Here is a 72,089-nt window from a genome sequence, read left to right as displayed (position 1 = left end):
TGAAATTTTGATTCGACCAGACAGCTGAGATTACCAGACCCGATCAAATTCGACTGTATGTCGTGCTTTTACTCACATTTTATAACTATTGCACAGTCTGTTTTCTAGTATTGCCATCCCAGGATCATCATCCTCGTCATGTTCATAGCTGTGCGCACGGGGGGCCCTAGTCACGTAAGAGAGGGGCGCAGAATCTGCCCCGTACATTGACCCTTCTAGTCACCTAAGAGGGGGGGGGGGGGGGCACAATCTACCCCATACATTCACTTAGTAGGGTGGGGGAGGGGCGCTGCGATGAACCTTTGCCCCCCCCCCCCCCCCCAGATGGGGAACCCTGCGCACGCCTATGGTCATGTTAGTCGCTCTTGCTAGTTTTCTGAGGCCCAAGGGACGACCCCGCATCTCAACCTGCAGTCATCCGAGGATGGTATGAAAAATAAATTCAAGCGAAATGAACAGAAAAGGGTGGGAATAAATGAAGCATCGACAGCTTATTTCGTTTGACTTGGTCTCTTTCCAATAAATGGTAAGTTTATTTAGTAAAGTAATATTTAAAAAAGAAAAGGTTTGTCCACAGATTGACATGTTCGCCTCTAATCCGGTGACAAAAATCGCTAACTCGTCTAACACATACCTATACGACCGCAGTTGCTATACCTGACGTGGCAACGTACTTGCAGTAAGCCGTATACATTCTAAAGTTGTCGGCTCACACCCACCCTGGGGTGACTGGCAGTCATTCGATTGCCGCAGAAGAGAAGAAAGAGTTCCCCCTTCCTTGTTCAAAATGGTAAGGTTTTTTGCCTCTTTTTTAATTGTGACATGCGGCACAATTTTCACGTGCGTTTGTGACCTCTAAGTTATTCACAACCTCGCCCAGATATTGTACTTATAGAAACTTAGCGCTGTTTAACACATTGAACTCCATCTGAGAACTCTAGAACTCCTTAACTACTAGGTTCATTCTGACTGGACACAATCAGAATCAACATATGCACAGGGCCGCACTGAAGCACAAAAGAAACACGACACAAAGCAAGGTACGGGCATATATGGGTGAATTATTCAAGAATGAGCTAACAAGGGATGCTTCAACTTGTAGCCGACGGGTTAGAGGATACATCAGCTTTCCGTTGTTCAGAAATGTCTCTCCATGAGCACTTATTGTGTTTCAGTTTCGGTTTCTGTCGAAGACCTTGGAGGACAGCACCTGTGGCGGCATGTGAGTTACTGTGCTATCGATCAGTGTGCTTTAAATATGGCATAGCTAATCGTCATGCAATGTCACCTTCACCATATCCTCCACATAATAAATCTTTCACGAATCATAAGTGCTTGCCAGCACAGCATTTTAAAATCGCATCTTTGTCAAGACACGTACGTGTTCGAACTCACGCTGACAATGTACGCACTTAGATCAACTAATCACTGTTCCGATGGCGCAGCATGCAACTGGCGGTGATGTTCTCTTTGATGAACACGCTCCTCTACATGCTCATTGTGGCCTACTTGATGCTCCAGACCAGTGGTGAGTGACACGATGAGCTGCAGAGCGTGCACATCTTCATGGTGATAGTAAAATGAGAGCATTTGTGCCGAGGAACCCTGGTCGTTCACTCTAAAAACTCTGACTCTTCTTTTATACATGCGAAAGTCACGTGTAGCACTCTCTTTAGAGAGGCACGTTGACTCTTTTTAGAAAAGTCGCGGGACGCACGACTTTGCAAAAGAGAGTCAGTGCACGACTTTAGAGAGTCAACGTGCCTCTCTAAAGGGAGTTACACATGTGACTCTCACATGTATAAAAGGGGAGTCAAAGGACACCTTTTTTTTTTTTGGAGTGTTGGGTCCCCACGTTCTTTTGTACTGTCCTCGCTTTCTTCTCTTCGTCAGCCCACCAGGCGGCTTCGTACCCAAGCTCGTGCGTTCTTTCGTGCTCCAGTCTCGACAAACACTGTAAGCGCTTCGCGCAAGAAACTAGGTCAACGCGCAATCGGTATGTGGTGCCATGCGAATGCGGTCCTAGAGCAGGGGCGACGCCAGAATATTTTTACTGAGTGGTGGGGGAGCGTGCCCCCTGGCCTCTGATTCAGGGAGGATGGCTGGACCTATTCTTCACCCGCCTCCTTCCCGCTAGTTTTAATTTTGTGTGCGCATGCGAGCGTATGACAAGTGAAAAATTCATGAAGTCAACTATTACGTATATAAAAGTTGTGAACGCGAAGCCTCTCGCAAACAGCCACAATACAGTAAGGGAAAGCCCTCATTATGACAGAGGGACAAGAGTGCTTCGTTGTAAGCAGGATTTCGTTAAAAACGAGATGCTCTATACTGGTCATAGTGCGGCGGTACGCGCACTGAGGAACTTGTGAAACATACGGTACATAACCGCATTCGATAGCTGGGAGCCGAGAGATACTCTTTGAGGCCCGTGTGCGGCGGCTAAAGCTTCTCTGTTTGCGTCACATGACACATTTAAAGAGACACTAAAGGCAAATAACAATTTATGTCAGAGTGAAAGCCTAATGTATGACAACTTCTAAAATGACGTAGGGAAGTCGGCCTACAATAAATCACTATTAATCAAACTAGCAGCAGTAAAAAAAGAACATTCCGAGCATCAAAATACGTAATAAAATGCTGTTTGTTCGTTTCCGCTTGATTCATGGAAAACAAAACCTCCGTGGCGTTGCCATGGGGAATGGCGCGCGTGGTTCAAAGGTTTCGTTTTCGCCGAACTGTGCCTCGCCCGTCTCAGTGGTAGTTTCGGGATCGCGTACTGCCGTGCGTGTTTTGCGCGCTCGTGAAAGTCGCTCTGACAGAAAGTTCGACAAAATGCCGCATGCGTGTGATATTGCCGGATGCCCGAATGGTGCACAACGCCAGTGCTGCAGCAAGGAAACCGGTGTGTCTTTTCACTGGGTGCCGCGGAATGAACCCTTACGCTCGAAGTGGCTTAGTGTCATGCCATTGCGCCAGTGTGCTAAACAGTCAAAACCTCTGCGTGTGTGCTCGCTGCACTTTCGTACTGAGGATTACGAGACCAACCGCAACTCGGTGACGGCTTTGAATGTGCCCATCCGAGCAAGTCTTTGCCGCAGCGCCGTTGTTGCTACTGTGGGTCCCGCTACTTCCGCTCGGCTGCTACTAGTGTCGGCGGCCGCGCAGTAAAAGCGGGCAACGTTGGGCATGGCAGCAGTGACGTATGAGAGTCGTATTTTCAGGCGGGAGATTTGAAGCGCGCTAACGCGATGCGGACCACTAAAAACGTGGGGCCGAATTCACAAAACTCACTTACGAGCAAATTGTCGCGTAAGAGAAATTTTGTCGCGTAAGTCGATTCACGAAGCGAAAAAAACGTCGTAAGAGGCCATCGTTATCACATCGGCCGCTGCGGTAAAGCGCGCTGTGACTGTCCAGGAACATGTCAGCGATGGTGATGCAGTTGCTATATTTGGTGACGTCACTGAAAAAGGCTCGTAAGTGGATTCACGAAGCAAAAAAATTGCGCGGAAACAGCGTGGCTACGAGAAAATCCCAAGAGTGGTCCGGACCACTCTTACGAACAATATGGCTGTTTAGAACATGTAACTGCGGCGGGTATCTGGGTGCCGTGGCTAATTTTGAGCTAATTCACGGCCATTTAAGGCTTCTTGATGATTGCTGGTGCGTTTTAATTTATTTGGGCGCTTTGAATTTCGTGTGTTGTTTCGCTTGTACGCTATGGACTGTATTGGCGCTCGTAGTCGTCCAATAAACTGGGAGTCGCAGTAATTAAAGAAGCCTATTGGGTGTCAATGGCGAAACATTATGCATGCAAAGACTTGTGGTTGGATTAAAACCAAAGGTCTACATGAATGGTCGATGAAGTCGAAAGCGGCACGGTATTTGGTCAACATTTTTTTGTTATGTTGTTGTGTTGCGTCCGACTTCCTCCAATGAGACGTCCAACTTATCATGATGTACGCAGCATTGGTCGAAACCACCACCAAAGAGGTTCAAGGAGCACATCAGCTGCACGCTATTGGAAATAAAATTGAGCGGAACATTTCAATTAGCCGTTATTAAAGCCTATTATGTGATTCCACAACTTGTCTAGTTGGATAGGCTTTAACTGCCCAATAGGCACGATCGCTGAAACGCAGCTGTCGCTACGCGCTTTGGGTCGATCCAGAGCGGGCTCGTACATTGCAAATCGCAGCATATTATAGATGTGCGAGATTATGCATGAAATCTCAAATAAATCAAGCTTTTCGATCTTCACTGTTCGGAAACCGAAACGGAACGCGTTTATACGGCGAGCAGTCAGAAGTAAATGGATCCAGTAATTTGAAATGACACCAAAACTATGTTCGAATGCTCACGATTCTCGAGTATAAACAAGCCTTTGCCGGATTCACGTCCCTTTGATTACTAACTGCCATTTAAGATGGCGTGAGAATATCAATTGAAGGTGGCTTCACCCACTCATAAATGTATTTTGTGCTCAGAAGCGTCAGCTTGACCTAGAAATCATCGCGTAGATAAGGCGAAACCCCCGCAGGAGGCTACTATCGTAGCAGACGACAAACGATAGCAGACGACGGCTTGGGCGAGAGGTGCAACTCGTGATTGGTTGGGAAGCAGTACTCTCTACAACAGCCCATCTTATGACGTTGACAAAACACTTCTTTCATCGCGCGCTCCTGTCGTGTTCGTCATATCTTCCCCCTCGCACATAAGAGAACTTTTTATCTTCTCGCGACCAACGCGAAAGAGCTTTTTCTAAGTTGTCTTAGCGCCTACCCCCTGCTGCGCAGTTTGTAAGAACAACATGGCGCCGTAAACTGTAGGTGTCGGCGCCGATTTTCGCAAACGCATGAGTTCCTTTAGCGTTCGACTGGATGTGCTGTGAATACTGCTGCTTTTCCGGTGCGCGCAAGCAGTGTGAAGACCGACGGCAGTGTCTCTTGGTGTGCCGTGAAGCGTAGCGAAGCCTGTGCCACGGAGTGTTTATGAAGCGGGGATCGGCGCCTGTGTACCGACGGTAACTGGCACTGGAGGAGCCTGCAATGTGTGTTTGAGTGTCGGTGACAGTTCGTTTGCTTCGCTTTCCTGTGTCTCATTAAGGTGCAGTGCGGCATTTCGAATTGACAGCATTTTGGCACGTTACTTGAGTGATTCCGTGCTTCCGTGATTTCGTACGGTAACGCATGAACTACGCTCTGTATTTGATTCTTGCTTCGCCAGTGGTTAGCCCGTGCGCTTCTATTTTCTTGTGAGCAGTCCAGGCAAATGCAGTGTTCGGGAGTGAAACGATGTGCGTTGTGAACAGTGGTGCTGTGTTGACATTTCCAAGACTTGTGAAGAGGCTGTGCCCGTGTGACAGAAGATTAAAAGCGTTGTTAACCGTGTTTCGTTCTACGAAGTTGCGATGGTGCTTTATGAGGGCTTTAAGGAGTTGACGCTGGGCTTGGCGCTTTCTTTTTTAACTCGTTGCTTCTCCTTTTTGTGATAACCGTAATTCGAACGTCATAACGTGTCGAACCGAAGCCGCTCGCCGAGACATTGTGCTGTAAATGTGGCTGCTTTGGCAGTATGCCTTGACTGTTCTCCGGTGAAAACTTGGACTTGTACCTGGCAGCGAAAGCACGTGGACGTCATGCTTCGCTCCGGACAGAACACAATTCTCACTGGTGCTTTGCCTTGGATGAAGTCGTAGACCAGCACCTGCTAACTACAGGTTTTTGAGCCCATCTGTCCTATCGTTTTGCACGGCACTGGAGCCTTGACTACAGCGGCCCACGGCGATTTCTCACGCTTCACCAGTGGACGTACACGTCTTGCTAGCGTTGCATTTCTACGTCAAAGGCCGCTTCCAGTCTACGGACGTCTTTTGCCTGTGGCTGCAGAGCACATTCCATTCCCGATGACGCTGACGGCTGCTAATATCGTTGTGCCATCGGTGAGTTGAACTTGCGCAACTAATTTCGTTGCTATTCGTGTAGTGCTATAACGTACGTTTGTAAGTTTTTCATCCCAGCAGATGTACTGTCACCCCATGTTAAGTTCCAGTACGAAAAGTACTACTACCGCTTTGTATATACGTATATATGGCCAATATACATATATTGCAATATGAGCAAGTACACCAGCAGTTTTTATGATTTTGCTTACGCAGGCGTTTATCTGATTATTAGGAGGAGCCTGTCTGTTTACCACGCTTGACAGTTGAGAGAAAAATATTTGATGTGAATTTATCTTCCAGGAGCCATTTAGCACTTTTTCAGGAATTCCCTTTATATTGCAAAATTACTTGTATAGAAGATTACCGCTGTGGCAGCACTATACTTTACCAGGACATATACATTACAGTATGTAAAGCTTACATGGGGCTTCAGTTTGCTTCAAATTGAATAAAGCATATTTGATAGCTATGACTAAGTGATAATTTTTGTGTTTCTGCCAAATATGTATTAAGAGCGCTTTCAATGATGGTTTTTTTTTAATATATCCTTTTTGGCCTCTTCACAGATTGCGGATTTTCGTAAGGTCGTGGGATACATCGATTGCAAGCACTGGCAAATCAAGCCACCTTATGACTTGGAGCACCTGTACAGAAATAGGAAGGACTTGTGCTCCCTAAATCTACAAGTCTTTTGCAACGGTGGGGGTGTCATCATCCAGCCGACCTCAAAGGGGCCTGGAAGCACGCATGGCAGCCTCATCTGGATGGACTGTGCTCTGCCTGGGAGCTTCAAGGGTAGAAAACTGCATAATGGCTGGTTGCTAGGTTAGTTTTTTTAGGTGTTTTAGGTGTTTAACCACAGTAAACACCGGTTATTGTACACACCTTCACAACCAAAACATTGTTACTAACAGTGGATGCTTGTATTATTTTCACACAGCGATGCTAATTGGACGCGTAAAGAGAAGCAAATTATAATAGAATTGACAATGTCGAAAGTGTAAAGTCTACAGCTTATGAATTTTACTCCATACATGTGAGACTGGAAAGTTGTGCTTTTGAAATAGCACAAGTACTTTTATTGCTTATTGAGCTCTTGTGCTTGTCACTCACACAGTGTATCAAGTGCTCTGCATGGAAATAGCAAGCGTGAGAAAATCGCCTGGCTGTTCGCAACATGCAGGGAGAAAGAACTATAGTTCAAACCTCAGGCCACACAGGAGCAGTAAATGTGCATTTTACCTGCCGTAGCTTATCTTTTTTTAATGTTGTGGCACGTTGTATTTCCACCGTACATGTTCTCAGCACAATTGCATAGTGGCACGGTTATTTCTACAAATCGTATGTGACCTGAGTACTCGCTTGTTGATCTCTGAAGGTGACTCTCGTTATGGCTGAGAGCCATGGCTGCTCACCCTCCTGTCCGTGGCTGGCCCAGCTGAGCAGCAGTGCAGTGCAGCCCCCACCCATGCAAGACAAGTCATACAGTGCACCTTTGGTGTTCTGAGCAGGACACAGCGTATCCTTCCGGCATGGCAGTGACATCAATAATAATGATGGTGAGTGTTTGTGGAAGCCATAAGAGCCCATTAACATGCATTTATGGATTATGAGTGTGTTTGTTGCTCGCAGTCATTTCTCCTAATCAAGTGCATTTTTTTGCAAAGTGTAATTTTGTTAGGAAAAACCGTTTCGAGCAACAAAAACACACATAATCCAATAATGCTTTGTGTTTTCAAGTCTTCAAAATTGCTCCTTCACACTGTATGATGAGGTGGCTATGTTAGATAACTTTAAAGTGATGAACAATAGCTGTTCTCTTGTAACATAGAAATACATGAGTACACGCTAAGAACAAATCGTGTATTTGGGAGTATTTCTACTACACATAAATAATCAAAATCTTGCTTGCTCGCATTTCCTTTTTTTCAAAACCCCGCTCTTGGCACTTTTCTATCAAGAATGCTATGTCACTTTGATAACACGCGCGTCATTCGTGACCCGGGAGTCCCGGGACCGTGGTGATAACGCGAGGAAAGTACGTGAGGTGGATGACGTTATGGTTGTGGGGTAGCAATACTCCACAAATACTTGATTTTTTCTTAGAGTGTAGCATAGTAAACTCATTTTTGGTCGGCTTCTTGCACCTAGTGTAAAGTCGAAATAGAAGATACTTTATTGGCTGATGTCTCACTATTAGGCAGAAGTTTGTTGCCTTCAAAATGAACATCGTAGGTATACATTTATATCATAAAATAATTTTTCAAGGTCTTCATTGTTGGTGGCTCTATGTTCAGACCTTTTTTCCCTGTTTTTTATTATATTTCATACTTGTCATTGGATTCTGAAAATACGACAGCTAGACTTTTTCGCACATATCAGCTGTCGATTTTTACACATAGGATGGTTGTAACAATCATCTGTATTTTTCTATGTTCCAGCAGTGCCATGGGATCAGGTGCCCCACTGTCATGTAATATCTCGGACAAAACACACAAGGCCAACAAGTAGAGAGCGACTACCAGTGACTGTGTCCTTCTGTTCAGAGTGCGCGTCAACCGAAAGAATGCATTGTGATAGTTGGAACAGCTTGAATTGTATGGTGAGAATCTGCACAGCTGCAGTTTAATCGTTGAGCAGTGCATCATTAAGCAATTCCTTGCACCGGAGGATTCAAAATTAATTAAATTCTGCATTTAATATACCAAACCTTGACGTTAATGTAAATCACACTGTAGTGGTAATGTGCAAATTAATTTCGGCTACCTTGAATTTTTAACATGCACGTAACTCAAAGTGCATGTGTGTCTCTGCATTTCACTGCCATTAGAAACAGCAGCCATGGTCGGCAACCAAAACCGTGTTTTCATGTTTGGTAGTGCACGAATGAAACCATTGAAGCGCGTAGTTTTGCTTTTGGTCTATATAGGCGTTCAGGATACACGCATTATAGCACAAATGATTTTATGTATATATAAGCTCTGGAAAGTCAGTTTCCACGGATTATTTAGATGCAAAAGGAGCGTCACTATTCCTAGTACGTCCAACAGGCTTTAGCACCTGTGTAATGTTATAATATCGCATGCTTGTCCTCTTCAACGGTCAACCTTTCTGCATGTACTGTGTAAGTTTTAATTTTTTTTTTCATATAGTGTTTGCTGCCATACGTTTCTCCATAATGTACTTGTACACTCTGCAAATAGTTTATCATCTATGCAGCTTTGCTCATAATACTGCTGAAAGTATTTATTGCTTTTTGTATGGTGACTATGCATGCATTTACTTATGCCTTTTGATGCGCCTGTGCAATGGTTTAGCCTGAAGAGGGCTGCTGGTGTGCTCTAAACTTGAAACTGGCGACTTCGAACAAATTTTAAGGCTGATAACCATTACTACTATATTCAGACAAGCTGTGATAGCTCCATGGAAATGTATTTAAGATTCTGTAAACTGTACCAGGTAAATGTTCATAAATTCCTTTATTGTTGTCCATGTTTCATGCACCTGAAACATAATTACTTTGTCGTGGCACATTATAAAATGTTATTCTGCCTATTAGTGCTGATCAACATTGCAGCTGAGGCCAGCAGCAAGATATACATGCAAGGTACTGAATCTTTGCATCACATTCCTTGCCCAGCAGTGCACTGAAATTTTTTTCAAGCGAAATGAGAGACTGATATACAGCAGTCTCTCATTTGAAGGAAGTCGGCACATGTGCACGTTTTGAAACCTTTTTGAGGAGTGTTTTCAGAAGAAGCAATAGGGTATTTACATGTCAACAACAGCATTATTTGTACCGAGGAGCTTTGTAACAGTGAATTGTTTTATTTATGTATTTTCCAGAATTTTTCCGAGCTGTGCCAATCTTCCAGCCCACGTCACCTGACATAGCTTGTTATAGTGTTGTCAATATGCCGGACTATGTAAATAAACTATGTGTCATCTTGCAGACATGTACCAAAATGTGATGCATTGCGTTTTTCCTTGACATCACATTGTCGGGGGCTCTTTTCTTATATATCGTCGTAGGCTGCCGCCCACGAAAATGTATAAAAACTGCTTGTGAGTGGGCAGAAGCAGAAACTATACATGAAATTGTTCCAAGAGGGTTCGAGAAATGCCGAGTTAGCACATAAGAGTGGTGAGAGATTTCTCTCGTAAGTTACTGCCTTGAAACCTCATGTGCTCAAGACTGCGTGTATCAGCATTGTTGTTTTATAGCAGTTCATCCTATTAACTACTACTCAATGTATGTATGTATGTATGTATGTATGTATGTATGTATGTATGTATGCATGCATGTATCTTTTAAACAAAAACTTACGTTTTTTTGTTTAGTTTAACTTTCATAATTTTGCTATTTGATTTCTAGTTCTTTTTCTATCTCATTTTCATTGCTCAAATATGTTTTCTACTGCGCAAAAATTAATGTAACGTTACAAAAAATGTGTGAATTCAAACAACATGTTTCACTCAACAACGTACAGTTCTCAGCAAGAAGTTGGGAACTATGCAACCAACCAGCAAAAATAAGTTTATAGGACAGCTCCTCTGTGTAACATTGCTTCTACACATTGCGTTTGTCGAATATGTACAACAGACTAGTCGACTTCAACCAGCAGAACCAAGCTTTCGCCCGTGGCTGTACATACTTTTACATATGTGCGTGGTATTTCTACGTATTGTCATACGTGTTGCCAATTACTATTAAGGGCACAAAACTAGTCAAGCTGAATATGCGGATTTTTGTCTGTTCACCTGTCATCTATACTGTAACTGCTGTTGATAAAGAATAAACTCGCGTTTAAAATTTTCATGTACTTACCAAGGGAAGAGTAGCCCTTTATGACGCAAATGAATTTGCCGTAATGTTTTCCCAGGGGTACTGTCTTGCCCTCTCCTCAGAACTCGATAGCCTGCTGGAGTTCTTTATAACTACTGACAGAGGCATTACACGGAGCTGCGCAACACGACAGAGACCGAGAGAGAAGACACAAACACATCACTGTGTTTGTGTGTTTTCTCTCTGTCCCTGTCGTTTTGCGCAGCTGCTTGTAATGAATCCCACCCAACTAGCACGGAAACGTGTCCCGACAATGGCTGTCATCTTGGCCGCAAGCATTTTGGCCGCCGCATGTCTCCTGATGTTATTGAAAACACCGCGATGTCTGACCGGCGGTCGAATAGCCAGAGTCGTGAAAAGTAATGCCCAGGTATGATAATTGGGTTTCGGGACTGGGAGCCCTTGCGATAGTAGTGGTTAGAGCAAAAAAAAAAAAGATACTCTTATTTCTATGATCCGGGAGGGAGCACGGCGCAGCGCATTTGGGTATAAAGGGGCGTGAAAGAAGAGAGCGGAAAGGCCACCTTCTCAAGAAGAGTGCGCGGAACACATAACCTCAGGCCCTGCTATCCATTTTTCCATTAAAAAGAATACGCGAGTGCTTGGCGACACTGCGAATCGAACCCAGTACCTCCCGCATTGTAATCTGACGCTGTAACGACTCGACCACCGCTGCAGTGTTTCAGAAGAGAGCTGGCCACTGTAACACTTACTTCATTGTATATATATTATCTTTCCCTCGAAAGACACGTAATTCATGAAGTCCGGTTAAAGTCGATCAAAAAAAGAAGAAAAAACTCGGGATTCTAATGCATTCGCCTAAGGTGACTCGAAGGTTAAAGCCATCAAGTGTGGTTATATTACCGTGCACTTTGTATCGAGTGCGGTATCACTAATCAACTATCGCTAATTGACTGTCACTAATGACACTTTCACTAATTGAATATTCAATGTGTTTCGATTATTGTCGTTTAAATAAACTTTCACTAAACAAATCACTACTCACTTAATTTGCTTCGATTCTCATATATAAGCACAATCACACGTTCGCTCGCTTTTGTATGGCTTTCGCTCCCATAGACGTTAGTAAGTAACGCGAACGCCGTCTCTTTTTTTTTTCTTATTATTAATCGTGCGAACGCGCAGCACGCGCGCCCTGCGAATCCAGGCGCATGTGTAGCCATGTCCCTTCAGGCCGAGACAACACCGCTTCTTTTATGTTTGCTCACGCAAACTCCGCAAGGACGAAGTGAATGCGCCGTGTTTTCTGAAAAGCATTAGCACGTAGAAACCTCCCGACGAATCTTCCTTGTTTTACGCGTGCACATATCTAAGCGTATACGATTGCTCTCTCATTCCAGCCCTGTCAAAATGCTGCGGTGAATCGGACCTGCGGCATTACGCTATGATACCTTTCTTACTGCTGCTTTGTATTTCTGTACAGTTCTCCGTAGGCTCAAAAGCCGCTCCTATGTCTTGTACTGAGATCTTCGTAAGAAATGCAGCATTTTACGTCTAGCTACAAAACACCCTAATGGCAACCACCATACCGTGCTCAAACATGCCTAGTTAGTTTAGTGGCAGCGCAGCTTCATGAAAATGTAACTAAACTGGTTGTGGTAAACAGGGGGAGACGTTTCGGTCACATCTTCAAACCTTCAATGTTTCAATTTACGCGCGGTTTAAAGATGCAGTGCGTCTGGAGCGTTGTTCGCCTGCACTTGGCGGGATAGCGCACGGATTATTAACGCCATCGAGCAACTAGATTTTTGTTAGCTATGGTCATCGATGAAACACAAGCACTGGGCTTCGCGCAAGACCCCAGGACGTCTGCGGCAACGCGGCAACGCGTAAGAGCTGTAGCAGACGCCCGGAACTGGAAGCTGACATGCAGCGAAAATACATTGGCTATCATCGTATACCCTCGATGCTAGACGCTTCGCGTGCTGCCCCTCTGTCACCTGCGCGCACTTCTTTCCTTCCTTGTCGTTTGATCGGCTTTCGCGTTGCCTCCTTGCCCTCAAAAGTGGCTGGTAAGTTAAATTCGTACCATTGCTATCGTAATCCCTCGAGATACGAGAATTCTTGGCTAAGAAATTGCGTAGGCAAGAGAAAGCTTTGTGAATTCGGGCCGTGATTTTCTTTCAAAATAAGCACTTCCTTGGCACAAGCAGCACTACGAGGTTTCTGGACCGCTATTTCAACAATCAACGTCGACTTAATATTTGCCTTTAGTGTCCCTTTAAGCCTATTTAGCTGCAGTAGCAAGCCCATGACGCAGTGAAGACGATTTTGTGCATAGATTTAGTTTGGCAACGTAATATATTTCAGTAGCTGGTAGACTGATGTTGATGACTGGATTGTTTGTCGCTACTGTGTTTGTTCGTTCTCAAGGAATAGAGTCGAAATCGAATATAAATATGGAATCTGAAGGGAATCACAAAAAAGTTCTAAATATCGGTAATGTGACATATAAAACATTTTATATATCGAAAATATTTGAAGGCGATTTTACAACTATTCGATATACACAATAATTCGTTATATGCGAGTTCTACTGTAATAGCTGATCGCACTTGCCATTTCATTTTCTCCCTCTCGTTTCACTACCTAATCCAGACTTGAGACAACACGATATCCACGATTTCGAGCATATCTAGGCTACTCTACATGGGGACGGCGAGGACGACGGTGAGTGTGCTGACGTCACTATATTTGCGCATTTGTCAAGCTTGTGTTCTATTTTTACTGTGTGCCTTTGCTGGAAGCAGGGAATCGGATCATATGTGCCAGATACATCTTTTAAGTTCAGCATACCTTCCCTGGTATTTTGCTGTGTTTGATAGGCGAAGTGACAAAGCGCCAAGACTGCAATTTTGGTTTGCTTCCGTGTACGAGCTTAAGTACTTATACACCTCGTTATAACGAAGTAGCCTGAGGACAAGTCAGTTCGTTATATCCGATATTCGTTGTAACAGTAGAGATAAAAATCGGCTTATCGAATCGGCAATCTGGCTCGCACAGAAATTCTAGATACAAAAACACATTATTCTGGACTTCAAACCCACTATAAAGGAGAGCATCCTTACTCATCCTCTTGTAGCATACGTTTTAGGTGGCGCAACCAGTCAAACGCGCTTTTGTTTTAGCTGGATGAGCGAATCTTTTATCTCACAAACACCTTTAAAGTATGTGGTTGTGAATTGTCTTGCAATTGTATCATGCTTTTTATGCTACCTTTGGAGCCTTGCGCGAACCAAACATGTCTTTGTTGCAGCCGATATCGCGGCGGCTCCTGCGTTTTTGGTTTCGTTATAAAAAGAATAAATGGCACTGAAATAAAGCATGTCCAACCGAAGTTCGTATTCAATTCGTTATAACCAATAATTCGCTATAGAAGTGTTCGTTACAGCAAAGCTCAGCTGTACTATCCAGTGTTTGGCTCAAAGGGGCCCTGCAACACTTTTCCAAGTAACCATGGAATGGCTTCACTAAAGGAGCTTATTGCCTCACGAATCCACCGCCGCACATAATTTTAGAATCCGTCTAGTACGAGCGGAGTTACAAAGATTTGTCGCACGCTGTAATCTCTCGTCCCGACGAACGCGCTGGAAGCTAAGTGGGGAGGGATGGCACGGGGGAAGAAGGTACGTCACGCGTGCCTCGTGACCTTGAGCACTTTTTCTTTTTTTTCCTTCGAACACGCGGTACTTACAGTACTTACAGTGCGATCGCGCTGGCAAGTGGCGGCCTCCCGCGGCGGCCGCAGTAACCACCGAGCGCGCCATGTTCAAAACAGCCAATGACGCAGTGATCTTGAGTAAATAGCATCATTTGTCGAGAGAAGAGGAAGCGATTTTTAGCTGACTGAGAATTTTTTGTAAATCCCAGGCCGCGTGCTGCGCTATGATGTGTGGCTCGCGTGTTCTCGGGACCCTCGACTACCGATCGGCAGCGTTTTTTGACCATGCCCAAAAAGTGTTGCAGGGCCCCTTCAGGCGAAATTTACGCTCGCAAGTCTTTTCGTCCTTTATGTCTGTTGGGTGATCATTTGTTCATTACCGACTGCCCCGTGCGGCGCATGGCTGACAGTCCCGTCACTCCACGAAGGCTTGCTCACATCGCTGTGCAGTATTCACGCGCACACAGCATTGCTGGAAGCTGTTCTGAATCCAATGACTCGTGTAATTTGCAACATACAAAAAAAAAAAAAAAAATGAGCGCAGGTTGCACTAAGCCGCGCAAGGCCGGTTCACAGCAGAGCTGGTGGGCATCTAGCTGGTCCTGGCTTGGCTTTTACCCTCTCACCTCTCTTTCCCACCCCTTTCTATACTATACTATAGGTGGCTGTGCTTGCTCTTTTATCTTTTTTTGTCTGTTTATTTCTTTCTCGCTTTTTATCTGTTTATATCTCCTCTCTCTACTCGTTCTCCTCCTCACCCTCACTTCCCTTTCCCACACCCTTGCGCGTCTGGATAGCAGAGTGGTTACGCCGCTCGCCTTCGGGTCAGGGGTAAGTGTTCGAATCTCGCCTTGCAAAGAATTTATCTCGCCCATCACAGTTACTTGCATCCCACGCCGGACAAATCGGCGCGCGTGTTCTGGCAGCGAAGCAGAAGAGGACGAAGAGAGCACGTGCCGGTTCATGATATATCTACGACACACGGCAAACCTCGAGCATAACAGCTCTGCTGCAAAAAAAAAAAAGGTTTGCCATATTAGCCTAAAATGTTCTCTTTTTGGCAGAGTACTGATATCAGGACAGGATCTCATAAAATATGCGAGGATGTTCTTTTGACCTGTAAATGTATATCTACGTGGCAAAATGAACTACTGAATACACACATTTGATGAAATTGAAGGTAATGGATCAAGTGGCCGGTTTTTCATTAAACTAATCTCCTATGATGCCAACAGATGGAGGCAAGGAAAGCACAGGGGGTATTACTGTAGTCTTTTTTATGTTGTAATTTAGATGTAGTAATTATGAAATAAAAAAAAAATGAAGGTAGGCAGAACAACTGTCAGTAGGGACTGAACCTACAACGTTCGCAAGATGCATGAAGTCCCCGATTTGGAAGAACGCTACTGGATGGATCATCTATCCAAATCTCTTTTGAAAAAGCGATGGCTAGCTGTGTGCCAAGCTTAAGTATTTTCTTAGGTTGTAACAGACTGTAGGCAGCAGTCACAAGGAGACAGTTCACGATAAAAATGTTTTACAACTCGTAGTACGACCCTCCCTTTTTGGCAATTGAAATCTAGGAAAATAAAGTACTATACTAGGAGAGTCAAGTGGAATGTACCATTACAATACTGCTCGTGTGTGCATATGTATATCTTATAATGGGTTTAGTGGTAGCCGTGCATCAGACTTACTTTATAGTACTTTTCACTAGCAGAGATATAGTCAAACTGCTCTATGAAGTACTGGATAGCGTGGACTCGCTACAGGAAATAGAAATAACATTGATGCAAAGGACAAGTGCTTGTCCTGTGCACCAGTGTTCTTTCGATGTTCTGTAATGAATCCACGCTATTCAGTATTTAAGATTATGAACCAACTAGCCCAGCGACGAATTTTGTTTAACTGGTCTATTTGTAGGCAACGTCTTTGGCACCCAGAGTTCCGCCATGGTCGTGCCTCGCACGAGCAACATCCTTACGTCGAGTGTGATCGTGAAGCTGCTGAGATCAGACAGGAAAAGCCTGCGACACCGAGGCTACTACACTAGTCCAACCCTTAAGGACGGGTTGTTCTTTGCCCATCCTGGAGCTCACCTCACCTTGATCACCAAATGAAGGTCTGGATGCCACATAGCAACATCAACTCGTTTGCTTTTGCTAATTCATGCCACCAACATCTGATGAGTGGAACAGCCTTCCAACAAGGTTGCCAAGGGCTACATGTATACCCATTGCTCCTCTTTGTAATGCCTCCTGGCCTTGAGAGTATGTAAATAAGAAATTGGAAGAGATTGGTAGAATTGGCAGTGGACAGCCAAGATTACCAATCACTTATCCAAGGTTGGCCATCATTTAGCCAACATTATATGCTAATGAGTGCTGGTAGTGTGCGTAGATATGCTAGTTGGCTTACTCAAATTTTCTAAGACAGTACTGCCTTTGGGATTGGCTCATACCTTCAGTCAGAAGTTGTCATACTCCTTACAGAATGTGGGTGGAAGAGGTTCAGGAAGACAACCTTCAATCAATCATTACCAGCTTGTCAATCTATCATCATCAGCCCAACTATGCCCACTGCAAAGCAAAGGCCTCTCCCATGTTTTTCCAATTAACCCGGTCCCACGCTTGCCGTGGCCAAGTTATCCGTGCAAACTTCTTAATCCCATCTTCCCACCCAACTTGCTGCCTGCCGCTTGAATAAATAAATAGTGTTTCTCAGCCCATACAAGACGAGAAAAAATTTCTGAATATTTATTCATGCCGTACGATGCATGGCACGGCGGGAGGGGGGGAAACTGGCACCTCAACCTTAGGGAGGAGCCCCTTAATTAATATTAAACATAGGCAGGTCTATGTACAGAAGGAGGCCCATTGTAGACCCCGGTGCGTCAGTGACTGGACGACTTGGAGTGAGAGATGAGCCACTGCAGCGTGATGTCTGCAAAAGAGACGGGTGTACGAATTGCAAAGATGCCCAAGAAATGATGTTGCACGGAAGACAAGCACAAAAGGACAGACAGGAACACATGCTCCTTGTTTTTAACACCAAACTGCACATTAGACTGAAATCAGAATATCAAAATACTATTAATAAAAAAGTTACCCCAGTTCCATCCGGTGTGAAACCTGCAGAATGAGCGGAGCTGTGATTCTCTTGTATCCCTTGTGATTTTCTGTGATCATCGTGCGGCTACTGCTTCGTCTGCGACCGAGGCAATTACGCCATCTATGGATGTATCTGGGAACCAGTTTTCGCAGGAGGCCCTTCCCAGTTTCACTGTGCAGCTACTGCTTTGTCTGTGACCGAGGCAGTTAACCCAGCTATGGGTTTACCTAGGAACCGGAGGGTGACACGTGGACACTTGTCTGTCAGGCCCAGCCCTAGAACAGCTCTGCTGTTAAAGGATACACCTTTCTAGCAGAGCCTGTGTATCGAAAGTTACGATTCTTTCAAAAATAAGAGAGTGACACATTTCCCTATCTCTCTACAATGAATCTAAACCGAGGGTCACATACATGCTATAACGGGAAGCCACAATAAACTACGATGAAGAGTGCATGCACTTTTGTGATTATATGCGAGATAACATTGAGGAAGTGTTAAAGCAGTGCCAGTTAGGTGACCGTGGAGATCCAAGAGGGCAGGGAAGCTCACCTATGTTGTCACGCTCCTTGCAGGAAATCGAATAGCAGCAAATTTCGCGGTCTTGAATGGCTGACAGGTTCCTGAAACAAAATGCCTCTTCATCAACAAGTCAGTTAAAAAGTGTCCTCTTTCATTTATGACTTAATTAAGTGTGCTTAAGTATTCTTGGTACACTGAAGCCACAAAAATGGCCAAGTGCTCTTGCACCGGCCCCGACATGCACACTAGAAGGAATACAGACACTTTTGAGTGTCATTTGTTTACCACAGAAGCATGCCACAATTAATAGAAATTATGCTTGAACCACATGGTTCAAGACAGGATAGCAGACATATATTGAGTTGGCTCATATGCACTTATGTAGCATATTGCATAAGTGGAGAGTTGGCTATACATATGTCTATCAGTTGCTAGCTGTGAAGTACAATGCCACACTAATGCATTTTCTTCCACATGTTATTTCTACATAGAAAAATTTGCCTCGAAATAGTAACTGATTGCGATCCTGAGGGCATGCTACATACATTTCTTTCAGAGTACAAATTTGCTGTCAAATAAAATTTCCTACATTTGGTTTTAATTTGTTTTTTTTTTGCGTAATCTTTGCTTTATGATTGTACTGTTCTTGGTCAATTCTATTTTCCTTTCTTGGAGACAGCACAACAAAATGACACATGAAAACAAGCACCACGTGTTTGTGTGCCACTCTGTATTACCATGGTATTCTGTGGCACGGTTAAAAAAAAGATGCCTCACCAACTAACCGAAATGTCAGTTTTACATATAGGCAGACTAAAGTGAAGCAATGAATCAATTTAGACTGATAAGTTATTATTTGAAAACTGTACCGTCATTAATTTCACCATCACCGATTTATAAGAAATGAGATAAAAGAGAAATGAGATTTTTAAAGAATCACACTTGAAACCTCTGGTGCATGAATATCAGCATGACATCACAGATTTAAATTGTTTTTCTTCATATTTTGGCCACATTAACACAAGAAAATTTCCTGAAACTGCGTACAACTCAAGCCCCCTCAGGGGACAATGTACTGCATTCTTACTGATTAAGCACTAGTAAGCCATAGTACACACCGCCAAAATCTATATCACAGCGAGTTTGTGTGGGAACTTCAAGGTGGTGCTGCTACCTGCATTTTCTTTCTGCCTATTTTCTCCCTTACCAAGTGTCTTCTCGTGGCAAGAGTTGTGCTTGTGGTGTGGTGAAAGGGTAATTTACTAATACTAGTACGCAGTAGTGATGGTGAAGATTCAAACACATCAGGTACTAACTAGATGAAATGCTTTACTGGGAAAACTTGTGCCCAGTAAAACAAAGATTCAAGGTACAAGCAACACTCGCTGTACAATGATAACTGCAAGCACGAACATCAGTTGTCGGCAATCTGATCATCGGCGGGACGCATCGTCTTTTATACATCAGTTCCATTGTTATCGCTGGTGCTCGCGTATGCTCTAGAATGAACTCGGTTACACAAGTCTTACGTGTAATCTTAAGAGAACAGTCTGACACAATCATGAAGTTTCTAAACATTGATGCATGGCTTGCGATGAATGGTGGTAACAATTTCTTTTGGTAGGTGAAGCTCGATAACATTAAAATAAAGAAAATAAGCGCACGTGGCAATAAGAAAAATCTTTCTTCTCTTTAGTGCCCCGTAATGTCAATTCTAATATATACCAAGCTCCCCCCAAGCAACAATGCCACATTCATTCTGCAGGAAATCGTGAGTAAATAAACAAGCAGGCTCACATCTGGTCGATGAGCTCGCGCTCGTCCAAGGCTCCCTGTAGATCGCGCTTGTTGCCAAGCACAAGCACAGGAATGCCCGCAAGCTGGGGTTTGTCTAGCAGCTGATGCAGCTCGTTGCGGCTCGCCTCCATCTTCTCTCGGTCGTGCGCGTCGACCATGTACACAATAGCGTTGACGCCACGGCAGTACCGCTCCCACATGCTTCGGAACCGCGGTTGGCCACCAATGTCCCAGATCTGTATAACCACACAAGCACGTCGCCATGTACGTTTTGTCAGATTAAATGTGACAATCCTTCAAAATGGTGATCAGCCAGGCTTATCGGTACCAAGATGCGCTCCTGTAAACAGCGCAAAAACAGTGCAAAATCATGACACAGATTACGGGTGCACATGACACAGTGTGTACCCTTAATTCTAATTCCCATTTCAGTGCTGTTCAAAGGAGACGTGACAAGGCTTATCACAAGTGCTGTTGCATTAGATACACTTGCTGTATCAGGAGTTCATGAATCCTGAATGTTGCAGCCACACGCAGAAAGATAAAGATGTGTCTTTACTATAGGAGCACTGAGCACATTCTGTAACTTGCATGGCTATCTCACAGCAAACTAGAATGGCACGTTGTACTCCGATGTTCACTCACCCAAAAGCATTCTTTCAAGTTGGACTTTCTGTTGCCCAGAACTTGTCACTACGATTCGACTATGGATACTGCAATCATGAGCAGCCCGTTGCATTCAATGCAGAATGAATGCCTCTTCCAGTTATCTCAAACAGTTATCTCATGCCACCAAACAGGTGCTCAACCCTTGGCACCAATTTTATAGGTCTGAACATATAACTACTTATCTGATCCACAAACCACATGACCATCTCAGCTAAGCTTTATCTCAACTAGCATATCAACTGCATGCTCTGTCTATTCACTTAACACTAAACCATATTGGTGCCATTGCTGCCTCCCTAACATGATAATATTCCACGCTGTAGAAGAGTCTACAATGACAAAGAATAATTGAACAGAAAGCTCACTTGTCAGTCTTGCTGCCTTTTGCTATTGCAAATGTCTTACGACACTGTCTCAATCCTGGTCAACAAACATTATTTATAGCATGCCCAGTTTCAGTTGTCATGTACTGTGATATGTCTTGCAGAAAACTTGTTCAGCACTGTTGATGAGCACATATAAGTGAATTCGTTGATTGGGCTCACCTAACTCCGAAAGTTTGATGACCAGTTATGTATTAAATGGTGCATACATATCACATCTTCAGCTCAAGGCAAATGTTGAATGTGAAGTGCTAACAATGGGACAGGATGCGCAGGCAGTTATTCACTCTTAGCAATATTTATTTTATAACTACCTTTACCATAAAACTCCACAATGCCTCCCAGTTGGTCAATCTTCTTTACCAACGACTGAAGTAAACCTCAAGTGCTGCAAAGTTCCATGATGGAAAAAAAAACCAGAACAGGCGATTAAAAAAAACAGCCCTTGTCAAAGCCAACTGTCACTACGGCCAGAAGGCAAGTGGAGAACAATAGAGCTATCTGACATACATTACATGTCAATGGTTTCTGCTGTCACTGCAATGTACGTGCAAAATTTAGAGCAAACCTGCAAAAGTGACATAAGTGCACCAAGGCTGCTGAGGTGCTAATGCCAAGTTGTTGCTATGTAACATTCACAGAAAATGCACCGTCTAACATAACTGAAGCTTCTCAATACAATGCCACACATTTGCGGCCGGCAAAAGGAAACGTGCTGCCAGTTGTAAATTTTACAACATGGGATAATGACACCCAGGGGATCAAATATACCGCTGATGTTGCGTTCTTAGATAACACAAAGATGACTCGTACTCGGGAGAATGATTCCCAGTGGTTTGGTTGCAGACTGCACGGTTAACAAGTATCTTTTCGAGCAAAGATGTGAACAAAGCCCGCGAGGCCTTATCTGGTGTTGCCTTATCACGGGGATGTGATACTAGACGGAACAAATAGCCATCTGCAGCGCTTGACTGTTTTAGGCTTGTCTTTTCTACCCCGCCTCTCAGCTGTCCGAAGCCGATGAAAACAAAAGCACCGCAGCCTAGTTGGGTCTGTGCAATGGCCACAACGTTGCCACATTCCTTTATTATTATTCTTTTTTTCGGGGTTGCAGTCTGGCGGAACGGACAGTTTTGCAGTCAAGACCGTTTCCGCGTGCTGTCTGGCGCCGGGTCACGGCAGCTTTTTTGACGCTGCACTCCTAAAAAAAAAAAATAAATACGCGAAGCGACGGGAGAGACCACCGACAAAAACCATCTTTCGTCCCCGTCGCTCCGTGTTTTGTTTACCACACAAAGAACGTCAAATGCTTTCGGATATTTGATAGCTGAACAGCTGGTTAGCCTTCAGCGGAATAAATGCAAACGCGAACCCGTTCGTTCCTTTATCTGACGCCTAAGAAATACGCTGGTCAACGCCGTGCATAGTCACAATCGACGTCATGTGTCACGGGAGTAACTCGACTCAACAGCTGAGTGAGGACGACGCAAATTCAACTCATAACACCTGCGCGCTAGAGCATAGAAGGCGTATTTAATGAAGAGGAATGCAGAAGCCTTGAACGTCGTAATACTAATAGATTTGGGGTTCGCCTGCTGAAAACATATCGGTGGCGATAAATGCAGAGGGGTAGCAAGGCAGGTAGACAATGCATGAGATTTCGCTCTTGCAAGATAAGGTAGCAGCGGCGGCCCTACCTTAATTGTGACGTTCCCTTTGGTCACCTTGCGCATGTTGAAGCCCACGGTGGGGATCATGTCCTCGCAGAACTGGCCCGACTGCAAAGGCAAAGCGATCAGGTGGCTCAACGAGAGTGGGGGTGCACCCCCCACTACCACTACGGCCATGGCGGCAGTCAGCTTACGGCAATGACGTTCACGAAGGTGGTCTTGCCCGAGTACTGGAGGCCGACGAGCGTGAGCTCCATCTCCTCCTTCCAGAAGAGGCTCTTAAACCAGTCCAGGATACGGTTGATGAGGGACATCATCTTGGCGGCGGGCGGTGCAACAAGCCACAGATCACAAGCGGCACAGCGGCGATGACACACACACCGCGGCGAAACCCAGCAGTCGCCGCCCACGACCGAAACCGTCAGGGCGCGCTAGCTGCCTCCAGCGACGACGCCGACGACGCGTTCTACGAGAGGACGCTACGATCGCTACGATCGCTTGCGATGTGAATTACCGTCCTCAAATGGCATTATCATTATCATCACTCTCCCTCTTCCACTCTTGCGCCAGCTGTAGGAAGCTGGAGAAACGAAAGAGAACGCTCGGCTCGACGGCCGATTTAGCAGCGCCAGTGGCGCCAGCTGGCAACATGCTTATCCGGCCGCCGGCGGTCGTCTTCGGCTCGGCGGTCTTCTGGTTTTGATTCTCCTCCGTGTGTTTCTGAACGTGTGTGGACGTCGTGAGAGAGGAAACAAGAAAAAGATGTCATCGTCCGCGGGCCAGTGGCAAGTCGTGAGCGGCAAGTCGAGCAAGAACAAGTCGTCGGCCGGAGGCGGTGGTGCCGGCTGATGGCAAGATGTCCAAGGCTCAGAAGAAGAAACTGGCTGAAAACATGCCGCGTATCGAGCCCCTAGGTAAGTCCACGTCACCCACGTGCGACTTCCACGCGACGGCCGCGCTGGCCTGCGCCCCCGTGACCCCCCGCTGAGCGTTGCGCACAAATTCAATCGCAGCTTTGGCATTCGCCTAGGTGAATAACACCACTGTTGTCTTCACGTGACACCGGTCGCTCCGTGAAATGCTGCAGCTTGCCTCGACACCCGCAGCTTTCCTAAACCAACTCAGATGGCGCGATGACAGATGCAGTCGTACGCTTCCGCGAAAGACAGATATGGGATGAACATGCCCCATATTCAGAGGCTCGGTAATTAAACACGTCGACTAGCTTCATATTTATCGATTGTATATTTTTCTTGCCGCACCTGAGAGTCTGATGGACGTAGCGGGACCGCATTGAAGTAATCTGTTTTCTGAACTGAACGACACAGCTTTGACAAGTAGTGTTTACAAGTGCTTGTAGACGCTGTGTACAGACTTGAACGTCACAGCTAGCTGTCAAATCAGATGTTATGATCACGCAGTGAAGCATTTTTACATACCACAATAAAGTTATAAAGGTGAAAACAATAAGCATAAACAGCACGGCAGCAGGTGCAGGAATGATCTCAAATGTAGGTCGAGGTTTCTGTACGAGATGAGTGGCATCAAAAGTCATCTACCCTTTCTCTTCCTATTCCTTTGTATTATTTATTCGCAGGCTTCGAGTATATTCCATCCTGCATTTTTGTTTGAATATAAGTGTATTTCAGAAGGCTACGAGCGCATGAAGAATCACGGCAAGCTTTCGAAAATGATAGTATTTGGTGTTGTAGTGCTTGAACTTTGCATAGGAAGCATATTCTTATCAATTCCCTGTCACTCTATATGTATCTTTTGTTTTGTTAGAAGTTGCCAGTGTGACCTACTTTAGCTGTAATCTACATTCTTAATTTTGTGATGCGTCATGTACTCATTTTCTTGGTGTTAGGATGGTGACCCTAGTGCTGGCAGCGAATTAAAACTTGGGATTGAACCTTTTGGTTATTGCGATAATTTGGTCGGTGACCATTAGGCTAAAATATGAGCTCTGTGGCGCTTTAAAAGGTGACACACTGATATGTCTTATTTGGAAGTTGTCACGATGACTGCAGTGGCCCCACATATGATGTCACACTGGTTACCAGGCAAGGTCCACATGCAATCATTTTGTCTTTTGAAAGATACAAGTTTATTTGTGCCCTTAACTAGTGCAGTGAAGCAGTCACTCTGTTAGTGCTCTAGCTGCAAGTACATACTGAAGCCATGTCATTGCACAAGTGTGCAAAAAAGATGCCAGCATCGCAAACCACAACATTTTTGGTGCAAAGATCGGTGATTTTGCAATTGCCAGAAAAGACAGACCGTGCAACCTACACACATGCATTCCCTTTAACAATGGACCAGGCTTTGCATATTTCTGTATGAAGGGGAAAAAAACGATGTAACTGTGACTTGACATTGCTCCGAGCTTGCACACTTGTTGTATTCTCTTCAACTTTCCGTCAAATTCTCTACACTTTAAACCCCTTTATTAGAGCATAGGGGGCTTATCTTGTCCAGGAAGAGTAAAAGCTATGCATCTTTTTTGTTGTTTTGACTGTGCAATCAGACAAAGCTGCAAAAGTACCTTGCTCACTGCACTTGAAGCAGTACTGTCTTACGGAAGAAGGAAAAAATAATGAAAGAGCATAACCCAACACAATTTAAGAAAAAAAAGAAATCCACTGAACATGTGATCACCATGTCAGGGTGTGTGTGCAGTGCAGGCAAAGCTACAGCACTGCAGCCAAACAAACATTCTCAGCCAATTGCTGTGTAGGTCCGATACTGAAGTCATGCGTCGGACCGATTCTGAAGTCATCTGTAGATCACATACTGAAGTCTTGTAGGTTGGATACTGAAATCATGTGTAGGTCTGACACTCGTCATGTGTGCTCCAGTTACTGAAGTCATGTGTACCTCCGATACTGGTCATGTGCAGTTTCCATACTGAAGTCATGTGTACACCACATGCTGCAGCTAGCAGAGCAAGGGAATGAGTTCATGGAGGATTCGCTTGCCAGGGCTGGCTTTCTGATGTAACACCCACTCCTAGTTTATTTGTAACCCCATGACTATCCCCGTCTTTTCCTTTCTTTTCCTTTGGCTTCTGTTGACTGTCAGTGACGTTGTTTGACTAAAATGTGAGGACGACTGTAGACTGTGCGGACGATCGTAGGCTGTGCACAGATTATGTGTAATTAAACCCCTTCTCCACGTTTTGCACACGCAGCCCCGCTGAAGGAGAGCACCACCCTGTATGAAGCCCTTCAAGAGAAGGAGGAGCAGAAGAAACCAGCTGCCCCTCCTCCCAAGCCGGCTAAGAAGCCACCAAAGAAGAAGACGAAGGAAGCCGGTGCACAGCGGCCCACAAGCCTCAGTGCCCTGCTCAAACAGGTGCTCAAAGATTCTGAAGGCTTTGTAATGCATTCTAATTGTGCAAGAAGAACATGAAACAAAAATATCGACGGTCATGGCACATATGTGCTTCTTGGTGCCTTGTGTTTATGCTCATGTTTACACTACTCATATATGTTTCAACAACACTCTGGCAAGCCTACCTTCCAGTTCTTGTTGACCAATTTTCCTGAGGCTTGTTCAACAATGCCATACCTAGGTGAGGGCTTACTTATTAATGGGCCACGAGCCACATACAATCTATTTTGCATAGTCTAGCATGAGAGCTTGACCTAGGAAGTAACAGTGCTGAAAAGGGGACTAAATGATAATGACACAGGATAGTGTTACTGACTGCCAACTGAAAGGTTTATTCACGAAAGGCGACTTTATAAAACCTGTAAGGAAGCAAGGGGGGCCTTATAAACCTAGAATGGAAAAACCCAGGGTAGTCAATGTATTGTCCTGTGTTCTTATAGTTCAGTCCCAGTTTTCAGTGCTGCTTGTTTCTAAGACGTGTACCAACTACCTAGTTCACTAGATAATGTAATTTGATCAGCTGTTTGCTGATTAGGAGCACAAATGTGCAAATGTATGTGATCCTGCATCCCTTCGTGTTACCGGCGTCTTCGGCTGCTTTGAGCGTATTACGTAGCTTTAACTACAGTGCTAGCTTACTGTGAAATACAGCATGTTATTGAAATCTTGCCACATTTGTCACCTTGCAGTGTAATTATCTAAGAGAAGGGCAGCGTAGCAGCTTGATATTATGAAGGGCTGCATTGTGAAAAATGTATTGCATATACTGTCTTGCACATTGCAGTCACATGTGACTAATTACCGTAGTACGCGTCATGCTTGCTTTATGGTTTAAGAATGAAGTACGGAGCTAGAAGTGTTAGTATAATATTACTACAAAATTAGTTTTAAGTGGAATGTGTCAGAGGCGCACAATGAGTACAGTTGTCATGTCCTTGATGCCATAATGTTCCAGCTGCCTTATGAGAATTTTGTAAATTTCTAGTTTAAAAACGCCAACCTTCACGAAAAACATGAAGTTCTGGTAGTAGTTTTGGGAGTCTCATTAACAGGCAATAATTACAAAGTTTCGTTTTTGATCAACTAAAGCTAAAGCAACCTGCAGGTATGAACATATTAACATGCACACGTTTGTTTTTCCTGGTTCCCATTTTCACCACCTAACGAATGTTATCGCTGGTTTGAATCAGACTGCATGTGTGATGCATATGGCAGTGTACATTCGAGAACTTGTGAGAGCAGTAGGGATTATGCTGGGATATGTGATGAGGCATGTGCAGAGAGCCAGTGTTTTTCACCCGTACACCAGATTTTCGATGATCAGGCTCGCTGCTATCATTTTTAGTTTACCTGGGCATAAGTTTGCTCAATAAAGAGCTGATTGTTTAACGCTATGTGTGCTGTATTTTCCATCGTCACACTGTGACAGTGTTTAGGATGACCGTGCTTATTCAGCAAGCTTGCTGCATGCTACAGCCTGTCCACTGCCGTCTTCTCAGGTGTCAGCTTCTGAGGTCTCTCAGCTGGTGACAGAGGACCGGTTGCGCTTCCCAACAAATCCTCTTTTGTGGGCCAAGGACGTGGTCTTTTACCTGAACAGCCAGCTGGAAGGGGCACCCGCCTCTGAGTCGCAGCCCCCTTTTGAAGGACGGCCAGCAGGTATGTTTGTGTCTCCTACTTGTGTTGTTGTTTGCATTTTCATCAAAACAACTGCGCAGCTTGAATCATGCACAGCTCTCCAGTTTAGCACAGAAGACCTGATAGCCTGAACACAGACACGGACGTGAATTCATCTGGACATGCATAAATAGAAGCAATAGTTCACAGAATCCACTTTTGAGAACTAAGCATTTTCATAGCATTGCTGATACTATATCATATCATCAGGGGCGTAGCCAGAAATTTTTTTCGGGGGGGGGTTCAACCATACTTTATGTATGTTCGTGCGTGCGTTTGTATGTGTGCGTGTATATATATATACACATGCAAAATTGAAAAATTTCGGGGGGGGGGGGGGGGGGGTTTGAACCCCCCCAACCCCCCCCTTGGCTACGCCCCTGCATATCATTGAAATCCGTGTTATTAATCCATGACTCGTAATCATCTAATGGCTTCAGTAAAAGCGCTTATTGCCTCACGAATCGACTGCCGCAAAAATTTTTAGAATCCGTCAAGTGCAAGTGGAGTTACAGGGATTTGCTGCATGCTTTAAGTGCTTTCTCCCTCTTTTCGTACCAGCGAGCACGCTGAAAGCTACGCAGGGAGGGGGATGACAAGAGGGCAAGAAGATGCGTCCCTTCGTCAGCGCGCGTCATGACCTTGAGCACTTTCTTTTCACTTTTTCTTCCAACGAGCGGCTTACTTTCAGTGTGATCACGAGCGCGCGTGCGGTCACGTGCCGGCATCCCGCGGCGGCCACGTTAACTATGCAGCTCGCCATGCTGAAGTCAGCCAACAGCTGTGGACTTGTGTATATGGCGCAGTAATTTGGGTATATAGCATCATTTGTAGAGAGAAGAAGGAGCGATTTATAGCTGACTTTAAGAATTAATTGTAAATTCCAGGCTGTGTGCTGCGCTATAATGTTTGGCTCGCGTGTTCTCTGGAGCCTGCAAAAGTGTTGCAGGGCCCCTTTAAAGGGGTACTGACGCCAGTTTTTAAAGCTGACTTTTCTACGCCATACAAAATCGCCTGTATAGGGAGATGGCTCTGAGCAAGTGTGAAGCTCAGGAAATGCTGATAGGATATTTTATTTTGAAATTGAAGTCGATTTTCACATGGCGAACCTACTGACATTGACACTAGCTTGACGTCAGGCTGCAGTGTGAATTCTGGTGACTTGACGCATCAATATGGCAAGTTGTGATGACATCAGGTACGCCAAAACATGCAAAGCGGCTGCTTGTGCATCACCAGTGGAGCCATGGAGTAGGGCAGCTGTTTAAACGTCACAATATCTCGCGCAAGCACGTGACGGGTAGCTCATACCGTATCGTGACATCAGGGTTCGGTAGGAACTGAAAATAGCCTTTAAAAAGATGGTGTAATTAATTTTTCAGGGCATACTCACGCTTACCAGCACATTTCCTAGGCTCTTGTGGACTTGGCCTTTCACTTGATGCCAGGAAACGGCTGAACATTTTCGTGTCAGTACCACTTTAACCGATGCCTTGTTTCTTCTCCTTTATGCCTTTCTCTGTGGTCCTGGGCCATGTGTCAGTGCGTTTGTGTCACAACCCTCTGTTTGCTACTGTGCACTTGAATGCATTCTGCATTTGCCTTTCTTTCAGTACCTCATTGTCTTTCTCTCACATAGAGTAGCTAAGTGGATGCTCATCTGGTAAACACTTCTGGCTTTCTTTCTCTTCCTTGTTTACAGTGAAACACATTATTTACGTTCTAGGGCACTTGACAAATTGTTTGTCACTTTGCATTTGGCTCGCTCTCTGTGGCTTTTTTACATGCCAGCCTCTGTGTGTTTCTGATGAAACTAATCGATTGATTTGATTTATTTGTTTGTTTATCCCAACACATGTGATGGGAGGCGAAGGGAAAGGCCATTCAAGGATGGCTTCAGGGAGTCCTTCGCCCCCGTATTGGCAAATACAGCAGCATAGGCATGGGCACCTCTATTAGATTGTCGTACACTTGTACAAACCGTCATTACAAACACAGCATTGTCATATGCTTTGACGAAACCACCAAATTAACGAAACACATCATTAGTCATTTCCCTACACAAAGCGTTGTGCATTAACATACATCACGTCTGCATGATACAACAGCACAGCACTTCATTTCAGCTTCCGCATTGTAATAGTGGCATATTGAAAATTAAGTGCGAATCAAAGACAGTTCAAGAGGTCAATTTTAATGCCACTCTTTTGCACGTAGGGTTTCCCCTGAACGAGCTGGCGGGAGACGTGAGGCGCCAACTGGAGGAAGTGATACTCGGAACCACCGACGATGCTCGCTCCCTCCTCTGGGACCATTGCCTAAACGGAGCCCTGCAGGCATTGGCGGCCCCCTCCTGGTGGTCAGAATACCGGCAGCAGCAGTGTACTCGGCTTCCTGATCTGCCTGCAGCTGCTTGCGTCGAGACACCCACACATTGTGACCAGTGCCTTACCAAAGGTGATGGTTCTTGCAACGACTCATTACTGCTGTGCCTCTGCTATGCTACGTGACAAGGGCAGTAGAACCCCGCTTTTATACTGTTAAACCTGCCTATAACGAACCTCCATACAACCGAATTCCTCGATATTACGAAGTTTTTCTATTCCCGCCATTACTAGTAGAAGCTCATGTATTTGCGATTTCTATGTAACAAAGTGGCAGCGGGAGACACCCTTGGTATGACAAAATTTTTGCCGCCGACAACCTAGAGATTTTGCCCCAAATTTTCGTGCTGAAACTGCATATAAAGAACACCTCTTTGTAACGAATATTTTCGGGAATTTATCAATTTCGTTATATCCAGGCTTAACATGTACTGTTCCTGATTTATACGTTTTCCTGCCTGTAACGTTTCTGGAGTCCGGTCCCATCAAAGAATCTACAGATGCGTGTCTATTAGAATCCCCATTTGACACGTTCCCGCAACGTTCCTGTCCAATACATTGTGAACTGTCACTGCCCTGAATATGCTAACGAGGTACGTCAATAAGTTTGGCAATGTGGACTGCCTACAAGTCATCCAAGTACTCAAAAAGGGTCTGGTTCTGGCAGAGGCAGAAAAGAAATGCCTGACTTTCATCAAGGGCTTCTTTAAGCCTTAAGCTGATAATCAGTTCTTCTGAGGTAGAGCTGTGTGCAATGTGTCTAGTTTATTATTTAGCAGAACTTTTTCCTAATTTTAACTGCATGTTCGTGTTACACGTTCCCTGGCTACTGCATTTTTTTTTTCATGGTACCAGTAAAAAACCTGTTAGAGAGCTTTCATTGTATATAGTATAACCAATTCGGTACTGTCATAATGGCGGGATGAAAATGAAGGTGCAGTCTGCTGCATGGAGCCCTTGTGCCCATAGATTGGTCGATCTATGTTGACAGTTAGACTGTGATTTTTGTGGGGGCACTTGTAGCAAGGCATACTCTGAAGAGGCGGGCTGAAGGAAAAGCAACGTTTTTTCACCATGCAGTTTCAAACACTTGTTTCACTTCCGCACGTTGGCTAACCACAATTTCTGGCTGGAAGACAAGGCCATTTGAGTTGGAGTCTGCTGGCAAATTAACTGATTTTGCTCCATTTCCATAAATGTTTCACTAATTACAAAAGAAAAGCTACATTTTCTGATGTAAGTGTGAACTATGGCTTAGAAATGATGATGTTGCCACTAATAAAATCGGCCTGTCATGTTCAAACCTTCATCCCAAAACCATGAACTCAAACATTCATGCCTACCAGTATTTCTGTAATGTCCCTGACCGGTGGTGTTGCGGTAGCAGTCGAGCACACTAGGTCTTTTCAGCAGTTTCCCCTGCATGCAGCAAGCTGCACCTTTTTTTTATCCATCAGCTGTGGTACTGTGAACGATCGATCGATCGATCGATTGATTGATTGATTGATTGATTGATTGATTGACTGATTGATTGATTGATTGTTATGGTCCATGGGGTTACTAGTGCTGCTTCCCCGTTCATGGGAACTAGTCCTGCTTCTCACAACAGAGAGCTGTTGAAAAGGATGCAAAATGGAAACAAAATACCATGAGAGAGTATGACGTGATGAAATTAAAACCAACCAATGCCATCCCAGCATGTGATTGTTCCTTTGGAAATGCTTGCTTCGAATATGTTTCCTCGTGGCAAGTGAGCGAGAAAACCAATCTTAATAGAAATGAAAAACGTTGTGCTCCTGACAACCTTGTCACCAAAAAAGACAAGGACAGTGAAACAAAGCATGAACGATGAAGCACGCATCGTACATTGTCGCTTTCACACTACTCGTCTTTCTTTGCCGGTAAAAATGTCATGCACTAAACATCAACTAGACTAAGTTTGAGTTCTTCTGAAGCATTACATGCCTGTTAAGAGTGTAGTTCGAAGGAAAACATTACTATGAATGATAAACAAGTTTTCTGTGACTTGTTTTGTTGCCGATCAACAATGCTGTGTCTTTATACCGTCCTTGCAGCTGAAGACCTTACGATCTCAGCACCAGGGACGTCCCATGGCGTGCCTTGCTCTCCTATGGGCTGCTTCGCAGGCAGGACTTTCCAGCCTTGCTGCAGGACTGGCTGGTCAGTTTTCATGTAGCTTTTATTTCCCGTTACCTGTGCTCTGTTGTATTTTTGTCACCTCAGCTTTGGTTAGTGGGAAGTTGCTCTGCAGTCTTTAGAAGAAAAATCACGGACCTAGCAAAAAGTTTAACAAGTTCGTGAGATGACGTCCTGAATGGCATAAATGACGGTGTGAATTTAGCGCTAGACTTTGAGCCTTGAAAGCTTAAAGTTGCGTGGAAAGTAGCACACCTTGTCACGTAGTACGAGGCCTTGTCCCAGCGTTCTTGTTTAGCAACCACAAGAAGTCTCGCTCGTTTCCTTACCAGGCTTTATAACATGCAAAATTACTGCATTCAGCGCAAGAAAAGACATGGCACAAAAAGGAAGTTACACACTGAACAGGCACTTATTTATTCCACAACACAACGTTGTCATGAAATATTCATACACGCAACTTGCACATACGCAGATGTGTTAAATAAAAAACAAGATAAGAAAACGAAAACAGATTTACTAACTGATATATGCGTCGAGGTATCTAAATTAATTCAAGTACAGTATACATATGTGTGAACTGTCTGTATACAGTCAGATCTCATCATAATGAAGTCACATCTGACACAAAAATGGCCTCATTGTATCTGAAAATTTGTTTTAAACGAAAATTCCTGACAGTACATTAAAAAGGGACACTAAAGAGAAATATGATTTTTCTCATATTAGTAAATTGCCCTTTCACAATTCCAAAATCACCATGCTTATCGCGGGAAAACATTTTGGAAGCGAGGAAATGTGCGAAAAAAAAAAAAACAAGTGGCGATGCCACCTTGAAATTCCTACACCAAACGTCATGATGTCATAGATTTGGACAGCATCTACTAGGTTGTACGTAGTTCCTAATGAGTAAAAATAAGTACATTGTCTTCTGAGGGGGTGATAGACTTAATACACCAAGTTTCAGGAAATTTCGTTGAGCCAGTGTCGCCAAAATATGAACAATACAGTTTGAAATTCGTGACATCACGTAGAGCGGTTTTGGCAGCAAATTTAAAAATGAAACTGACCTTCATTCTCTCTTCTATTAATAAACCTATGATGGTAAAATCAGAGTACAATTTGTCATCTAAAGTGATTCATTGTTTTAATTTAGTGCACGTTTAATGACAGGAATATCGTTTACTTCATTATAGCTGATAATTACTTAGATCCATATTCTTTATATTGAGATTTGCCTGTATTGCGTGACGACATGGAATAAAGAGTTGAAAGTGGTGCTTGTCCCTTGTGTAGCTTCCTTTTTGCATCGTATCTTATCTTGCACTGAACAATTCTGTCGTTTTGCACCAACTAGGCCTTCAAAAGGTCCTTTTATTTCTAACACGCAGTGTGGCTGGAACTGCTGATGCCGGTGGTAGGGACGCGGGCGTACGCACCGTACGCCATTGACTTCTTGTCGGCGCTCCTCTCTCGCCACCCGGCTTCGAAGAACGGTGATGCAAATGCCGGTCGTGCCTGTAATCTCGGCGTCCGCTCTCTCTTCCCACTGCTGGACGCTGTGTATGGCGTGGGGGGCCGTCTGCCACTGTCGCCCGAGCGGGAGCGTGCCCTGCGTGACAAGTTGTATCCGCGAATGCGTGATCTGTGTTACGCGGCCGCACCCAACCGCAGTGCCTACTTCCCCTCGTACCTTCGTCGGCTCGGTACTGGCTCGTCTCAGCTCAATGCTGAGGTGAGTGCGCCTTTCACCACCTATGCTGCTTCTTTTGCCGAGTACAGTTACGCCGTTTTTTACAGCAAAGCTGCCTTAGTATACCTTGTGCCATCGTCGTCGTCCTCGTCGTCGTCATCGTAGTAGTAGCAGCAGCAGCAGTAGTAGTAGTAGTAGTAGTAGTAGTAGTAGTAGTAGTAGTAGTACTAGTAGTAATAGTAGTAGTAGTAGTAGTAGTAGTAGTAGTAGTAGCAGTAGTAGTAGTCGTCGTGCAGGTCACGTGACCAGAGGGGGGAGAGTAATAAAAAAAAAAAATGAAATGATGATGATGATTCACGGGATCTCACTACCGTAAAATGCCGAGCAAGCGCCCCCCTACGGTGAAGGATAACACGACCAGATTTGGAGGGGGGGTGCTTGCTCAGTCCCAGACCGGAATTCAAGATGGCAGCGGGAGAGCGGCTAAAAATAAAACATGCCCATCCATGTTCCTAATGAAACCCTTTATTTATTTACTGTTTTTATTCCCCCTCATCACTTTCAAACCATTGAAGCAGCGACCAGGTGACCAATATACGGCCAGCCACGTGACAACGGAATTTCATAAGCAACATTAGATACGCATTCAGTGTACTCATTCCTGTGGTTCTTTTTACACAAGCGATGCTCGTCTTGAAAAAAAAAGTGGCCACAGGGGAGGAGGCGGGGGAGGGGGGGGGGGAGGCGCTTGCTCGGTTGCTGGTGCCTATTTCAGATCTCCCGAAAAAGGGAGGGGGGTGGTTGCTCTGGTGGGGGCGCTTGCTCGGCATTTTAGGGTAGACACTGCATGCGTACAGCTTCGCTGTCCGACGATTTTCATGGTGTAGAATTGGCCGCAATTTTTTAGGCATTGTTTTTCTGGATGCTTTAACCCACATTCTGTTTTGGCAGGGGTCTCAATCTCGCCTCAGCTAGTGGGCCGCGGTCATGAAATTTAGTCCCGCGAGGGCCGGGACAATGAAGAAGGTTAGAGCGGCAGGGGGGTGGAAAGGGGGTAAGTGGAATTTGAACAAAATGTCACCTAACGTTGCCATCTGAAAGCAGGCATTTCCCATTTGTCACATAGGGGTCACTTGTGGAGATTTCATACAAGGTTTCGATAAACATATCGATACCGATTTCCAGAATGACTGCAATCTGGACGCCGATTCTGAAATACAGTTCCACGGTGATGTTTTACATCATGGTGACCGCATGGGGCGCCTCAAGAAAAGAATGATTGAGACCAATCACGTCTATGTAGCTCATGAACAAACTTATTGAGAAAATAATATAGGACGAAGACCGTCATGTACGCAGCAGGCCACTAGCGAGGTGTCCGCAGGCCGCGTGTTTGCGACCCCTGTGTTACGGGGTATGGTGAATATTAACGCGGCAGCGTTATGGGCTCATTTCGCAGAAATTCTGGTGTCGGTGCCACCGACATGTCAACGTTGGTGGTTGTGAGCGAAACACCGGTGTTGTCCGGGAGAAAAATTTCAAGGTAGATGCAAATAAATAACATGATAAAAAATGTTTGGTCTGACTGAGAATTGAACCTGGGCCTTCAGCGTTGCAAGGAGGTGTTCTACCACGGAGCCACGCCAGTGCTTGAAACATTTTTGTAAAAAAATGCTGTAAGAATGTCATGTAGTGGGAGGAGTCTCTTTAACGCATGTAATATTGCATTGCAGAATTGTAGAATCACACTAGGCATCTAAACATGTGAAATGTGGAACGAATGGGTGGTTTAAAGCTGCCCACCCATTACAAAGTGTGCAGTTACACAGCTGCACGTGGCACCTTATGGACGCGTAGTGGGTGCTTCGCCACTTTGCAAAAGGAAGAATTATGGCACGTGGGCACTTGGCAACTTTACTTGCAGTAGCCATTCCAGGATAGTTTGAAACGGCCAATGTTACGCGCACAGCCGTTTCTTTCCTTGCAGCGCAGTTGAAGGCGATGCGCACGGGGCCCGATTATGCTATTGTGTTCTATTGTTGAAGGCAAGGCTCAAGTGTCCTCCAAGTTTTTTCTGACTGAATTCAATCAGTGCATTTACTCGTTATGGCTAGCACTGGCTAATATGGGCTGAAGGATGGCTAATGTCTTTTAGTGCCAGCCAACATTGGTCAGTGTTGTCTAATTAGTAATTGCTAGTGAATGCTGGCTGGTTTTACTTATGTTGTCTCGGATTGGCTATCCACTGTTGTAATGGCAGCATTGTCTTCATTCAATCTCAATGCGATAATTGAGTCATCTACCAAAATTTTTATTCTGACAACTTAAATCAATTTCATCACAATAACTACAGTTACTGATGCTTTCCTTTTGGTGAAATGCCCCACAGGGTCCGCAATTCTCTGTCAGCATTATTCATTATTTAAAACTGGCACGTTTCCTTGCCTGACCCTCCAGAAAAAAGAACAAAAAGAATGTGGTTGTATTTGCAACTTGCTATCGGGGAGTGTAGTTACTGCGAGCACATGAAGGTCCTTTCTGATTTATATGCCGAGGCAGTTTGCGTGAACAGTGATGTGAAACAAAAAAAGTGCATCCTTGTTTACAAAATGAATGAAAAGGAATTATTGGCAAGCACACTATTTTTTAAAATGACCAAGAACCAATTTAAAGTATCAGACTAGTATGTACAGCAAATGGAACTATTGCATAGTGCATCACCTAGGCTCTTCCACTAGACATACTGGTATTTTGTGACTTTTAAATGCAATTTAAAAATAGAATCGTACTCAAATCACGAAAAGGATGCTTGAATTTGTCACTATAATTCACGGTCTTTTCATTTCCACCAGGATCTAATCACACATATCTGCCAGTTGTGGGTCCCTTTTAGCTGCAGGGAGAAAAACGCAGGTTCCTGTTAGGTTAGTTGTTCCTCTGTATCAAATTTTTACTCAGCTGCGCTGCTGAACTGTTCCTCAGTGTTGCCCTGTCCTTTTCATAGACAAACCTTATTTCCTGTTATTTTCTGGTCCATCCTAAACCTTGGGCATTTTTGTTACCTTAAAGGAGTACTGACACGAATTTTAAATATTTTCACATTGTTGCTCTAAATAAAACCACTGGAGTCAAGAACCCTAAAAAGAGTATTGTGGTGCCTTGGAATGCATCAAATATATTTTTAATATTGCTACCTTTTTTAAAAAAACACTTTCGGTGTCAATATTGAGCGGGCGGCTTCTCAGTGACGTGTCATCGCAGTGTGACGTCACAGGGAGACAGCAACTCGCGATGTACTAGCGGCAGCTCTGTCTTCTGCTCGTGGTGCACGCAAACAACGATGAGTGAATTGTCCTCCAGTGACCCCGACAGTGATTTCTACGATTTAGACTGCTCTTCAGGACGCTGAGTTCACAAACTCAGTGGAATTGTGTTGACTCGTCGGGACAATGTCCCTTGTGGTGGGGCTAGCTTGCAGATGCTCAAGGACGAAAACATTAAAATCATAAAATATTTAATACGTGTTTGTCTCACTCCGGTGTGTGGAGTACCTACCAAAGAAATGAAAAATGTCCCTATTGCGACATCTCAAAATCGTGTCTGTACTCAGAACTGACTTGGTCTTCCTTCTTAATCTTGGATGCATTGTCTGCGGCATGAACATTTTCGCAGATGTCATAGTTGCAGACCTTACCTTTCACTTCGAAGTGGGTTGGCTTTCAGAGAAAAAGACAGTGTTTCATTCTTTTATAATACGCAGCAGTCAATGATTACCTCTGATGATTAACTAGGTCCAAGCAAACGGCGTGAAAACTCATGTCACAATGAGCTGAAGTGCATCTCTGAATGTCGTCAGATTCCACCATGTTGTAAATTTTCGTAATGTCGACATGTTTAGCCAGTTGGAGAGGCAGCCCATAGTGGCCCTCTACACCTGTCAGAGTGGACAAGATGGTGAATGGCACATGACAGAGCTGGACAATGCCCTGAATAATGCCGCTTGTGGAGATTTCAGGGCAAAGTTGCCACCTGTCATTTGTTTTCGTGTAATTTCTTTTGAAGCCTCCTCCCGTAGCAAGAGTGACTTTGTTGACCTTCTTTAAGGGTAATTTAGTAATATGCAGCACAGCTTATATTTTTCTTTTTTAGTGTCCCTGGCAGGGCCTACGTGAAGTCTATTTCAATCAGAGAATGTGATGCACGCAACTTTGCAAATCCTGAACGATAGCATGTACACCGCTGTACGTTTGTAATAATATAGGATATAATGTAGCTCAGTACTGTTTCGATTGACGTAACAATGTTCTCTTGTTGTGATAGTGTTGTGCCGCCTTGTTTCTGCTCTGTAAGAGCTTATGTAAATAGAACGTCATAAAAGATTCTTTGCAGCACTATCTGGACCAAGATAGCCTCCTCTCAGTCGGTAAACAGGGCTAACGCACTTTTGCTTTGTTTGGCCTCCAACGCATTATCTGACAAGTCTTGGACCTTGAGCAGTGGCGCAGCCTCGAAAGCGATTGATGCTGATAGTTGGCACCATGTGGATGTACCGTCGTAGGCTTTTTTCTTCACTGTAGTATCTGTATTTCTTGTTTTTTTTTCCTATCAGTCTAACTTTATCCTTCAACACTTTTCTATCTGCTGTATCTTGTTTTCCAATCCAAGCTCGAAGAGGCTTTAATATTTCAGAATACAAAAATAGTGTGGCTATGGGAGGGTGCATATAATGTGCGCAAAGCTTTTGCCCGATAAATGCTTGTCAAGTTTATACACTTATCTTGGTCAAACTGCCATCATAAAGGAGGCTTGATACTTGAATATCAGGCTATAATCACAAGACGTTGATGCTTGAATTCATTGCGTTTTCAGGGAGTTATTGCCACGTACCGATATAGGGGCCGTTTTCCAACAAAAGAGTTCAATACAAGCAGGTAGGCTCAACTGTAAAAGGTGCCTTGTAGGTAGAAGTGAAAAATTATACCGGTAGATACCCACATGAAAAATATTAACTTGGTGGTCCTGAAAGTTTGCTAACTTCCAACCTGGTCGTGAAGGCGTTCAACATAGTGCAGTTATACTATGTTTCACCAACAATGTGCATAGCACAATTCTTGTTAGCTGATTGGTAATAAAATCCAGTTGTAATGAGGGAGGCTTAGTAATCGTCAGTAGCAAAGAGTGCTTGCCACTGGTGCTTCCATACAGCCAATGTTGCACAGCGGGCAATCAGAAGTGGACAACGGATGGGTCCTTTTTGTAGCTCTGTGTACTGGCAAGCTGACATGATTTATAGCATTCAGTGCAAGGAGTTTGCAAGATAATAGTAGTATCATTATCTTTTTTTAACTTGCCTGACCCGTAAAGTCGAGAGATATTGCAGATGAGATTGGATTTATAACAAAGAATTTTTCCTATTTTTTGTATCCTTAGCTAATGCTACAGACAAGATTCAGAAGTGTCGCATACAAATAAAAGTGAGAACAATCGAGCAATAATAATTGCACAGTAATCAAATACAATACAAACTAATTTAATGCAACATCATGAATATGAAATACAGTAGGCTCTCAGTAACTGGAAATCTCTAAACGGAACTGCTGTTTAGACGAAACAACTGCCTCTAATATGATTGGTTTTGTACTTGGGTTCCTCACCCCTGTTCATCTCTCAGTAAATAAAAAACCTGTTAAACAGAACACATTTTCCTGGTCCCTTCAGGTTCCGTTTAATGAGAGTCTACTGTAATGCAATATTAACTGCAAGTAAAATGAGCTAACACGAATATGGGAGCTTACAGAAGTTTAGAGGTCGGTCACACAAAAACATTTTGTGGCTTTGTATAGAAGCTATCTGGGCGAGAAGGACAGTCCCACTCTTTAGCTAGTCTGTGGATGTACAGCTGCAAGAGTTGGATTCCATTGGTGCTTCCATTGGTCCAGGCTCATATTCATCTGCCTTTGAGGTGGGAATGCCGCTGCCTTCTATAGTTGTACCCGACTATAGTCCGTATACTAGTTTTGCTACACTGAACACTTTCACAATGCTACGCCAATGTGCCCAAATGACAACCTTGGTTGCCTGGCCTGTCTCATAGCTGCTGACCAGCCTGGAAGAGTGTCTCTGCAACGACCCCGAGTGCTTGTCAGTATGGCGGCAGCTGTTTGAGCGCCAGGCATCCCAGTCCGTGCTGCTGCTGCAGCATCTTGAGGCTAAGGACGGCTGGCGTCGCTTGCCTCGCCCGACGCAACGCCGTCTACAGGCCACCCTGATCTCCTGGCGCTCCACCACATCGACGTCGGAGGCCGCCCTCAGAGAAGCCCTCTCCCAGTGCCAGGTAATGAACCGCAGAACTGCTGAGAGCACTGAAGGCTTGTTTGCACCGGCGAGTTGCCGAGGTCCCACGACCTAGTCGGTTGCAAACGGTCATTTTTTTTTAAAAACGACAGTTTTGGCTCAGTTGCTCACTATAGAAAAACTGGATAAGACTGCAAGCACGGTATAAGCATACGGAGACAAACGAAGCGCTATCAACCACACCTGTTACCCTGTTGATGCTGTTAGCCACTTCGTCTAGTGTGCAGCAACCAGCCCGAGTTAACACCTTATTGCTCACTATATACTTGACTTTTCAGTTGTGTGATTACGGCCGCAAGGCTTGTTAACCAGTAAGATGCGCAGGAACTGCACAGGTTTGCTTATTTTAATTTTTGACAGGCAACGACAATGCGGGTTGACGTGACCGGCATCAATTATGAGTGATACGGTGCATTGACTCACTTGGCCACTCTTAATCTTATTGGTTTTCGGAGCCGTTGAGGTGGGTCAGTGGTTATGGTGTTCGGCTGCTGGCCCGAAACATTCGAGTTCAATCCTGGTCACATTTTGTTGGAGGCGATGTGCTAGAGACCTGTGCGATATCAGTGCGTGTTAAAGAACCCCAGGTGGTCAAAATTATCCAGAGCTCTCCACTATGGTGTTGTAAGGAAACTAGCGATGTTGTGAAAAACTAGCGATAGGTCTCATAGCCTGAGTCTCTTTGGGACATTAGACCCTATAAACCAACTACTTGTTCGCATGATCATCGGTTGCCTCACTCTTTGGTCACCATTCACATAACCTCACCTCAAGGCACTGTGTGCTGTTACGTTAGCATGAAATTCAAACTCAATAAGCAAAATGAAAAGATGCAGATCTCTTGTTATGTTTAGCAGATGTGTGTGGCACCGATGCGATTAGTTTGCAGACACTATCTTGTGGCCATAGTGCACATAACATCTGGCTGCACGATAGTTGCAGAAAGTGTACTAAAGGAATGAGGGGAATTGATGGATTGCTTAGCAAGTAGTCTTTTCATTCACTTCTGTTTTCCTCGTATTCATTATTTCAATCAAAATAACAATAAATTCACAAGTACCTTCCTTGGCTGCAATGTCTGTTGGCTTAACAGTTGCCTAAATAAATCTTAACTGTGCCAGGATTTTACTTAAGGCACGGGGTTAAATGCATTTCATGTGTGCGTGTATGTTCAGGCTGTTTCACACTTAGGGGAAAACTCGAAGCACGTCACAACGCGCTTCGAGTTTTCCCCTAAGCGTGAAACAGCATGTACAGGGCCATACGCATATAAGGTGGACACCTATTCAATACCTCATAGAAGCTTATGTTTAATACATACATAACTCAGAAAATCATTATTGTGTTTGTCAAGACCATGATTAGATGTCATATAAGGGACATTTCCCTCGTGAAGTAGAATAGACGTTCTAGTTTTACTGGCTCAAATATTAATGAGGTTTTCACCTTAGATGTGTTTGACCCTGCACATACTATGATCATGGGCGTGCACACGGGAGGGGAGCGCAAAGTCTGCCCCATACATTGACTTAATAGGGAGGGGGGGGGGGGGGCTGCGATTAACCTTCGCCCCCGCTGAAGGGGAGCCCTATGACTATGATAGAATGAAAAAAAAAAGAAAGCGGTTGAGGAGTGAGCCAATTCCATCCACCTCACTGCCTACGCTGGTGACTTGCTGCCCCAAACGTGCAAATGTAAACTGGTTGGTTTCATAGCGCTTTTCATCGCGGTCCGTCTCTTTCGGGCACGCTCTCTCGCTGCTCGCTGACCGCGTAGACAGAAAGCGTAGGCCGAGCGACGCCGTCGCCGTCCTGATATTTGCGCTTCTTCCTCCTACACGCTGATCGCGACGAATAAGCGAGTACTGACTAGTTCACTGACCCCAGCGGCCCGCCGCACGCTATCCGGGTCCCGCTAGACAGTTTCTGATCTCTCTCTGTACGCCTGTCCCTTCCCCTTCCTGCGTTTGCGCTGCGATACGCCTCCGCGGTGGCAGTTGGCGGCTCCACGCGTGTCCTCCGAATTGTATGCGTTAGCAGCTGCATCTGCAGCGCAAAGGCGCAAGGCCGAACCGCCTGGAGATGTTCCGTGCTCCTACATTTACGACCATGGCAGAAAAAGAAACTGAGAACACCTACTCTGCTGTCTAGAGGCTGTCTGCGCGAGTCACGCTTCAAGAACCGGCTCGCGGACTCTGCCGATTGTTGCGGCATCTGCCGTTGTTTGAGTGAACTAGAGTGGTTTAATGCGAATCTCGGGGCCGTGTTTTGGCTTGGGTTGTTTCATAGAGTTTCATACATACATTGTAAGTACAGTGTTCTAGTTCTAGTACACTGTAATTGTAAGAAACTCTATGAGTTGTTTCATAGAGTGTCATGTACAGTATCATCGAGTTAATATAGTATGAAATTGGTTTGAACGACATTGTTTTATTTTTTATTGATAGGTGCCGTCGATGTCATCTAGTGAAGTGCGTGAAATGGACGGATGTGATGTAGATGTAGAGCTAAAATTCGCGACTATTCTCGCGTTTGATAGAATACGGTTTGGGAACACGTGGCGGCGAAGATGGTGTAAACAAACCACTATGTCGAGGAGGCCGTGCAACGAACAAGCGCGCGCAGATGGCAGCACCGTCGCGTCATCCGTGCCGTGCGCCGGCTGCTGCAGCGAGGCGTACATCCGTGCGTGGTCGATAGCGGCCACCGTGGGGGTGGTTGCGCGCTGTGGGTGTTCGAAGTCGGCGCTCCGCGAAGCGTTTCTCCGTGATTGTTCGCCGGAATCGAGTGACGGAGAATCGCCGCTGCTACGAATCTGGGCAGCCCTGATGACTGCCGGAAGCTGCGGCCGTCGCATGCCCACGGGATTATAAGGAAAAGGTCAGTATTCGCGACGCATTCTCAGCGATACGGCCTTTCGCAGTCGTCGCCGCCAAAGCGTGCGGTGCCCGTGTCACCCTATTCAGTCGAACGTAACGTACGTAACGCTATCGCTGCGCGTTCGCCGATTCTCCGTGAAGACGCGTGGTGATGCTTCTCCGCAATGCACCGGGTCTTCCGCAGGATAGCGGCGCGACTCCTGCGACGTACTGAAAATGCCTCGCTTTCGTTTCCCTCCTGCCTCGCCTCGGTGCTGTCCGTGCAATTGTTTTGTCGCAGCTAGCCAAGCGCAGCGGAATCATAGCTATGCCCTTAGTTCCGATGTTGTTTCGTTATAGCTTTTTTTTTCTTCTTTCGTCTTTACTTTGGGTAGATTCATTGTTTGCCATTTTCCCCGTGCGAACAAAAAGGCCATTCGCTGTGTGTGCCTGTACCAGGAAAATGGATTGTATGTGTGCTGCAAGGCATGGTCACTTTGTCCTGTGTTTTTTTTTTTTTTTACTCTTTTACCTCCGAATGCAATGTTGTGCTAACTGATGATACTTGCTAAATTTCCATTAAAAAATTTTTTTTCACTTATGTGTCATCGTCAGGTGATCACAAAGATGCCCTCTATATTTTTGCTTCCGCGTAATGTGGCTAGCAGTTGCCATTTGTCAAGCAGGATAGAGGTTTCTTTTCGCATGCTTTCCAACAGGGCCAAGCTGCGTGTGTGTGTAAGGGTGTAGGATGTTGCCCTTTTCGTAAAAACTGGGAGCCAAAAGTGGCCACCAGCAAAGTGTTTGTGAGTTTAGACCCACCCGAAAGGCATATAATGTTCCATTCCTTGCATACGTTGTAGCAGCTGTACAGGAAAGAACTACACCACTAGATTCAAGGATGCATTGTTGTGGCGACAACTGTGACAAAAAATCGAGGGAAAAAGCGTTTCTCTTTGATTAAAACACCAAGGTCGTGCTGGAGAGCTCCTAACAGTTTCTGAGAAGTAGCCCTGGAATGTAGATGTTGAGAGGTCAGTTAACGCTTCCATCAGTAGACCAGGTCATTGATTTCATTATCTTAGAGGTCGCCTAAAAAGGCATTGTTACATAAGAAACTGGGGTGTATAGAGAATGAACAAGGTGTCGCAGACAGACGTAATGCGCACAGGCGGTCATTTACAGGAGATAACAATGACAATGGCCAGCGATCGCAGTAATCTGCAAGGGAAGACCGTTTCATTGAGTGGTTGTTCAATAAAACAAGTTGTGGGGAAGATGGCATTGTGCAAGCACATGGATGTGCAGCATGGTAGAGATGGCCAGTATATGGCCAGGTATGGACATAAGAGCTGAAATATAATGCAAGCAGTTAAGAGAATAACAATAGGACTTGTGGAAAAGACTTCCAGTGCAACAGTGTAGAGAAAGAGGAAGTAAATCAGATTGTCATGTAAATGTGTGAAATTAATTAATGTGACAGCATAGCTTTAAACATACTTGATCATTTTATTTCTTCTCTCATTAATACCTGGACATTTAGGGTACACATTATTTGTTCTGCAAGGCTTGCCAGGAGCATAGATGAAACCTGGTTGGTGCTGCCATTAAGCATTTTAGGCCAGGCTTAAGGGCTGTTCCAGGGTTGTGCCAGTGTTGGCCTAGTGTTGCTGCAGTATTATTTCAGAAATGGGCTGTCTGGTACGCAGGCACTTGAACGCAAGATGGGTGGCCAGAGCTTTCCCTGGGTTCGGCTACTACTAACAACCTTCGTGTTGAGTGTTGGTGGCCTTATCTTCTGGGACATTCGGATACAGCATGGCGGGCGCTTTGAGCGTGAGTGTTTTTAACACTTTTTATTGGCTATTATAAGGGAATTCACTAATGTGATGATGACAGCATGTAAACGTCAGTTTTGTGTCATTCTTTAAGGTGTAGAAATGCAAGATATTAACTGCGAGAGGTTGTAGAAATAAATGTGTCCGGAGGTTTCGTTAACTGAACAGAGAGTAGTACAGAAGATTGTTAGTAATGGATAAGAATAAAGAAATGTTTTTATCATACTACCTCACAAAATTAAGGTACTAGTTAAACTAATCACTGTAGTCAGAGTTAACATAGGATTTGTAATCTTTAGTTGTTCTCATTTCTTGATGGGTGCTTCAGAAATAGTTAGCGTGAACCAACCTGATTACTGCATGACATGTTTACCGCCGATGAAAGATGAGGACAGAGAAAGAACAACAGGATAGAATGGACGTTGGTTTTTCTAGCTTGAGTGAGCTGATTGGCAGCTGAAGAATCATGAAAAATGAACACCACACTTTGCGAATACAGCAGCGTCATGTAAATGAGTGAACAAAAAAGAAGTGAATGCCTGCTCTGTGCTGCAGGTTCTCAAACACATGTGCTGCTGAAGGACACTGGCCTTCTGTCAGCATGGCAGAAGGGCTCCAAAGAAGCGGCCATCTACTTACACCAGGGCTCTATGTGAGTGTGTATGCAGTGTCTAGCAGAGAAATCCTAGTGTTAAGCCAGACTGCAGAAATCTGAAGATATTGGTTGTGAAGTTGAAACTGAAAACATCTAGGGAAAAGTGTGTGTGTGTGTGTAAGAGAGAGAGACAAAATAACCATGAACTGTGCAAAGGCATGCCTTAGCATAACCTTCTTTGATTTGTGAAAAGCACTGAACCAGTGCCTTGGCATTTACTTGCACACTACCACCGCCAATTAGTGATTGTTAATGTTTGCTAGTGTTCGCTAACTGATGGCTAACATAATTTATTCTTACTGTATGTTGCTTACCTCATGGAATACAGCAGACATGTTAAACTGAACCTGAAGGCATAGGCGTGCGCACATGGGGGGCAGGGGGGCCGGCCGCCCTCCCTGATCACTTGAGGGGGGGGGGGCAAAATCTGCTCTATACATTGACTTAGTAGGGGGGGGGCGCTGCGATGAACCTTCGCCCCCCCCCCCTGATGGGGAACCCTGCGCACGCCTATGCCTGAAGGGACCAAAAAAATATGCTCCCTTTAACAGAAGCTTTGTTTACTGAGACATGAATAGGGGTGCAGAATTCAAGTACGAAAGCAATCATATTAGAGGCGGTTGTTCCATTTAAGCAGCAATTCCGTTTAAGAGATCTCCGTCACTGAGAGTCTACTTTTATAAATAGTGCTTACGAACTATCTGACAAATCCTTTGTAGGGAACTCCCATTTCAGTTTTACATGGTTCGTACCTTTTCATACGATGAAGGAGAAATTGACCGTGTCTCTTTTTTGCAGGTGGGCTGCCGAGAAGTTGCCAGTGTGGTATGCGGAAGCTAGCCGTCGGCTCGGACCTCCTCTGGAGGCTGCGTGGGAGCAGCTTGCAGAGCTGACCGCGACGGCGTGGACGGCCAGTGAGCCGCTCCGCTCGCAACTGCTCGTCCACACACACAGTCTGCTTCTCTGGGTGAGTGCTGCCGGTCTGTAATTTGCATTTCCACGGCACGCCACAGCACACAAGCTCATTGCAGTGCATTGCAAAATGTAATGAAATGCTATTTATAAATTTCCATTCAATTCTTGGAAGAAAGGATGCCTTTACATTGCACTAGACTACAATGCACGTGGTTCCCAAAAGTTTAGTTTTCACCCAGCTTTGTCCTGCTCATGCACTCGTGTTTCAGTAGTTCCATTATTGTGTTGTAGTGCTTTGCGGGCTTTTCTCGCTTGCAAAACTTCCTTTATGTGCAGGTAAGAGAAGATAGCACGCCCATGTGATGTTGACACATGCGTAATGTGTTTTACACAAGAAACCATAGTTCCGTCTGTCGGGCAGTAAAGGGTGGTGGTGATGTAATATACAGTGTCAGAATTTTTTGCTTGGTGTTGGGTAGCATAGATTGCACTAGATCTAGACATGAAGCCCCCCAGAAAGTGATTTCCTCTACTAAGCATTTTCTTGGCATAACACAAGTACTTTGAGGTTTCTGTAGTGGCCTTTTAATGTTGCTTTGAGATGTCGGTGACCTGTGTTTGCCACAGTCAATTGTGCACACAATTGCTAAGTGCTTTGTGCCCAGTCTAAGTGACTAAACAATGATGTGTCATGCATTTCCACCCCGACAGGGCAACGAGTGGGTCCCACTGTGCATGACAAGTGTGCTAGGAGCGGCACACGAGACGTGGAGAGTGGTGGGCAGTGCCGGGGGCTGGGTGCTAGAACACGTGGTCAACGGCGCCCGCATCACGGCCATGTGGCTTACCGACAACTTGCTCACGTGAGTTGAGTGTGACACGCATGTTGCACGCTGGCAGTGTCTGTTTGTGTAGGAAGCACCATGATTATTCAACCGCTACACATATGCAGAGGTCAGAAATTATCATTAAAGGACAAATTTAATGGTTCCCTCTTGTGTTGCTCACCACTTTGCTTTTTTAAGTCTGTGAGTTTTCGTAGTTTATCGCTGCTCTGTGGTATATCCCTTCATCGGACCAAACTTTGCAGGGGGTCATGGTCGCCGGAAAAATTGCAAAGTCAGGCAGTGGAGTTAGCAACAGCCGTGCAGAAGCAGGCTCAGGTGGCACTCCACTGGCTTTGGGATCGGCTTGGCTCAGCCCAGTGACCTCAGCACCCCTGCTGCTCCCCATGACGTTCCTGGAACTTGGTGTCCCTAGCATGGTCCACGCTGTTGGAACATGCTCTCAGTGCATTTTACCCGACACGCTGACAGTGGAAGCTGCTGCCATTGCACTGCACTGGTGGCACTCTGAGAGGGACCTCGCAGTGTGCCGTGTGTGATGCACTGTGTTTCACGGGATGATCTGACACGCGGCGGCTTTGTACGGTGCAGCGAATGAGAGATGGCTGTGGTTGGAGGGGGTGTTGGGGACCAAGCAAAAGCCACGTTGACACTGATTTGTTGAGTTCGAGGAGGGATGTGTTTGTCAACTGTGTTGCCAAGCCTCACACGGCAGGAGCGTGTCACGCTAGCACCATCCAGTGCAGTCTAGCTGACCTGGCTTCTTTTGGTCATGCGCTCGCCAGTGAAGCAGAGTTCAGTTTTAGCTGCGCACACATTTTCTTTGACATTCTCTTTTTTAGTGGTGCCCTGCAGTGTTCCAATAAATAATGTTTCTGTTGGCATGTCCTGTCTCTGTTGACTATCTTCAGCTTACGAAGGGTGCAATGCCTCCTCTACAGTAGTAACTTTTCTTCCTTCTTGGTAGGCAGTGATATCACTTTGCACACAGTGCTGCTGTTGAAGAAAACGTTGCAGTGTGGACTAAGTGACGTCACAGTGACAATAAATGGGATGGGTGCTATCATTTAGTTTGCACTGCAAATTTTCCTTCAGTTAAGTTTCCTTCAGTTATGAATCACGGGATACACAAACATGTAACCTCAGGAGAGCATGATATGAGATGACAAAGTGAGAGGAAAACTCACTTTGACAAAAGCCCCTGTGACGACATTCTCATTGCTTAGTTGGCACTCTGACTTGAATTAGCGGTTCAGCCTCTGACGTTTCTTTTGAACTCTTGCTTTGCACACTTTTGGTTGTCTTCGAATGCATGTTTCTTGCGCCTAGTTAACCGACTTGCTTTTTGCATTTTTATTGTAATGTATGTGTAGTTATATTTGCATCGGCAAGTGTTTATTGCATAAGCTGTGACGAAGCTGGCAGCCAGCTGTTCATGCAGCAGGGTGTGTTCAGATAAGAACATCGGTGCATGTCCGCTTAAATTTCGCTTAAAAAATATATTTCGCTGTATGAGTCCCCAGGGCCACAAAAGCAATCTTAGTTTCGTCAAAAAAATTTTTGCCTTAGTCAAAAAAGTTCGGGAGTCTCCACTGAGCCAGAACCACTTTTTGCGAACTGCGCGAAAATGGGATTTTGATGAGATCCTATGAAACGATTGTAGCTGTTAGTCTCAAAATTTTTCTTGACGTACTATGAGTAACGTGCATTTACAAAATGTTGTTACCATGCAGTTTTGTTGCCCATATTTTAAGAAAAGAAAATCGCAAATACGGCACATTGTTCAATTATGCACTAATTTCAGATTTTTTTGCTCAGTGTCTATAATAGTCAGAATTTCCAAATTTCCCAGAGTGTTGCCTGTTAGGACTAGGGTCCGGCAAGTCTCATCATCGGTAGCCGGCCCCGCCATCGTACCCATAGCCCACGTTTTCCAGGGACAAAAGCACCTTAAAAAAGAACGGAGGTTTACTTACATAGTAGTTACAAGAGAGAGAACTATTTTGTACAACAGTCTTCGACTTAAATAGCCCTGCATTTGCTAACGCTGAGAGACTCGGGAAGCGATGGCGGCAGCTCCCGCCAATCCGGTGTCTTGCCGTAGCAGTGCTCCGCCCACCAGAAAGGGTGAAGTGGCCACTCAGTACACCTGGTGAGGAGCATGGTCGATATCGATGTTTAATGGGGCCACAACTGCACCACACAATGCTAACGTACGAGTCCCACTTCGGGCGACCTGATCCCGAGAACTCCCAGCGAAGAGGATGAGTCCGAGGGGAGTCGGGGGGGGGGGGGGGGGGGGTCGACGACAGCGGAGTCAACGACAGCGGTCGTTGACTCCGAAGGAGATGGCGCCCGCTGTCTCGAGCGCCTGCAAACGGTTATATCTGCGTTCAGGTGAAGACATGCCCTGGTTCAATGGGAACGTCTCCAGCGGCGCCTTCCCACGATGAGGCCGCCTCGCTCTCCCGATCACAGGTGCCACAGACACATGAGCACCTTCCAGAAAAATGCGGGGTTCAGCGCTTTCGTACAAGCGCCGATCCCTGGTGAAAACTTTCTGGCCAACGGGTCCATGCACAATGGCGTCTGCCATGATGTATTCCAGGGCCATACGTAACATGCCACACATTAGATTAACAACTGTGCCAAATGCGATTGCCTAGAATGACGTCCAACATAAACGAAAAATACTTCAGTGAAGGCATGTCTCTAAGAATGCAATATTTTGAAATTCAATAATAAATAAAAGGCCTCCCTTCGATTTTCTTTAAACTCCCCACAATTAAAGCCAAGCGTGTGTTCTAGCCTAATCTGTAAAACATGTCGCATTATTTTTGTGAGATTGGAGTTACAAAGCCACCAAAGTGGCCAAATTGACGTTGACACTCAACCGCGCTTAAATGAGCGAGCATGTAGCTATAGCTAACAATGTCATGATTTTTAAGTCTTAAGTATGTTCTCTAGTGTTCACGAAGCAACAAATTGACAGAAGACGAAGAGTTGCTTTAAAATGCAAATTTGCACATATGCGTGTTTGTACTCGTCGTAGGATTGTTCCTGGCGAAAGAAATTATCGGAACAAGTTCGCCTACATGCGCACTCGAGTCGGGTTTTCCCATGCGACAGTTTCTTCAGCCCTAATGTACACAGGGCGCGAGACAGGCATTGAAGGAAGAGTGGGTCCACAGTGTCCTAGAGACAGCATCCACGGTCTTCGCCGCCTTGCGCCTGGCGTAGGACGTCCGACAGTGACGTTTCACCTTCGCCGCCATCTTCAAAGGAGAAATTTCTCTTGAGTAAATGAATAAGTTTTGCTCCTCATCTCCGTCTTGCTCAGGAACAAAATTTTTGACAAACAAAGACGCCTGTGTACGTTTTACGGCGATCCGTTTTAAGAGGCTGAAGCAGTTTACAAGACTGAGATAGCTACTTCAGGCATAAGGCTCGTGAACAAGGCGTTATCCAAATCTTTCATACTCCGAAAATTCCGCTTGTAGTTAATCTTTTTCTTGTGCTTGCCGAGATAGCGCTAAGCACTCGCTCTGAACTGTGTAACTCGGCCATAAATCTCGGGCGAGTACATGAAGCGCCAGGGGCGTAGCCAGAAATTTTTTTCGGGGGGGGTTCAACCATACTTTATGTATGTTCGTGCGTGCGTTTGTATGTGCGCGTGTATATATACGCAAGCAAAACTGAAAAATTTCGGGGGGGGGTTTGAACCCCCCCCCCCCCTTGGCTACGCCCCTGTGAAGCGCATGCATACTCACGTAGGCTGCTCAGTAGAGGACTGCTTGACAACGCGACTGACGGACGTGAAAGCTGATGCGCTGTTGCGACTTCAACCTTTCTGAAGCGTAGATTTGTCGTACGCTTCTCTTCTCTCGTTCCGACGAGCGCGCTGGAAGCTAAGCCGGGAGGGATGGCACGGGGAAAGAAGTTACGTCACGCGCGCGGTATGACCTTGAGCACTTTTGCTTTTTTTCCCTTCGAACGCGCCGCTTACTTTCAGTGTGATCGCGAGTGCGCGCGCAGACTCGTGGCGGCCTCCCGCGACGGCCACAGTAACTATGCAGCGCACGATGCTCAAATCAGCAAATGGTCGTGAATTTGGGTATATGGCATGCCATCATTTGTAGAAAGAAAAGGGAATGATTTCTAGCTGACTTTGATAATTGTAAATTCCAGGCCACGGGCGGTGCTATAATGTTTTGCTCGCGTTTTATTAGGAGCCTCGACTACCGATCGGCAGTGTTTTCTGACCATGCTGAAAAAGCGTTGCATGGCCCCTTTCACGTAGACCCCCTCGCGTGCAGGTTTGGTAGGTTCGCCTCTTTCCTGGGCATGCACAGATAAGTTTTCGTGCCTTCATTCTTTTCCGCTGTTGTGCGCCTTTGCAGTTAGTCGGCGTTCGGGGTGTCTTGACTTCTCTCTTGTGTCCGTGTTTGAACGCCCAATCTTTTAGAATGGTTTGGCAAGAGGCCACATAGCTTAAGCAATAAAAGGCACCAACCAAAAAAGTTCATGAGCCATTCCATTCTGTGAAGGTGGATGACCAGCGATGCTGTGTAGCACCCGGATTTATTTGTTTTGTTTATTTGTACATCTATTTATACATTTCTCATTTAGTGTGAAGCGCGTGAGGTATTTATTTATTTTCTTATTTGTTTATTTCCTTACTTCATTTATTTATGTATGTATTTACCTTTTTCAGTTTATCTTTAGTGGACCATGCAGTGGTGATTAGTTGGGTTTTCCCGAATTCTGTGGCACATTCCTGCTAGGAGTTTTCTGTTGAGCAGGTAACTGTTCTACCCGTGCGTCTCTCGGAACGTTTTTCAATGAAGTTATCTGTATCTTTAGGTAATCGTTGACTGGGTAAACGTTCGCGGAGTTACAAATGGCCTAGTTCTAATGCAGCTTCGCTGTAAAATTCTAAGCAAGAACATTTACTTAAACAGTTTAAAACGCGAATTTTCGGGACCAACTCAGTTTCTCCTTCAGGCTTGTCTGAGAGGCACCGTTGGGAGCAAAAAGAGAAAAAAAGGAAACGGAAGGACCCTGTAGCTTTGCAACGCGATAGAGTTATCAGGCCCCGTACGCGTCACCTTCTCATTCGCTTGCCATGCTTCGCTTGCTGGCAGTAAGACGTCCGTTAACAAAGAACCGCTGCTGCGCCGTTGTCATAGCAACCGCCGCAGCTGCGCGCCACTTGTGCTAAAAAAAATTACACCGTCTCCCGCTAAAGGGGACCACGAGGCGATGCGAAGCCGGAGCACTTGCACGATCGCGTTCCGTTGGCGTTCGTTGGGCATATGCTACCGACCTCGGGCATGCTACCGACCTCGCGTCGTGGAACGCGGAGGAACACTACGCGCGGGGTGTCTTCCCTCTAACCTGACCGTTAATTCTCACAGGGCGAGCGGAGAACGCGGTCGACAGGCGCGCGAGAGGGGAGCAGCGTAGGAGAGGAGTGAGAGGGGAAGGGGACGCGCATGCGCTGATCGCGGTGCTGCGCAGGAGAGAATTTCGGCATGTCTAGCACGTCTTAAGATGCATCCGACTATCTGGTGCTTACTGCAATTACAGTTGCTAAGTGCCCGCTTCGCGTCTGTAAGGTGGTACGCGCAACTACGTAGCAGCGCATTTTGTTGATGCTGTCGCTGGTGATGACGCTCTTTCTAATTGGTTGTCAGCTCTGAACTACCCACTCGTTACTCAGTTCACATGGTGTGACGCACACATTTTCATGAAAAAAGCACCGCATTTCAGCGTGTTTTCCGTTTTCTATCTCTTTTAAAGAAAATGTTTGAAGACTACCGAAAGCGGGCTTTTCCGCTATAAGAGGCTTTATGCGTAGAAGCCCGCTTCACTGATTTTCTTCATTTTACCGGTGATTTGCGCGTGCGTCTTAATTCTGGGTTAAGACGCACGCAGTCGCAGCATGCGGGTTGGATGCTGCGACTGCAAGCTCCAGTTACTTCAGCTGAGCTGCAAGGACAGTACAACGCGTGTCAGCATTGTATCAGTGTAGAGCGCACATGATCGGCGTTTTCTTTTCCAGGTACGATGTCATCTCAACGTTTGATGTCATCTGGTGTGTGACTGTATATAGAGGGCAGACCGGAAGATGCATGAATGTTAAATTAAAAGAACATGAGGCAAACACTCGTGCGGATGGGCTATCGCATATAGCTGCGCATTGCAAGGAGTGTGGGTGCGCTCCTCAATTCAGCAAAACGAACATCATCGCCAGGAATCATGAACAGATAACTCGTGAGATAATCGAGGCTTTGCACATACATCATAAAAAGAATTGATGTATGAGCGTTTCATATATCGCCCTGCAGAATAAAGAAATTTTGTATTTGAATAGGCAAATTTGATATATTTTTGTTTCGTTCGTGTTTTTTTATGCTGTGTGTGACCACGTGTGGGTATGAAAGTGTGTATCGAAGTGAGTAAAGATTAGTTGAGAGTCTGGAGCTTGTCTTCGTGTCTTCTTCATCGTCAGTGTTGCGCGTCATTTCGTTGCGCCGTTTCATAATCACGATGTCATCTTTTGTAGCCACTCCGTAACTCCTGAGCTACCGCGGCGGCACCTGTCGTAAAGGAGTAGAACACAGGCTGTCGCCCCGACCGTGTGGAGATGGGTTTTGCACGAAGCTTACCCTACGAGGCGACCGGGAGGGGACGTGACGTTCTCCACTGCCGCAGCGAACAAAGACGCTACGGCCGGGTTCGTTGACTCTCCGACACGGCGCAGAAAAGGCACTCTAGGCATGTTGTCAACAAACACGGGTTTATTAACCCAAGATGCAGCACAGTGCGACAATCACGGGTTTTGCGGGCCGTCAGGGTAACTCCGCAAGACCGATCGAGTACGCTTGCCAGTGGCGCTACGACTATCACACAAAGGGCAGCAGTCGAGCACACGGACGAGAAGCCGCCTGCCAGAGCAGCGCGTCAACCTCTCGAGCAGGCCTGAGAGCATCTGACGCGGCAAGCCTGGGCAAGCCAGCGCCAGACAGAAGCGAGCTCCTGGAAGAGGGGGTTGTCACTGGCGGCCAATGAGGACTGGTGAAGCGCAGTGACGTGTGCAAGCGTGATATGCGGCAAGCGTTCTCCGGACATGTCTGGAAGCGTTACTCGTGCGGGGAAGACCAACGCATGGCTCGCACCAAGCAAGAAGGCCTGGCGGCGTAGCCACGGTAGCCATGTCGCCGAATAACAGCGGTTCCCGGTGCTCGAGCCGCGCGGGACCAGCACACGCGTTAGCTGGGGAACGAGGCGCCAAAGGGGAGGGCGCGCTCGATTCCCACAGCCGGCACTATGAAACGGCTTCAAAAGTAAAGTTAAATACTTTTTCGCCTCCCGTTTTGCAGAAATATATCGGTGTCGCAAAGTAGTATCCATTGACTAGAGTTTGTTTAAGGGGCCCTGCAACACTTTCCCAGGTAATCGTCGAATGGCTTCATTAAGAGAGCTTATTGCCTCACGAATCTACTGCCGCAAAAGTTTTAGGGGCGAAGCACCTTTGGGTCTAGGCTTGTCGGTTGTGTGGTGTCTGTGCTCACGGCACAGCACCGTGTAAAATCACCTAAAAAAGGTTTAACAATCATAATTGTGACTGAACAATATAAAACACCTAGAAGCACAAACCCTTTATACTACACGGCGATTTCAACGTAGACATTATGGACCTTAGGACCTATACTCAGGGACAACTTTCTGTGGCAATGAAGGGAAAGCTACAGAGCCACAATGCACGTATCCTACCGCTAATGAATGTAGTCCCACAATTGCGTCTGTATTTTCTGCGTGAGATATATAAAATACTTCATTTTCTACATGTAGCTTTTTGAGACGGAACGCAGCGCACACAAGCGAGATATTTCTTTTACTTTATACGTTGTCACTTTGCGTTTTTGCGTGCTTGAAAAAGTCGCGCCTTTTACCCGTACCTTGGACGCTAAGCAGCGTTTGCGTCGAAATGGAACGCTAGCCATCGCTTTCCACGGCGTTACGAGACGCGCGCCAAACCGGACCACTTCGCGTAGCAGTACATGTGCAGACGCTCCGCCCCCGTAGCTTTCCCTTCATTGCCACAGAAAGTTGTCCCCGAGTATAGCTTTGTCCGTTGCTACAGTCGAAACATATGTATGTGAATAAAAAAAAGGTTCACAATAGACGAACAACAATCATAATTGTGACAAAATAATATAAAACACCTACAAGCACAAACCCTTTATACTAGTCGGCGACTTCAACGTACACATTATGGTTGGTTGGTTGGTTGGTTCCTTGGGGGAATAGCCCAACCCACTACGGGGGATCGGCCACGAAGCGTGCGGCACATTATGGACCTTAGAACCGAGCTTCGCCCACTCGTCATCATTCACTTCGTGGAGATGCGTTCCATACCACACATTCTCTTTCTGCCACAAAATGAAAAAATCAAAACACCATCAAAATACCGACATTAAGCGCCCATCAATCAAGCATATGACAGCAATGCACGCTCGAGTAAAAATACACGAGAGGACGCTGCGGTGCGAATGCGTATGTAAGCGCGTTCCGGGCCACACATTCTCTTTCTGCCATGGATGAAAGCGAACGTAAGACGCGGCTCGACAGGAACGCCGACGACAAGCTACTACTCCGGAGGCGAGGGCGCGGGAAGCGGCGGCAAAACGGCAAAAACGACAAACGGGAGATTCACGGTTACCGAACGATCCCCAGTGCTTCGCCCACTCATCATCATTCACTTCGTGGATGTGCGTGGATTTTGTTAGAATCCGTCAAGTACAAGTGGAGAGAGAGAGAGAAAATTAGCTTTATTAAAGGTCCTGAAGGGGCCTGGGCACCCCTTGGGGGCCGGCCCGGTGGCTCTGCCCATGTGGGGACAGGGAGTCGGAGCTCGCCAGCTACCTTTTGGGCCTTCTGGACGGCCTGATGTTGAAGGGCCCTGTCGGGGCTCCTGAGGTGGTTGATCCAGTCTTCCTCGGTGGCAGGAGACCCGAAGTGGAGTTACAGAGATTTGTCGCACGCTTCAAGCGCTTTCTCTCCCCTTTCGTCCTAGCGAGCGCGCTAAAAGCTACGCAGGGAGGGGTGTTGCAAGGGGGCAAGAAGATGCGCCCTTTCGTCAGCGCGAGTTATGACCTTGAACACTTTCTTTTCTTTTTCATTCGAACGAGCGGCTTACCTTCAGTGTGATCACGAGCGCCCGCCTGGGCACCTGGCGGCATCGCGCGGCGGCCGCGGTAACTATGCGGCTCACAATGCTCAAATCAGCCACTGGCCTGGGACCTCGTGTTTATGGTGCGGTCATTTGGGTTTATGGCATCATTTGTCGAGAGAAGAGCGAGTGATTTTTAGCCGACTTTGAGATATTAATTGTAAATTCCAAGGCGCGTGCTGTGCTCACTTGATCTCGGGAGCATCGACTACCGATGGGCAGCATTTTCTGACCATGCTAAAAATTGTGTTGCAGGGCCCTTTAAAGATAAGTGGCGGCAATTTCTTACATGGGTGGACAGCATGGTTTGACGCGGACGGGCGAAGCGCCTCAACTGTTTATCCGATAGTGTTGCTATAACAATTGTCGCTTGTAGCACTGCTGCACCATAAAAACAAGTATTGCTAAGTATAATTGCTTTGTTCCTCGAAAAGGACTAATCGCTCAGCCTCATGGAACGCAGTCGCTGAGTGTGATGGTATACATATGTTGTATCTGCAGGTGCATCCGTGCACAAAGTATGTTTGGTTGGTAGCTGCGTTGGAGACCGATGCATTCAAAGGTTTATTTCATCAATAGCTGCTCGAATCGCGCAATCACTCGCAACGCGTAGCGTAGGCGGCAGCTTCTCTGCGTGCGAATCTCAGTCGCTATGTGACTGAGCAGTCCTTCGTCCATCTGGTGTCGAAGAGGTCCGCTGGCCGCCTACCGCTGGGTCCGCACCGTCAGACGTGGGCTGCTCGTAAGTTGTCCAAGATTCTTCCGTCGTGGTGAGCGAGGCGTCCGCTTCCTCGACGTTCAGTTCGCGGCCCGGTCCGGCATTGTCTCGGGCGCTCGTCATCAAAGCGCGCCGTCGGGGCCGCTCGTCGTCCTCACCGGCCTCCAGAGTCACGGCGCCGCCCTGCACCTTGACGGAGCGACTTCGCTCGTCCCCGCGCATAACGTGCACCGCGGCGATCACTAACAGGAGCGTCGCGATGCCGAGCACCGTGAGGAGCGCGTAGCGCGACAGCGCCACGCGCCAGCGCATGTCGTCCTGCGACTGAGGCAAGTATCTCTCGGTGGCGGCGCTGCGCCCCCGCCTCCGACGGCTAGGACGTCTGCCTCTGGTATTCCCGTAACGCGCCGTTTGGTCCCGATCGTTCGAGGTCCCGTCTCGGCCTCCAGGTTCGGCGCGCGTCGTGAACGTGCCGATGTAACGTTTCACGTGCTCGGTGAACCAGGAGGGCAGTGCGAGCATGCGGTCGGCGGCACCCGAAGCGGCAGCGCCGTGATGTCGCGGCTGTGTGGTCGGTTGTTGCGTTTGGCCTCCGGTCTCCTCCGAGTTCGACGAGGACGACGACGACAACTCGCTGTTGGCGCTCGCGTCGCTGTTGTCTGAGGGCTCGGCGATGCCGGCCGGGGCCTCCTGTTCGGTGTGCGACGTCTCGATGTGCTGCGACTCCGTCTTGAACCTGATCGTCTTGTTCGGGTGTGCCTTCGGCGGCTCGAACAGGCCCTGTCGAGGTTTCAGGATGCCCGCTGGTTCGTCGGGCCTCGGCGGCGATGACTTGGTCTCGCTCCGCGACCGCTTCATGATTGTGAAGTTTCTTCTTCCTCTTCTTTTTCTACCAGGGGCGTAGCCAGAAATATTTTTTCCGGGGGGGAGGGGGTTGAAACCTCCCCCCCCCCCCTGGCTACGCCCTGTCTTCTACACGGCGCTTTAAGCTCACGCGCGCACCGGGTGCATCGGCCCCGCGTGCATTGCGATGGCTGAAAAAATTCCACGTGCTCTGAGGGATTTCACTCAAGCAACGAAATTTACACCACGCTAATTCACACTTCCTAATTATTCCTACCGTAATATTTCTGAATCTGTCATGTATTTAAATTAATTTAATCCATTAGTAGAATAAGTTCACTGGTGTTACCGTAACACTCCTCAAAATTCGTACGTTTTCAAATTTAACCGCCCGATTATTGTCCATTCCATCGCGGATACTATAGCGTATAGCGTATAGCCAGGCATATTTCTTGGGGGGGGGGGGGGGGGGAGGAGGGGACGTATATTGCCTTAATAAATTTGGGGGACGCTTGAGCTTCGCCTTCAAGAGACACGATAGCGTAACCGGGCCCCGTGCGCATCGCCTTCTCAATTGCTAGCCTGCCTTCGGTTCTCGGTGCATGCCTCAACCGTGCCGTAAGGAAACGAACGTCTGTGCGCATAACATTGGCCATTTCAAACTATCCTAGAAGGCCTACTGCAAGTACAGTTGTTAAGTGCCCACTACGCCATCATTCTTCCTTTTGCGAATCAGCGAAAGGCCCACTACGCGTCCGTAATACAACACACGAACCTACGCAGTTGCTCAATTTCTTTATGCTTTTGCAGCTGACGATAATTAAATATGTCTCAGCGCTTTGCAATGGGTGGATCTTTAAAACACCCACGAGTTGCGCAATGCACATGTTTTGACGCCTGGCGCGATTCTACGCTTCTGCCACGCAATGCTACATGAGTTAAGGAGACTCGTTTCGCTGCATGACATTCATATAGCGTTCTTTTTCCGCAGCAGATTCAAGAAATTTCGTGCATCTGTGGTAGAACGCCTGCTTACTACGCAGACGGCCTGGGTTCGATTAACCTCAAACCTCAGATTTTTATTTTTTTGATTTTATTTGCTCCTTTCTCGATTTTTCGGTCACGGACAAGATGATGATTTTTCGCTCACAACCAACGGCGCCGACACCGCAATTTCTGCGAAACGAGCTCTTCAACGCCATCGCGTTAATAGTTGAAAGTGAGCGCCCGCTCTGTATCCTCTTTGAGGTCGTGTTTCCGGCAGCAAGCAACACTGAACATGCACCAACTTTCCGAACAGAACAGCAAGTACTACTTGTGCAGTGTTGCCCTGTTAGCGACCAGACTGCAGGCCCACAAATACAAAAAGAAAGAAGTTTTAACCAGCACGTTCTTAGGTACCCCGCGCGTGCGGCCAGATTCCTCGTGGGCACGTTTATCGGGATAATTGTTCTATCTCGGAAGAGCCAGGGTTTAACAGCTTTCGCGTCCGCCACAGCTTAACGTTGGGCTCGATCGACGCCTCTTCCAGCAAATTCCTCCCAGGCTTTTCATTCTCCTTTACATCCCGGAGACGGGTGAACTCCTGCTATACATTTGAAAGGTCCAAGCTCCGTCGCGAAGGTCGTTGAAAATGGACGATACGACACACAAGCACCTTTCCTATTTGCGGCCGCATTTACAGCTGCCGGGCCGCTCCCTGGACCGTATGTTGTTCCCGAACTGCCCGCTGTTTCCCAAACCAGACAACATACAGCTGCCCGTAAGTGAAGCTGGACGAACGGAAAGCGCCGGACCATCCGAAGTGAAGTTCGCCACCGCAGCTCCTGTCGTCGCTCCACAGGCGACAAAAGAAGAGCCAGCGGCAAAGCTTCCAGCCGTCAAGACCGTCCAGTCTTCCAGCGATCCGCTGCCCGCACGGTCTAGTACCACGATCCCGAAAAATGACAAGATAACGTCCTTGCAGCCGTTGATAAAGAAGCGTTCGCCAGTCGAGAAGAAGAGTTCGTCAGTAGAGAGCAAGAAGAGTTCGTCTATCGAGCACAAGAAGACTTCGTCAGCGGAGAAGATTTCGTCGATCGAGAACAAGAAGAGTTCGTCAGCGGAGAAGAAGAGTTCCCCAGTTACGACAATGGAACCGGCAGACCTGAAAAGCGAGGAAAGCTCCGAGGAACACGACGAGTCGGAAGATAGTCTCGAAGACACCGCCGGGCCTTTCCACGGCGCCGCTTCTTCCTTCGGCGATCCAGGGGACCACGAATATTCGTTCGAGACGAGGAAGGGCCTCAAAGAAGAGCAGAAGAAGGCGTCACCTGCGGCTTTCGCATTCGTCTCTGTGCTGATCGTCTCCTTCCTGGTCGTAGTGGCCATTCTGGTGGTTCCAAGAGGGAGCGACGGTCATAACGATGCCCATGACATCGAACCACTGCGTCCGGCGGAAGCCTCAGGACGGAAGAAGGGACGAAGTGGCACCGAAGAGGCGAGGAAGGAAGAAGAGGCAACGGGAGATCGCGTCACGTCGCTCCCGCAGACGACGTTGACCCGCAAGAGATCTTTCAGTCTCGCCGGCTACGGTGACTCTAGCGTGTCTGACGGGGATGCGACGTCCGTGGAGTGCGACACCGAGTCGTGCCGGTGGGAGAGCCGGATGGTGAACGACATGCTGAACGTGACGGTTGACCCGTGCGAAGATTTCTATGCGTACATCTGCTCGTCCGCCTGGGAACGTTCCAGCCATGACCTTCCTTACAGGGCGGCGGGACGGGCCTTTCTGATCAACGAAGTCACGAAGTACGTCAGTTTTGATGAGATTTTATGGTATACTGTCAGGATTTGGCACATGCAGAATAGCCATTATGCATCGTGCGTGTAGCGATGAAGAGAAATGGCTCGCAGAATGTGACGCCTGCTACAATAGCATAATCTTCGTCAGGGACCGTAATGCGTAACGACCTGTAGTAGTCCACGTGTACGTTCGCATAAGTCAATTACAGCAAACACGGCAACGCCTCAAAGCAGCTGGAGCAGCAATGCTTCAATTATGTGGAATGACGTGACATGGCAAGAATTTTATGTGAGTCCCAGTGTAGGCGGTAACGCGTTACATTTTTCGGTAACTTAGGAACGTACACGTTACTATTTAGGAACTGTAACAGATTACGTACTTACGTCAACATTTTTCGGTAACGTGAGATCTCACTTTACTCGTAACGTTTTTTGTTTCAATTATCCCGGAAGTTTTGCACAAAATTCCCTCGTCTCATAGGCGCCACTATTTCAGAGCTCGCCCCGACGTTCTATTGTCGCAGCGGCGTACTCATGGCGGCCCGCCAGGCGTTAAGAATAGACTGTTGGGCGAGTTGGCAATTCATGATGAATGAAAATAGCGCGAAAAATTGTAGGACGACACGGCGAAGGCTACAGCACATGCGCTTGTGCTGTAGCCTTCTTCGTCTCGTCCTACGTTGCCGGGGGGGGCGTCAACCCTCCTCCCCCCTCCCCCTCGAAATCTATCAATTTCCATGTGTATATGTACAAGCACACATACAGACGCACGCACAACCACACATAAGGTATGGCTTAATGCCCCCCGCCCCACCCCCGAAAAAAATTTCTGGCTACGCTACTGTTGCCATGGTACGACACATTTGTGCGACCTACTCTCGTTAAGTCGGTACTTCGCGCAAAAATTTTCGTTTGTGATAGAAGTTGTGTGAATGATAAGTATCAGCTTTGTAAAACTATTATTTGGGGTTCCTACAGTGGACGTACGGTGAATACAATTTCTGACCATAGAGTAACGGCAGAAGTAACGTCCGTTACTTTTTTAGTGTAACTGTAACCATAGGCGTGCGCAGGGTTCCCCATTAGGGGGGGGGCGAAGGTTCATCGCAGCACCCCTCCACCCTACTAAGTCCACGTATGGGGCAAATTTCGCGCCCCCCCTCTTAGATGATTAGGGGGGGCACCCCCCCTGCCCCCCCTGTGCGCACGCCTATGACTAACGGTAACACGTTACCTTTTTTAAGAGGTAACGTAGGGCGAATTGTATGAAAACCAGCGGGAAACACGAACCACAGAGAAGTAATACGACGGGACAGGCTGGCACAACTGATCTTACAACTATAACGTAGGCCGGTAACGCGTTCCTTTTTTGTTAGCGTAACAAGTAACGTATTCAGTTACTTTTTTTCGGTGACGCCTACAACACTGATGAGTCCTGACGAATAATGTTTCCTTTTGAAGAGCGGAGCTATATTTAAGTTTTTCGTTGTGCCGGGTAGTGCGAACAGGAATTATCATCATGAACCAGCATGCACTCGCTTCGTTCTCTTCAACTTCTGCTTCACTCCCACAAAACGTGCGCCGAACTATGATGGACGAGTCTGTTACGTGACGAAAAATCACGTAGCATCGCGTAATCACTGCCACGTAATGTAACGTTACAACTAGTCACGAGACTGAAGTAACGTAACATCACGTGACAGCTAGTTCCGTGACTAAAAATCACGTAACACGTAAAAACTGGTCACGTGACTAAATATGTAACATCGCGTAACTAGTCACGTGACATGTTCCCGCCAAAACCACGTGACACGTGCGCGTTCTTACATCACGTGCGTAGTGTGGGGAACCGATCGAAACCGGACTATAGCCATGCCCAGCCATACTTAGTACTACCAGAGTCCATCGAGTCCTTGCATTGAAGGACTCTGGTACTACTAGCAAAAACTTAGCATCTCTAGCAAACGCTTGGCATTACTAGCAAAACTTAGTTAGGTCGAACTCTAGCGCCGCTGTTCCAGCCTTGCGCCACAAGTGCAAGCTGTGCAATTTTTTTTACTTTACACTGCTTTAGTATACACAGGCCGAGCGTGTGCAACTTATTGGTCGCGCTGATAAATTGCTCATGCATTGTGACAGTTCATACAGTGGGACTAAGAATTGACAGCGACGAGATAGAGCGCACCGAATGCATCATGTTTCCGCTAACTCTCGGCCTTGTCTTACGCGCTGCGCCGAAATGAAGTAGAATCTCGCAGTGCGGTTACTTTGCGACGTTCTGAAATGTTTACAGCAGCAACTGATTTCATTGTAAGGATGAAGACCCAGTGACTTGCGTGCAAACGCGAGTGGTATTTTAGGAGCAAATGCAGCACTTGCGTGTAATGTCTCTCGCTCAACTGTTATGCGCTCAATGATGTAATACTAAATTCTCTTCTATTTGCGCGTTGCTCAACAGGCCACTCAGCCATTGACGTAATCGCGCAATACATTCCAGGTACCTCCAGGAACACGCCCATTCGGTGCCATCCACGGTCATTAAGGGCGTCAGTCACGGCGAGCACAACTTTTTAGACCATTCTAGCAGTGTGCTGAGCGGCTGCCTGATGAACGCGGTACCCAATGACGTCCACAAGTGGGACGGAATCAGGGGCCTACTCAGAGATGTCGGCCTTGAGGACTGGCCCTACGTCGAACCGCCGCCGCAGCCTTTTCAGTTCGAAAGAGTCTTGAGTCTTATCGACCGACAGATGGGCGTGTTTCCCGTCGTTTACGTCTTCTTGCGGAAGCTGTCAGATGGCGGTGACTACGTCCTCCATCTGGACGCACCGAGGAATTTTCTGTTCGTGCAGTACACGATGCAGAAGACACGCGCGTCCCTTTCTTACAAGGAGATAATCCGGCATGTTTTGACACTGTGGAAGACATTGCCACGTAGCAGAGCTCTGGCCGATGACGTCACACGCTTTGAGGCGCAGCTCTTAGAGGCGTCCAAGCCTGTCTCCAAGCCACTATGGAAGAAAGACGCCGTCTACCACGTCAAGGAATTCCCGGAGCTTCCGAACTTCCACGTGGACGTCTACCTTTCGCACCTGCGGAAACGCCACGCGGATGACGTTGTGGTGCTCAACGAGGCGTACGTCAGGAACCTCTCGGCCATCTTGCTCAAGCCCACTCCACGGACGATTCTCAATTTCTTCGGCTTCAGCGTCATCGCGCACGTGGCTCCGCTTCTGCCGGCAGAATCGATACCGAGAGAGCTGTAGCGCATGGGCTTTCCTAGCTTTCAGCATCGCGTGAATCCAAGGGTGCAGGGTTGTTTCCACCTGGTCAACCGACTCTATCCGCACGGCGTCCGGTGGATTCTGCGGGATATACTGGCCAAGACTCCCGACCTAGACCGTCAGTGGGCCGTCACGACCAAGAACATGGTCTCTTCGCTGGCGCACACCTTCCGCGAGGGCACCGTTTGGATGCAGAGCCTAGACGTTGCCGATGCCGTCCAGCGGCTTAAGACTCTGCAGGTGGGTTACCTCGCAGGCCACGAGCGCGAAGAACAACTCGACCAGTACTACGCGCCCACGAACGTCACGTACGGGCCGAAAGATCTAGTCCGATACTACGGGGAGCTGCTCGCAAGTAGTCTGCACGGGTACTGGAGGTCGAGCAAGGGCGATGGCAACTACGACGCGCGCCAAGACACGCGCTCAGGTGACCTCGACGCCGCCTGGACGCGCGCTGCGGAGTCGACGACGGGCCTGTACCTGACTTCGAGTGGCGTGTCCTCTGCGGCGCTGGTGACACGAGCCGCATACCCGTCCACACTGTTCCCGCTACTGGCGGCCGACGTGACGCGGGCGCTCTTCACGTGCTCTCTCGACGACCCGAAGTGGTCCAGCTGGACTCGGGACCGGTTCGGTGAGCTCCAGTACTGCCTGCTGAAGCGCTACAAAAACGAATTGCGTAGGGTTCGCGTCTCCACGAGAAACGCCCGCTATTTCCTCGCGGAGATCCTCTCGGACAACGCCGCGGTCAAGCCCCTGATGGCCGCCTACCAGCGTTTCTCGCACGGAACGACGCATTTCGGTCCCGACGGACGGCGCTTCTCTAACCGGATGGTGTGGCGGCTCTTCTTTGTCAACTACGCGGCCGGATTCTGCATTCCCAGGATCGAGGCGGCGCAGTTCGACGAGCGCATGCGCCACCGTCTGAGCCTGCCGCCGAACGTCCGGTTGAACCTGGTGCTCATGGACGTCAATGAGTTTCGGGAAGCGTTCAAGTGCACGCGCGAATACGCTTCGCCGCAGTGCCCCGTGTGGAAACGGAAGGCTGACGGCCACGGCGGGCACTTTGACGTGGCATGAGGCGCAATGCGTGCACTGCTTGCGGCGCACGCTGCAGTTTGATCGCGAACAGCAGACGTTTGCGACAAGAGCTACGAGGCGCACTGGTGTCGTTGCGCTCGGACGTAGCGTTAGCACTAGCCCCGCCGCGCGTCTGTGGAACACTTAATTGTCGTGCGTAAACGTTCTTAAATTTTATTTTCTGCCCGACGACCTGCTGAGTTAATAAAAGCGACTGCGTTTATAGGGCACCTGGAGTCCAGTCTTCATTTGCCCGCAGCCTCTGCGAGAATGGTGGTGTTTCTTGCTGCCGCTTCAGGATTAGACGAAAGCAGAGAGAGAACTTAAGAGGTAATAGTATTTTAGCATGTTACGCAAATACGGTACGCAAACACGGTAAGGCCATACGGTAGCGCTCCACCTTTCCCGCTCGTTGTGCTTTTGCCGGTGACGGCACCCCAACACCACAAAAGCTTTTTAAAATAGTTACTGTGGGGTTGTCGAGCCTTATTGTTGCATGTCAGCCTACTCAATGTTAACGAGGAAGCTGTCGTTCAGGGGCACACTGTCACTGGAACTGGGAGCGGGTTAAGCACAGCGAACGGGAAAGCAGGAGCGTTACCGTACTACCTCACCGTATTTGCGTACCGTATTTCCGTAACTTGCTAAAAGACTAAAGGGCGAGACAGACGGTACGATTTTCCATGCGATGCGGCGTCCGACACGGCGGTGGGGTAACCGGAATGATGACCTTTCATAGCATCAAACAGCCACCATTCCCTCTCCCCCAACGCCGCGTCGGCCGGCACATTGCATGGAAAATCGTACCGTCTGTGTCGCGCTTAGTGCTGATCGACTGCGGTACAGCTTTGCGTCGTTGAAGTTATTTCATGAACATTAGTAAAAACGAGTGTTTGGGTTTGTACCAGGTCTATTTATACAGATTTGTGACTTTTTAATAGGGGATACCCATAATGCTTGGTGCTGCGGCAACTCTGGGCGCGTCCGCCATTTTTAGGGGCGAAGCTCCTTAAAGCGGCACCCGTTCGTCCCTCGTAGTCGTAGTGCGTAACCAGTCGTAACGCTAGTACCAGATCTTGACCTCCAAGGTGGTGCCAGTGGGAGATTTTTCCTGTGCGTTGTTGAACAATAAAAAATTCGCAGCGTGCGCGTTAACTAAAAGCCGAATTCTTCTGTCTCTCATTCCCCATTAGCAGCCATTGGCATGTTCCAGTAGGAAACGTTAGTAGAAGTAGAAGTGTAAGTGTTAGCTAAAAGCTGACTTCTTCTGTCTCTCATTCCCATTAGCAGCCATTGTTTACCTCCAAGGTAGTGTCTGGTGAGATTTCTCCTGTGCGTGATTAAACAATAAAAATTTTGTTCAAAACGCCGTTGATTGATGAAATAAACAACGAAAGACGCCAGATGTTTTCTAAAAGCAAAACGAAAGAACGCCAGATGTTTCTAAAGCAAAACGAAAAGACGCCAGCTGCTTAACGAAAGACGCCAGATGTTTTCTAAAGCAATGGTTTTCTAAACAATGAAAATTCACAGCGTACATGTAAAATTAAAGTGAGCTGCAAGTCGTCATAACTCTCATCGAACCTTTAGTATAAACGCGCCCGATCTCACGTCGGTGATGATGTACTGGGAAGAATTCACGGAAGATTCACGGTTTACCGATGAACCTCCGCAGCTTCGCCCACTCATCATCATTCACTCCGTGGATGTGCTGTGATTTTTTTTTGTTGGGCGCCGTTGCGGAATCGTCTTTGCGTATCCATAAGAAGAGACCACGGAGAGGCTGAGCCGCAGTCGTTGGCGAAGCTTTTGGACAAGAAAATGCGGCCGTTTTTTCGTCATTCTTTGCCGAACGGTCAGCGGACCTCACTGTGATGCAACAAATCGACGAGAACTCAATAACAGAGCTCTGCACGCTTGAAAACTCATCCGGACGACAGCTGCAAGAGGCGCACCGCTTCGCAGAGCTGCTGTTCTCTATAGTGGCGTGCGCTTCCGATCTGAGGTAGGCATTAAAAAAGTGTTCGTTGCAGGGGAGATGTGACTGTCAAACTTCTAAGATAACCTTGCATTGCAATACATCTCCATTGTACTTCCCATGGCGATTTTATACACGCGTCACAAACACTCGTCAGATATCGACACCACGCTGTATCTGCGTGACCTGTGCAACTCTGTGCTGCTTTCCTCGGCTCATTTCTGTTGCCACAAGTATCTCTACACCCTCTGCAGTAGCGTGTGTCGTAGTTTTTTTTTTTTTCGAAGTAAACAGGGCATGGACATGTGCATAAGCGGTGCGCCGCAAACTAAACAAAAAACGCCAGGCCTGCACGGAAAGCGCAGCACAGTCACAGCGAAAGCTGGAAGATCGCCATTGCTAGAGCCCGTTACAAACTCTCTTGGGGCTACTAGTACTACACTAGCAACGTACCCACTACGCCACAAATCATAATTTTTGTGAAGTTGGGAAGCACCCACTACGCCATTATTCGTCATTCTGCGGAGAAGCGACGTACCATTTGTAAGGCATTATGTGTACTTTGTTGATTCGACGACTGATGACGATGAACAATTATGGCTCAGTCCTTTGTAATGGGTTGGAAGCTTTAAATGACCCACTAGTTGCGTAATTCGCATTGCGTGACGCCCGGTCGTTATTTCACTCTCCCACCACGCTATATAACATACGTTAACGTGAGAAAGAGAGAGAGAGAGAGGGAAATAACTTTACTGATACCCCGAGGAAATGGATCAAGGGGGCTTTATGGGTTTCCTTGGCAATTAATCGAAGTGTACTTGCGAGGAACCCACTACGCTATAAATCATCATAATTTTTGTGAAGTAGGCAAGCAGCCACTATGCCATTTTTCGTCATTCTTCGGAGAACTGTGGCACCCGCTGAACACCTGTAAGGCATTATGTGCACTTTGTTGATCCTGTGGCTGATGACGAAGAAGAATTATGGCAGAGCCCTTTGTAATGGGTTAGATGCATTCAACAACCCACTCGTTGCGCAATTCGCATTGTGTGACGCCTGGTTACAAAATTCGCGCTGTGTGGCGCCTGGTTGTTATTTTACTCTTCTGCAACGCTACATTACATATGTTAATGTGGTTCCTTCCTGACATGAAGCCTGTATAGGGTCTTTTTGCAAAGCAGTTTCAAGCACCGGCATGGCACTGAGGTCAAATACTGGGCTCCCACGTTGAGGGCCTACGTTCGAACCCCGTTCCATTTCGTTTTTTTTTTTTCTTATTTCGCGCGATAGCGGTTACGGACGGCGGCGGCGGCGGACAACTACGGCGCCAAAAAGGGCCCTTGTTGTGATCTCTTAACAGCTTTCGCTGTAAAATACTGAACTGTATACAAAGAGAGCGGCCTGAGTACGTAATGCTCTTTTACTGCACACTGGTTGTTTATAATGCGCTGAGGTCGTAATCTATCGCGCGGATTTAGAAACGTCGTTCTGATTTTCTTGAACGCTATGCCTGTGCGTTCACTGACATTTATTGTTAGAATATTGCGCTCTTTGCTTTCGCATGCCACGGAGGCGTGCATAACGGCGCGCTTTTGCGAACATCATGCGAGGGTGAGGAGGGCCCACGATGATCTGCCAAACAAACAGCTCCAACTACTGTACGGCTCCGTAACTCTTTGCTCCGTGTTCGCAGCGCACGCTGACCGAAGAAAGCAAAAGATAAAAGGGGAGGGTTAAGGGGGTGTAAAGCGAAGGGCAGACGCGGCATGCGAACTATACATCGGCGCACACTGCCTTGCGAAGCTTGCAAATTAGAGATGCCTGTTGGAATCTTATTTGCGCCGATCGAGTCTCGTGGGGCAGCACTGATTTACCGCGGCCGCGCTGCAGCGTCTGTGGCACTGTGTACACACGTTTATATACGTAAATTATTGCTTTCGTCGATCTGAAACACCGACAAGCTAATGTCGATCAATCATGCTCTCTCGCGCGTGCGCGACGTCGGCCGTCTGTTTTATTTTAAAATGCATATATCCTAATATATTGTTCTGCAAGCCTAACTTATGTTGCATGCGAGCAACTAAATTGCACGGAGAAATAAGAACTGAGGTGGAAGCGCGTTTTTGCGCGCGCCGGTCATTTCCGAACCAAAGCACAGTGCCGATCTTGTTGACGAAACAAGTTCACGTCGGTACTTTCTCTTCGTTCAGGTAACTCATAAATTCGCTTAAAATAGTGTCACCTTGTTCTCGGCATTGTCAGGGCTCCCTCATTGCCTGAACAGCGCACGAAACATTCGGAAGTCATCGCAGAACGAAGATAAAAGTAGCTAGCACCTGAAAGGCTGCGATATACGACTGGTTTCGTTTTCGCGCCCAACAAAACATGGCTGATCGAGCCTATGGGATTGTCGACAGATGGCGCTGTACATTTTGAATATTTTGAAATAAGTAAGAGACGGTTAGAGTATTGGTGGCAGAAAAGTAGAGATAAAGAACAAAAATAAATAATGGGGGGAAAAATAAGGCCATTCTGCCTTAAGAGGCAGAGAGATAGACCGTGAATTTATATTTTTTTGGGATAATAACATAGATTTAATCAATGTAAATAAGGTATTAGGCCAACATAAAACAAGAAAGCTTTTTTTTTTCTTCGAGCCTGGTGGCAGACATGTCACCGCCCCGTTACAAAGGGGACGCTCATAGCATCCATCCATCCATCCCCTATTGGTTGACAGCTCTGAACCACCCACCCGTCACGCAATTCTGATGGTGTGAACCTGGTGTAATTCCACGCAATATTAGGCCCATTCGATTCACCCTGCACTAGCTGAACTGGTTCATGGTGGTGACGTCAGAGTGCCGTCGTCGTGCAGGGAACGTTTCAGAAAGTGCAGCAGCAACGAGATGCCGAAACGAATACGAGAGTGCAGATGTCGTGCAAGCCCTCTGCTACGGTCGGCTGTCTCGCGAATGGTGGAGGTTGTGATTCGTAAAAGTCGCCGCCGCTTACGCTGCTTGGCATTTCAAACTACCGGAAAACATTCCGTGACGAATTTGTTGGGCGCCGTTAAAATAGCCACGAATGCAGCCGGCTGCGTCGTCTGCTGCGGTTACAGCCATCTTGTGCTGCACGGACTCGGCACTACCTCACGAGTAATTGCAGGGAATTCGTGAACTAGCCTTGCACGACGGCTGCACTTCTTCGAAACGAATACCGCGGTAAGGTGGCTAACCGCGGTGCCGACGCCGCCATGTTGAACTCGTGAAACGAATGCCGGAGTGCAGCGCCACCGTGAACCGGTTCACGAAGTGCAGGTGAAACGAATGGACCTATTGCATCGTTTAACGTGGTTGGCAGCAGGGTTGCCAGGTCAAAATAACAAAAAGTAGAAAATCGGGAAAACTAGCCAAAAAGTGGCCAGCTTTAGTCAAGGGCAGTTAAAGTAGCCAAAAGTAGCTACGTGTGTGTGAGAACTTCGACGTTTTTATCTAAATGACTGTACATGCCAAAGCCTTTCGGCGAAAACATAAACACAACATGAACACTTAAATATCATAACTGGTAAGATTCAAGCATAAATTGTTGACTTTAGCAATAATTTCGTGCACGATGACGAAGTGTGTGCGTTTTTCCAAAAATGACATTCCCTTCACGCATCTTCCGTGACTTTTTTAAGAGGACTAGAAGTACAAAAGGGCTGACTGAGGGGCTTGCTGTTAATTCAGATAATAGCGCAAAGAATCACACAGACGACGTCCCGTCTTGCTCTTTCGCCGTCCGTGTTATTCTTTGCGCGATTGTGTGAATTATGAACTGGAAGTAGCGACAATAAAAATGAGCATACGGCATGGGTGCGCTCAAAATTATAGTTCCTGGCATGGAAGCGTAAAAATGTAGTCGCTTGAGCAATCATTCCTTATGAGCTGACGAAGTCTGAGCAGTTCGTATTGCAGAGTCGCAGCCCGTACCTAATTCTAAGAAATGACACAAGCAGTTCGTCAGACATCCGATGCGTAACGTCGATGATGAAGAGCGCCTTAGATGCGTAGCGTTTTCGATTCCTCTTTACTTCCAGTAGCGGTTTGAAATCGCGTTCACTAGGTGTTCCGCAAAATGATGCCCCATGCAACAGCTTTCCTTGAGCCCCAGACACGTATCTAAAAGCATTTGCTTTTGTTTTTTTCGCGAGGCCTGCTTGAATGGCAGGCTGTAAACGTGCAATTTTTTTATATATTTATTTTATGGTCCCCACCACTGACCCTCACCTCTGCTTAGGCGACTAAGCTAGCCTTTTCGTTAAAGTTTATGATACAATCAATATACCAAATTCAATTTTGACAGCTGGAAACACGCATCGGCTGCCGTGTTTTTGTATCACATAAACGTACGCCAGCGGCTGCAATGTCACCAGATATAGATAATTTGGCTCAAATCGATGGAACGAGAAAGTAGCCAGAACTTAGCCAAGTAGCCAAGACGTTCTTTCTCTCGCCATCGGCCTAAAAAAGTAGCCAAACTGGCGCAGAGTAGCCAAACCTGGCAAGGCTGGCGGCAGGGCAGCTTATTGCAGCTGGACTTATTGATACGGAGCCATCATTCAGCGCGTAACACTAGACGGCGGTGAATAAGAGACCGAAATTACATGCAACCGCTCTCCTTCGTCTCTGTCTAGTGTTGTGCATGGAATGATACATAAGTACCACCTCGCCGAACTGTCTGTTCTTCCACAGGGAGCGTCACGGTGACGTTTGCTAGGCTTGGAGCGGCCC

At 46.7% G+C, this 72,089-nt stretch overlaps 2 protein-coding genes across 2 annotated transcripts; one reads left to right on the top strand and one right to left on the bottom strand.

Annotated features, from left to right (window-relative positions):
* Positions 1-17,215: 17,215 nt before the first annotated feature.
* LOC119406938 (ADP-ribosylation factor-like protein 8B-A) lies at positions 17,216-23,105 on the bottom strand. Its single transcript, XM_037673725.2, has 5 exons — positions 22,819-23,105; positions 22,652-22,732; positions 19,903-20,138; positions 18,136-18,206; positions 17,216-17,418 (listed from the first exon to the last, which is right to left on the bottom strand). Exons 1-5 carry the CDS (start codon positions 22,939-22,941, stop codon positions 17,369-17,371), a joined length of 561 nt encoding a protein of 186 aa, XP_037529653.1. The 5' UTR covers positions 22,942-23,105; the 3' UTR covers positions 17,216-17,368.
* A 171-nt stretch (positions 23,106-23,276) lies between these two features.
* LOC119372316 (transmembrane protein 214-like) lies at positions 23,277-48,277 on the top strand. The gene is given in 14 exon segments (XM_037642789.2): positions 23,277-23,476; positions 23,478-23,538; positions 25,815-25,978; positions 27,517-27,676; positions 29,912-30,018; positions 30,020-30,151; positions 32,154-32,259; positions 33,627-33,970; positions 40,023-40,262; positions 44,849-44,975; positions 45,533-45,629; positions 46,431-46,599; positions 47,259-47,410; positions 47,638-48,277. Coding segments are annotated over 14 exon segments (2,067 nt in total). The 5' UTR covers positions 23,277-23,386; the 3' UTR covers positions 47,756-48,277.
* The last annotated feature ends 23,812 nt before the right edge of the window (positions 48,278-72,089 follow it).

This window comes from Rhipicephalus sanguineus, chromosome 10 (genome assembly GCF_013339695.2).
Source record: "Rhipicephalus sanguineus isolate Rsan-2018 chromosome 10, BIME_Rsan_1.4, whole genome shotgun sequence".
NCBI lineage: Eukaryota > Metazoa > Arthropoda > Arachnida > Ixodida > Ixodidae > Rhipicephalus > Rhipicephalus sanguineus.
This window is presented reverse-complemented; position numbering and strand designations above follow the sequence as displayed.

What these genes read in the sequence shown, in the direction of transcription:
- LOC119406938 (XM_037673725.2), bottom strand. Translation starts at nt 22,941, where the DNA reads ATGATGTCCCTCATCAACCGTATCCTGGACTGGTTTAAGAGCCTCTTC. An exon ending in CCTTCGTGAACGTCATTGCC is followed by an intron (nt 22,733 to 22,818) that starts GTAAGCTGACTG and finishes TTGCCTTTGCAG; the next exon opens with TCGGGCCAGTTCTGCGAGGA. An exon ending in AAGGGAACGTCACAATTAAG is followed by an intron (nt 20,139 to 22,651) that starts GTAGGGCCGCCG and finishes GTGGTTATACAG; the next exon opens with ATCTGGGACATTGGTGGCCA.